General features: G+C 44.4%; 2 protein-coding genes across 4 annotated transcripts in view; one reads left to right on the forward strand and one right to left on the reverse strand.

The window, feature by feature from the left end:
• BUD13 (BUD13 spliceosome associated protein) overlaps window positions 1-479 on the forward strand; it is a 28,685-nt gene extending 28,206 nt beyond the window's left edge. The window contains exon 11 of the mRNA XM_088481357.1: window positions 1-479. This exon is cut by the window's left edge and continues 305 nt beyond it. The gene's annotated coding sequence lies outside the window, so the exon portion shown is untranslated.
• Window positions 480-8,771: 8,292 nt separating this feature from the next.
• LOC148513755 (uncharacterized) lies at window positions 8,772-43,566 on the reverse strand. Of its 3 annotated transcripts, none has more exons than XM_088481405.1 (10): window positions 43,516-43,566; window positions 39,937-40,046; window positions 38,461-38,600; window positions 33,344-33,566; window positions 30,557-30,679; window positions 15,574-15,793; window positions 15,329-15,476; window positions 12,939-13,121; window positions 12,707-12,849; window positions 8,772-10,902 (listed from the first exon to the last, which is right to left on the reverse strand). In XM_088481405.1, the coding sequence occupies exons 1-10, from the start codon at window positions 43,554-43,556 to the stop codon at window positions 10,815-10,817; spliced, it is 1,419 nt and encodes a 472-aa protein (XP_088337531.1). In that variant the 5' UTR covers window positions 43,557-43,566; the 3' UTR covers window positions 8,772-10,814. The 3 variants fall into 3 exon arrangements, with proteins under 3 accessions (XP_088337531.1, XP_088337532.1, XP_088337530.1); XM_088481406.1 differs by lacking the exon at window positions 43,516-43,566 and adding an exon at window positions 42,846-42,919 and having other exon boundaries at window positions 15,353-15,476; XM_088481404.1 differs by lacking the exon at window positions 43,516-43,566 and adding an exon at window positions 42,846-42,919.
• Between the last annotated feature and the right edge of the window lie 28,523 nt (window positions 43,567-72,089).

Genomic DNA, 72,089 nt, shown 5'->3' on the forward strand with positions numbered 1-72,089 from the left:
ATGAGAATGCAGTATTTCTTAATGATAGAACCTGTCTGGCCTCAGAAACACATGACGGTAGGCCCTGCCTTCCTATCTGTTTACTGATGGACTACTCTTGGGATGTGCTTCAAACTATATACCCCGTGGGTACGCAATGCTACATGGCTTCCTCTGCATTCCAAGAGGACATCAGTCTGTAAGTTGCTGAAAGGAGAACAAACTTCAGGGTATTTTTTTTTTTAAATGAATTTTGCCTAACACCACCACTAAATAAAAAATGGTTTCCCTTGTGTTTTTAATAATCGTATTCCAGTCTGTATGAAATTAAATGTTTCCTTATTTGTATTCAACATAAAGTGTAGTCTTTTATTGCTTAAAGCTTACAGGTGCTTCAAATTCCCTGGTAGAATGGCTCCATATATGGTTAGCTCTCAGAGGTCTTTTTTTCATAGTGTAATTAAAAAACAAAACCCCAAAATAAACTGATCATATTTTGAAATGAATCTGTCACATTTTATTTTCTAGTACAACATGAACGGACATCATAAAGCACAATATCATGATTTATTTTTGCACTGCACCAGACAGCATACGAGGTGGTCTAAACACAGTATTTATGTATTCGAAGACATGTATGTTCAAAGTAATGACCCCTAAGAAGTGTATGGAAATAACCCACTATAAATTTGATTGACAATTACTAGTTACTATACAACTGAATAATTAACCAGCTTTTCTAGTTTAGTTAATGTCACAATTCAATTTATCTGAAATATAATCTTGGTTTAAACAAAAATGTTGCCTCTCAGAACATTATCCTCGTCACTTATTACTATGATTAGCGCTTATATTTATAGCAGCACAATTGTCACAGTGCTGTACAGAGAATATATGTCATTTATTTTGGTCCCTGTTCATTGGCCATTACAGTCTAAAGTCCCTTACATACAATAATGTAGATGTCATTAAATAAGTTCCTCTCCTCACATGTTATGCCCATAGAACAGGTCATCCTTCCCTCTAGTAACATGAATGGAATTTGATCGTACCTAAAACAAATATGACATGTAGTAACTGGTCAGGGAGGCAAAACATGTTTTCGGTGCAAGAGGATAGTCCAGTGTTTCCAACATTCTGACCTCAAATTCTCAGTCCAGGTCTTAAGGCTATCCATGTTTGAGCACTGATGCTACTGTAAATCAAACTGATGTACCAATTAAGTTACTTGTGCACAAACATGATATCCTTAAAACCAGGACTATTATGAGGCTTTGCGGATCAAGTTTGGGGAGCAGCACAGCGATCATCAGACATATGTAAAAATAAAGGACGCGTACCTCCACGTTCCTATTTGGCCAGATTACCACTCCTCAGATTCACAGTCGGTCAGGCACACTATCAGTTCCAGGCCCTGCCATTCGGCTTAGCAACAGCCCCACGCGTCTTCACAAAGATCATGGCGGCTATGGCGAGCCTGCTGCATGCGGACGGGATAACAGTCATTCCCTATTTGGACGATCTGCTAGTGAAAGCAGATTCGGCTTTCCAGTTGCAGGTCCATCTGGACAGCACAGTGCAGGTGCTTCAGGTTAACGGCTGGATCCTGAACTTCGTGAAGTCTCAACTGACGCCTTGTCAGCGCCTGATGTTTCTGGGAGTGATCTTCGATACATCTCTCCAAAGAGTCTTCCTGCCCGAGTCCAAAGCCCGGGCCCCCCAGGATTTGTTCACGATGGTACTGTTGGTGCCTCGCCTGTCCATCTGGCGGTGCATGAAGTTGTTTGGTACGATAGACTTCACCTTCGAGACCATCCAGTACACCCGCTTCCACTCGCGAGACTTCCAGTGGGAGATTCTCTGCAATTGGTCAGGTTGCACCGAGGACCTCTCCTCTCAGCTCCTGGTTCTTTCGGACAGCACTTGGCAATCCCTACGATGGTGGCTGTTTTCCAATCGCCTGTTTCAAGGTTGTTCCTTGGTCTCTCCGAGCTGGGTCATTGTGACTACAGATGCAAGTCTCAGTGGTTGGGGAGCTGTGACGTCGAGTCTTTGTCTTCAGGGTCTTTGGTCGTCATTGAAGACTGCCCTACCGATCAATGTGCTGGAGCTTCGGGCCATCTATCTGGCTCTGTTGCGAGCCCAGTCCACCCTGGCTGCTCGCCCAGTGAGGATTCAGTTGGACAACGCCATGGCTGTGGCGTATGCGAACCATCAGGGCCGCACCAAGAGTGCAGCAGCCATGGCAGAGGCAAGCCGCATTCTAGCTTGGGCAGAGGCCTTTGTTCCGGCACTCTCGGCGGTGTTCATTCTGGGCGTGAAAAATTGGAAGGCGGACTTCCTCAGTAGGATCACCTCCCTGCCGGGGGAGTGGTCTCTCCATCCGGAGGTGTTCCAGCATTTGGTACGAAAGTGGGGCTTTCCAGAGGTGGACCTGATGGTGTCTCGGCACAACTGCAAGGTTCTCCGATTTTGTGTGAGATCCAGGGATCCAATGGCATACGGAGTGGATGCCATGACCGTTCCTTGGAACTTTCGTCTGGCATATATTTTTCCTCAGAGTCCCATGTTACCTCGGGTACTCCGGCGGGTCAGGGAGCAACAGATGCTGATGACAGCCCGGTTTTTGAGACTGAGCTCTTTAAAGTTAAGGGGTTTTCCCCTTCTGTTGTCTGTACTATGTTGTGGGCTCGGAAACCGGTCTATCATAGGGTCTGGAAGCTTGCCTTCAGGGAGGCCTTGAAGCTGGCTTGCGGCTTTGTTCATTGAAAGTCCAGATTTCGGCTCTGTCAATTTATTTTGAGCGGCGTCTGGCCCTCCTGCCAGAGGTTTGGACTTTTTTGCAGGGAGTGTTGCTGGTTCAACCTCCGTTTCAGCTGCCAGTGGCTCCGTGGGATCTGACCTTGGTCCTTTCTGCTTGGTCCTTTCTGACCTTTAGATTTGTCACATGGAAATTTGGTTTTCCTTATGGCCATTGCCTCAGCTCGGTGGGTCTCGGTGTTAGGGGTCTTGTCTTGCAGACCGCCGTTCCTCATATTCCATGATGATCGGGCAGTTCTCCGAACAGTTCCTTCGTTCCAACCGAAAGTTGTTTTGGCTTTCCACTTAAACCAGGAAATTTGTCTTTCCTGTGTTTTCCCCATCGGAGACTTCCCGGGCCCTGGACGATCTAGCTCTGTTGGACGTCGTCCGGGCCCTGCGGATCTACTTGGACAGGACTTCAACCCTCCATCAGATGGATTCCCTACTGGTCTTTACGACGCTCAGAAATGTGGCTGGCCGGCTACGAAGCAGACGATTGCACGTTTTATCTGCTCAGTCATCTCTTGAGCATATGCTGATGTGGGGCGTGGCGGCCGGCACATGCCAGGGTGTCTGCTCATTCTACTCTGGCAGTGGTAACCTCCTTGGCGGCACATCAGGGGGTCTTGGCTGAACAAGTCTGGCGCGCAGCTACCTGGTCCTCTGTCAACACGTACAGGTTTCATGTTTATGCCTCCGGCGACGCCTACTTTGGGCGTACAGATCTCCATTCACCCTGAGCGTTCCTGAGCTCAGCCTGAGCCTTCCCTTCACTGGGGGCAGCCTTTGAACGCCCCATGGTGCAGTGTCCCCCAGCCATAATGAAAGAGAAAAGGGGATTTCTGGTTACTTGCTGTTGAATCCTTTTATCTGAATCAGGCTGGGGGACACTGCATTCCCTCCCTCACGCTCTGTCATGTTGTGTTGTATTTTTGACAACGTTGGCCCCTGCGGTACTGTTAATTTGTTTGTTTGTTATAACCGTTTCACTGAGTTACTGCTTCTCCTTACCAGGCACTTTTGAAGTTGTACTGCAGTGATGGCGTTGCAGAGGGGAGGAGCTTGGATTAAAGTTAGAGTTAGTTAAGTGCCAGCTCCTTGCAGTCCCATCTACAACCCCATGGTCCAGTGTCCCCCAGCCTGAGTCAGAGAAAAGCATTTAACGGTAAGTAACCAAAAATCCCTATTTTCCATGGCACAACTGGGCCAAAAGTTTCTTATTGAGAAATTCAGCATGCTTATATGTCACCCTTAGGGGTAAGTTTACTATAGTGAGAGTTTTTAGAAGTGAGTGTTAAAAGTGATGTTGCCCATAGCAACCAACGAGATTCTACTTAACATTTAACTGCACCTTCTAGAAGATACTGGTTGCTATGGGCAACATCACTTTTAAAACTCACTTATAAAAACTCTTACTTTAGTAAATTTACCCCTTAGGGTTAGTTATGTGGTGGCTGACAGGGCTGCACTTCATTTTGTCTACACATTTTTTGATTGGCAGCCATCAGCACCGGTTTTGCCTATCACACTGACTAAAAATGATTTTATTTGGTACTGGACCACCAACCCGAGGCACCCCTACAAGTGCCCTGAGGCACCCCTTGGTGCCATGGCACACAGTTTGGGAATCACTGAGCTAGCGCTACCATACATGCGTTAAATGTTGTATGTCAGAAGATGCAAATAATTCACACACACAAGGCAGAACTATTCCACTTTTATCTTGTGAATGGCATGTTGTGTTATCCTATAGAAGTGTATACATATATGATGATCGTGCATAGTCTGTCTCTCTAGTCAAAAGGAAATAAAATATGGTTTCCCTTGTGTTTTAATAATCGTGTTCCAGTGTGTATGAATTACGCACCACCTGCTAGCGGCTCCTACCGTGTGGTCATTGTGAGCAATTGTAGGGGGAGCGGAGAGTAGAGACTCTTTGACTTTGCAGAAGCCAGTCCAATAGGCTAGTGTATATGTATATATGACACATCATAATATTTAAAAAATCAATGAAAGATTATCCCTCCTTAATATTCAATTACATCATTTTTACATCTTTTCTCTCCAGCAAAGGTTTTATATAACTGACCATGAAACTCACCATATTGATTTGTTAGGCAGGACGACATCTACATCGCTAACAGCCTGGAAGTGGTTCTTGCCTATTTTCACCTGTAAGTGTGAATTAGACCTAGTAATACAGTCTAATATATCCTCAGCTGTAGTTAATCAACTTCTCGTGGAAACTGTCCACTGTAAAATGACATTGCGTTAATGTTACATGGGAAAATGTCAGGGCTGTTTCTACAGTGTGAAAAATACTTTCTGTACTGGTTACATTTTGCCGTTTCCTAAACCGTGCTCTGAGTTATACTAATGTATTTTTTGCTGGAAATCTGTCTCTAATTCAAGTGGTAATTTCACAGTAATGTGAATCCGTCTCTGTATATTTTGTGTAGGTAAAATGTTACTGAATAGTTGTAAATCATCTCCAAGGCCTAATGCATGGATTGAAATGATCTTTAGAATTTGGCTGCAATGTCTGCTATGTAGCTGCTCGCACCTGTGCTCATCAGTGTTATTAATATAATAAACCGCGTTCTTCACACCGTTTATATAGGACCAGCAAACCAGAGAAGGAGGTGTTATAGAGCATGTAACATAGTTATTTACCAGGCAGTGTTCTGTATTATAATTGCCTTGAATACAACTGTCATCCCCCAGAGGTTCCCAAACTCGGTCCTCAAGGCACCTCAACAGTCCAGGTTTTACAAATAACCATGCTTGGGCACAGGTGACTTAATTAGTACATCAGTCTTTTGATTTAACCATCTGTGCTCAACCATGGTTATCCTTAAAACCTGGACCGTTATGGTGCCCTGAGGACCGAGTTTGGAAATCTCTGTCCTACCCTATGGCAAGAAGATTAAAATAGCTCTGCCTAATTATACACACTCAGCTAACATACACAGAACAATGCTAAAAGTAATATTGTTGCAGGAGGGGGCACATACAAGACAAGTTCATCAAATGGTGGAAACCGGTAGTAGTGGCATTTACAAGACAGATTTATTTTTGGTAGTTGAATTGTTAAATACAGCATGTTCTATTTGCTTTGGCAGAGTTGTTTGCTTTAGCTGTCTTACGTACGACCAGCGGCCAGTGTCAGATTATATCCCAGTAAAATCCACCACCGCACACCATTCCCAGTGAGCCCAGGTCCCAGCAGCATTTGCAGTACAGGAGTGGATATGGTCCTAAAACCTGCAGCAGATAGACCGGCCCCTAAGGAGGTGTGTACAAGTAGTGTCTTCCTATTGGATGCTCTTAGTTCTAATCTCACACCAGGCTGGCAGTCCCACGGATAGGAAACTCCTCCTCCTTTGACTGCCAGTCCAATGTCTGATTAGCCGCACTAAAGGCCCCCATGCACTGTGTGATGGCACCGTGCGAGGAGACAGGGGATCCGTCATCCCACATATCGGGCGGTCCGCACACACGGTACGATCGGGTGGCCGACCGCCCGATATGCCGGCTCCCCCCTCCCGCATAGCAATCCATGGGATCGCACATCGCATCCCCTGATCAATTGGTCCTGCAGAAAGAACAGGGGGTGTGATGTACAACCACTATGGGGAGTGCGGTCTGCCCGATATCAGGGCCATACACGGTGCGATATAGCAGACAAATTGCACCAATCATTGTATGTGGGCCTTAAGAGCTTCCAATAGGAAACCCACACTGCTAGCCACCGGTTTTACAGTGCTTCTAGGGTCCTTAGACTATGTATGAATAAATCAGTCCTCTGGGTGTAAAGCTGAGTACATACTGTGCAGCAATCGGGCGGAACAACCAATTTTCAGCTGCCCTGTCCAATTATTGCACAGTGTGTACACAGCACCCGGGGCTGATGGTCGTCCCAAAACCAGTTGGATCTGCTCCCGACATCTTGACTACTGCACGTTTTTCGTGGAGCTCAATTAGCTGTTATTATGCCGCAAATACAGTGTGTACGTGATTGGTCCAATAGTGCATTTAAAAAGGTCACTTTAGTGACTCGTACAGATAGGAACGATAAATGAGTATTATGTACACTGGAAATCCGATCTCTGGATCATTGCAGCTCTAAAAAAAAAATCTCTAATCTGTCGTGTTTACCGAGTTTCAGTCAGTCAGTGTGTCACTGAGTCTGTTCCTCCTAACGTGCTGCAGAGCCAAGCAAGAGAGCACAATGGACACATTAAGCAAAGCTTACTCTATGGGTCAATCCAAGGTGCGAGTTGGGTCCTATGAGCCGTACTAACTGTGAACTGGTGCTGCAAATTTCATTTACAATCCAATTCCAAACCCTCATTGATTTTTCAGTGGAAATTCACATTATTCTGTGCGCACCCTTCTAAATAGGAGAACAGATAACATAAATCTTTATTTGAAGGAAAACTTGTTGTGACACAATGCAAAACTAATGGCACATCCCACTCAGTGAATAATCACACACTTGGAGGGGTTTAAATAGCATAATTTAGTCAATAAAGACATGTCTGTTTTCAGGTGAATTTCCCTAAAAAAGTCAATAATGGGTTAAATGATGTTGGACAGGTACGTGGACGTGTAGACGACGTGGGACAGGTAAGTGGAGGTGTAGACGACGTGGGACAGGTAAGTGGAGGTGTAGACGATGTGTGACAGGTACGTGGAGGTGTAAACAACGTGGGACAGGTACGTGGAGGTGTAGTCGATGGGGGACAGGTACGTGGAGGCGTAGTCGACGGGGGACAGGTACGTGGAGGCGTAGACGACGGGGGACAGGTACGTGGAGGCGTAGACGACGGGGGACAGGTACGTGGAGGTGTAGACTATGTGGGACAGGTACGTGGAGGTGTAAACAACGTGGGACAGCTACGTGGAGGTGTAAACAACGTGGGACAGGTATGTGGAGGTGTAAACAACGTGGAACAGGTACGTGGAGGTGTAAACAACGTGGGACAGGTACGTGGAGGTGTAGTCGATGTGGGACAGGTACGTGGAGGCGTACTCGATGGACAGGTACGTGGAGGCGTACTCGATGGACAGGTACGTGGAGGCGTAGTCGACGGGGGACAGGTACGTGGAGGCGTAGACGACGGGGGACAGGTACGTGGAGGCGTAGACGACGGGGGACAGGTACGTGGAGGCGTAGACGACGGGGGACAGGTACGTGGAGGTATATTGATAGTAGAGGGGTTTTTGAACTTGCAGATGAGACATAAGGGTTTTTTCAACTTTGTACATACTTGTATAAAAACACTGAAAAATTTCTATGCAGACATTTTGCTGTATCCGAAAATGCTGGAAAGACTTTAATTTGATGAAAAACACTTTGCAGAAATCATGCATTTAACGCTTTTTAAAAACCTCCAGAGCTCTCCTTACGGCCACTAATAGCCTTCTATATGGTCCTACTACCTCAGTTGTCACTTTTTGGGGGTTCATGATGGTTTCCCCACTTTTTCATGCCCTTCATCGAGGTCGCATTTTGTAGAAAGGTTGAGCACCCCCGCAGCAACTACCGTGAATTGGCATTTCTAATTGAATCTCGCATTTCCTGGGTGCGCACATGAAGCAAACTCACTTTTGCAAACTCGACACTTAATTGAATTGACCCATATATTATTCAGCTCTGTAATATACATCCTTTGATATATTGCAGTTTTAAATACTGACTTTACCTATCCTAAATTTTGGATCTGGACTTGACCATAACTAATGCCATCCAAGGGTGTGCTTAGGACCTCTATACAACCTGGCACTGCTATACGCACCAGCGATAAGCGGGCCATACCACCCAACATTCCAGCAGTCAGAACAAACACCACAATTGGTACTTATACCCCCTTTACACCAGAGCTAAAACCTGGGTTTTTGCTGTGTCTACCCAGGTCGCAACTCAGTGTAAAAGGGTCCCTGAAAAATAACCCGGGTCAAGTGACCCGGCAATCCAACCCAGATAGCTACCAGGGTCTGACCCAGGATGGACCTGGGTAATGGTGCAGTGTAAACAGTGCAACCCAGGTTATCCAACCTGGGTCATGCCTGAAATGCGCTGATTTATGGCTGTGGAGCAGTCACCTACCACTTTTTATGACCTCACAAGTTTAGCAGGGCAGACCCATGTTCAGTGTGAATGGGGCTGACCTGAGAATAACCCAGATTGATGGTGCTGTAAATGGTGTTTGACTTGGGTTGGAACCATGTCTGAAAACCCAGGTCGGACCCGGGTTTTTGGTGGAAAAGAGGTATTATTAAGTTGCACCTTCAAACATTTATTGTTCAATCTTTTTGAGTGCTGAGAGTAAATTAAGCAGTGTTGCATTTACTTAGGTAAACAATTCCATTGCTTGGTATGTCAGCCTTTATGGCAAATATATACAAGTTATGGGTGCAAACATACACACGTGTTATATGGCCATATCATTTTCTGCCACTTGGGGTTGCTCTATATTGTATAAAGAATTTTCTTTCTCTTGAAAGGTTGAACTCACAGCTAGAGTGCCCTAATATATTTTAAACCCACAGACACTAACACACAGACGACTGCTGCCTTCATTTCAAATGATAAAATCTGTTAAAATGAATTCTAATGCCATTTAAATGTATAGATGTAAAATAATTCATACCTCAACATATTGTAAGCTTTGTATGATCTATTGAGTTTGCAAAGTCAAGGAACTAAACTGTGCTACTGACTTTATTAGCAGTGATCTTGTTACTGTAGATAAGGAATAAAAATTCTCTGACTGAACAAATTACAATTTAAATATAGTTTTGAAATAAAGCAAAACCATTCAGCTTTTTGCTCAGGCATTGCGTATGGCACTCTCAGGTCTATACACGTGTATAAAGAGTAGTGATACTTTAATGTGTTACCATATCATTCTTTTTATAATTATTCTGTATGCAGCGCTAACAAACTACACAGCACTTTACAATCAATGTTAATTCATTTACCAGATCTTCCAGTCAATGACTGCACGCACAAATGAACACAAAGGTCAGTTTGGTCAGAAGCCAGTTCACCTACAGTACATACAGTATGTAGTCACAGGGACAATGTGCAACTACAAATTCTAGATATTGTACTGGGTGGATTCAAACACAAGACTTTGAGTAAAAATTGTCTATTAGTATATACATATTATATAATATTATAGTATATACTCATACAATAATATTTAATTTTATGTTCTGCTTATAGGGGAAAAAGAATTAGGTTAATGTTGGACTAGCACCTTCCTCTGGAATAGCCTATATCTATAAAATAATTTCATAAGGTCTGTTCCGTCTCCTCAATGCGCACGCCCAGCAGCTCCAACTTCGCTAGGGAGGTGGGATAGAACTAGGAAAGGAGGACCAACCACTGGGGCCAAATAAGTATGGGAGGGGAAGATGAGTAGCTGCAGCAACGAAAGCAGCAGAAATGTGGGGTGGAGTGGAGCAGGGGGAACAAACCAAGGAGACCCAGTGTGTGTTTGTGTGTATGTATATATATATATATATATATATATATATAAACACACACACTCTAGTAAAGGGACACCTTAGTGCCTGACCATTGCCCCACCCTCAGCTCCGCTCCCCGCGCTGACCCATCCTGCCCCCTCTCTGCTTTCTTCTCTGTTCCTCTATCCCGCAAAAGCCTGCCACTGTTCCGTCCCACCCCTATGCTTGTTCCCATTGGCCTTAGTCCTCCTCTCCTGCAGGACTAGGCTATATCTGTCTCCCTAGCAATGGGAGCTGTTGGATGGGGGGTGCCCATCCTGGCTCCCACTGTGCATGTATGTATGTACTATAAAAAATGCTATTACATTTAGGATAACTGAAAATGACCTTTTGTGCTCATTATTGGTATTAATAACCATTGGCTTATGTGTGGAGAGTTTCCAGATACTGTATGCCATTTATATAAAGAGAATGTGGACAGACAATGGTTCCTCGAAGTATGCAATAAGACCAGTAAGATGCCATCTCCTCACTTAGTCTGCTTGTTCCTTTCCTCATTGGCTTGCTTGGAGCTGTGAGGGCTTGTGCCCCATCTGCTGCTCCAGGTACAGCTGCATGCGGCACTGAGGCAGTGCTGGTGTCCTATAGGGGAACAGAGACATGGAGAGACTGTGATACAAAACACTAAGGGGCATATTTATCAAGCCTATATTTCATGATTAATTCTGCCAAAATGTAGGGCAAAATTTACTAAGCGGCAGGTTCTAAACTTCGGCGGTTTGGTGGCGGTTTTGCTATCTGCAGATTTACTAAGGCCAAAACCACCGGGGTTTGGAACTCGCCGGCAAACCGCCACCAAACCGTCGGGGTTTAGAACCCGCCGCTTAGTAAATTTGCCTGTAGACTAATAATGATTGCGGCATGGCTGCGATTATTAATCCATAGGCCCTTTAACACTCACTGTAAAATGCTCTGTTGAGTATTTGATGGCTCATTGATGACTAGCAGAAAAGGTAAGGTTATATTGATCAGGGCTACCTCATTTATCTGCAGCACAGAAAGGTGTCTTCCAGGCGTAATACTAGAAGAATTCCAGTATTTACAGTAATGTGTAGGAGGATTGTGGCCACTTAGAGGGGGTGTACACTGTATGTACAGTGTCCCTATGAAAAGCTGATCGCTCCTTGACAAGAGTTTGGCAGCAAAGGTCTGAAAAGTGGAGGCAGCTTCCAGCGCAGTGAAGAGCAGAATATAATTGGTTGTGAGTATCTGCTAGGACTGGATGCTGCCTCCCCTTCTCAGCCATCTCCTACTGATTGCTGACAAAACCATTGATCCATGTTTTCAAGCAAGTTGTAGAGTAAAAACCCTCTCAGCCAGGCTATTTTATTTATAGAAGATCAGATTTAAAGTTGAAGTACAAGATTATGGGGTCCAGTTACTAAGCAGTGTTAGGAGACAGAGAGAAAAGTGATAAGGTGCCAGCCAATCGGCTCCCAACTGTCATTTTTCAAACACAGCCTGTGAGATGACAGTTGGGAGCCGATTGGCTGGCACCTTATCACTTTCTTATCACTTTTCACTCTGTCTCCTAACACTGCTTAGTAAATAGACCCCTATAGCTCTTAACATAAAAAACATAAGTTCACATATTTCAGTGTTTATGCTTCAGTGACCTCTAGCAATTACACTTTGAGGGCCCCATTTAACAACGATGCATAACCCCATTAGCACTCGCTGAAGAGGTTATGTCATAATTTCAGTTTTTAACAAACAGCTGTGATCTTAGATTACCGCTAATTGTCACCGCATTGCTCTCGCCATTATTAGATGGCGAGAGCGATGCGGTCGGGACCCGGCAGCACCTTTCCATGCTTCAGCAATGTCTTCCAGGCACTGCCGGGTCCTTGCTGGGTTTCTGTGTTATGCTCATGGCAGAGAAACCCGTCGCTGGTGGTGATAGGATACTACATTACAAAGGGGTTGATAGTGATTTCACATTGGACATTGTTTGTCTTGTATGTGCGGTCTCATTGCTTTTGAGAAAGGTTTCATGTGATGTCTCCAATTGAGGTATTTTACATAGGCTTACTGTATGGGCAGATTAGAAGATATTCTTCCCTCTATTTCTATACACACTAATGCTTTTTCTGATGGCACCCATTGCTCGGAACTTTTTCTTCCAGAAACAAGATGTTTGTCTACCCTCATCGCTGGTATATTTTAACAACCCTGCCTGGAACTTGTATCACCAGCATGTACCAGCTGCTTTATAGACCTGAAGACACCTGGCTCCAGGTCCTTCATCAAGCTGGAGGTGAGTTTGGGTATCGGAACCTTTTTACATAGCACTAGTACTTTTTCATAGACAAAAAGCACTGATGCTATGGCATTTGGCCAATTGTTGTCAGGACTAACATCCAATAATTAGACACTGTCTTTATACCTGTATGTCTCCTTGTGTACTGTAGAGAAGTCCCTATCTCCTGTTAGCTCTAGGTTGTCCTTTGCAGGCTTGCAGGTCCTCACCAGCTCCCCCTTTTTATATATGAATGTTGTCCCTGTTGTGGTCTCACTGTCAAGCTTTACCTATGGGTAGCAGTAGAGAAATAAAATTAACAAACAGAGTTACAGTAATAATGATTGCCTTTAGTGCGTGCAGTGATTTCTAGCCTCACCAGAGGTCGCAGCGAGACACCGCCCATGGGATCTCCACACCGCAGTCGAGGTTGAACGCCCCAATCCTTGAACACACTTCTGCTGTGGGTGGTACCATCAAACCTGGCATTTAGTGGTCGGAGGACTGACCGCGGTCGTCTGACTGGCTCCAAGGGCTGTAGCTCAGGTGGCAGAAATGCCAACTAAAACAATACATATGGTACACATGTATGTGAACATAGTAACAGACAAACAATATAGCTGGTTCAACATAAGGAAAAATATTCATAAAGAAGAGAAAGTTGGATATGTAAGGAAGATGGGGAAACTGTGGCACTATCAGCAAGTTGTCCTATGCAGCAATAGCTCAGTGAGATCCGTGCATGCATCAGTGTGTAAAAAGCTTGTAAAGTGTTAAACTTAAAAAAATATTACGTGGGGGATAAAAGACATAGTGGTCCCCCGTAATTTGCACAAACAGCACTGGGCTCAGCGAGCCGCTCCTGATTTTGAAAATACGGGGAACAAAAGACGTAGGGTTCCCCCGTATTTTCCAAAACGACCACAGGACACTTTCATGTGGGGGTGTAATGCCACATCCAGGGGAACCCTTTCACCCAGTCCCCCTGCAAAAGCATTATATCTGACCACTAGTTAGCCTAGGCTGGGGATCCCTGGGGAAGTGGGGAACCCCCAATAAAGGGCTACCCCTCTCTAGGGCACCACAGGACTAGGCTGATAGCCCAGGGCTATCCCCGGCACCCCTGGTCGATTGTGTATAAATTAGATATAATAACATTGTCCTTTACATGAGAAATACAGGTCCCAGCAAGCCTCCCCCGCATGCTGGTAGTTGGAGAACCCCAAATACCAGCATGTGGGGCATTAAGGGTTCGCTGGCACCTCTAGTTCACCTGTAAAAGAAATATTAAAATAAATAAACACAAGACACACAGACTGTGAAAGTATAACTTTATTACATTCCCACTCACACTGACACATACGCACCTACAATCCCTGGACTCGTCCTCTTGTCCATGTAGGCATCCACATCTTCTTAAAACAAAAAAAGCCAAGTCCTGACCCATGAACATAAGTAAGGATGGTACTTCCTGATTGAAGGCTCACTGAGCTCAGCCGCAGCATTTCTCTTAGAAATTCCTGGGCTGAGCATTCATTGGCCTCCGCCTCTCTCAGCCAATGAATGGTTCTCACCATTGTCTTCAATGGTGAGAACCGCCAGGTTACTAAAGGTGCTGGTTTTGGAAAAGACAGGGGACCCCTACATCTTTTTTCCCCCCGTATTTCCAAAACCGGGACCGGCTTGCTGAGTCCAGTGCTGGTTGTGAAAATTATGGGGGACCACTACATCTTTTGTCCCCCTTATTTACAAAACCAGGACTTGCTCTGAAAAGTCCAGTGTTTGATGTGCTTTTAGGACATGCACTCATCATCTCCAGCCTTGACCACTAGTTCTCCTCTATGTTGCCTCTCTCCACACCAATCCATCCTCACTGCTGCCAGTCTCATTCACATCTCCAGCCACATGACATTTGCCTCCCCCCTCTGCAACCACTGCTGCTTCCTTCACTGCCTACCTATCCCCTTCAGAATCCAGTTTAAACTCATCACCCTAACATACAAAGCTCTTAATCATTCCATCCTCCCCACCTACATCTCCAACCTCATCTCTGTCCACACTTACTTCAACCCTCTTCTACTCCAAATGCCACCTCCCCTCTACTCTAGTCACTTCCCCCAATATTTTCCTCAATATTATCTCTTGCGGTGCCACCCATTGGAGCGCACTCCCTCACCTGGCTTTCCTCCAGTCTTCCCAGCTTTAAACAGTGTATTCATATATATCTTTCCATGAAAGCCTGCCAGCCTTCTTTTTATGTCCTTTCTCACTCCTTCCTCCTGCTCAACTTCCCAGATTCTCACCAACTGTCTACCCCATACTTGTAGAATGTAAGTTTTTGGGCAGATACTCTTCATTCTTGTTCTTCTCCTTGCACTATCCTTACCACCAGTGCTCCTTGTGTCTCATCTTCTTCTTTCAGCGACTCTGACTCCTGGATGCAGGATCATTGAGAGCTGTTGTGCCCTCTGCCGCTCACCACTGCCTGCTGACTCTAGCTACAGCAAGTTGCTCAACTCGTTCCCTCTACTTGTGTCTGTGGTGCTACTTCAGTGCTTTGTACACACTGTTGTGCACCATGGCAGATGACAAATAAAATATAATAATAACAAGGATATGTATCTGAGTGTAAGCGAACAGGTAGGCCATAATATGAAGCTTATGTGAGGATGCTTAGAAAGATCCATATGGACCAGAACATAATGAAAAACAAGAGGTGACTATCAATTTATTTTATCCTTGCAAAATACTTTATACATATAATATTACCTTTGTAACTGTAATCCCATCTACCTGTCCTCCCCGCTCTCTATCCATGGAAGTCAACTCCTCCTTTAAATGGGCTGGCTCAGGCCGAGGGTGCAGCAAAGGATCCCAGCCAGGGAACATCTCTCTCTGAACAGTCTGAAAGTCATTACTGATAACCAAGAAAAAAATGACAATGTCTGCTCACATAATTATTGGCATCAATGCCAACTAGTTATACCCTGTAGACATGCTCCAGCTATACTCACCTGCAATACGGGTTTACGGCCAGGTTGTCTGTGGGTGGAGGGGCTGGTCTGCTTGGTTCTATGGGGTGACTTATGGAGAAGTCACTTTGATACTTGGTCGTCAGCTTCGCTGGTGGGCGTTTGATTACTTTTTTCAGAGGAGGTTGCTTGGTTTCTTTTACCTTTTCCAAAGGCAGAGGGTGGAAAGTAGACTTGTTTGTTGTCATCATGTAATGTTCACCTAGACAAAAGTAATGTTGCTGAATGTAGATTAACTTGTGCATTGTACAAGGAGTGTGATTGAGAGAGTACAGAAGTCAGATCCCTTTAAATGTTCTACAAATCATATTTTATGAGAATATGAGGGCTTTGCATCCCCACTTGTGTCAATAAGAGGTGTGTCCATTCCTTTCCCTGCCAGACACTATGGGGCCTATTTATCAAATAATATATGCAGGCTATCGCCCTAAAACACCCATTTTGGGAGTGTACCTGCAACTTTGAAGTATCCCCTTGAATGTAACTCTAAGGGAAAGCAAAAGATGTCTCTGATATCTTCCATAGGTTTCTATGGAAGCTGCTAGGCTATCTGATTTAATAAGCTGCGGAAAGGCATTAGCTGCTGTAGCCGATGGGCTACACTTTGCAGAAATCACCGCAATGGTCGTCTGCACATGCGTGATGAGCAAATAGTACATGCATGGTAGGAAGAAAGGAGAGGTGATCATATTAATGATCATTTCACTTTTAACACATCACAGGGATGGGTTCCTTTTAGAACCCCTGTCCCTGCATATGCTTTTTACTACATTTGGGCAAAACCTAATTTCTTACTGTCGCGAATAGTAGTGACAACAAATTATAATCATCAGCTATGAAGCCCGATAATTAATAATTATGTACCTATGGGTAGGATGTATCGATGACATTTTCTGAAATTTACTGCAATACAAATGGATCCCCATATGTATTAAAAGGTTCACAGCGGATACTGGAGAGATTTGATGTCCCTGTTTGCATCAAGATCTGGAAAGCTTAACTTTACAGAGTTTGTGCCCGATAGGCAATGCCATCTATACAGTAGATGACATTGCCTAAAGAAGCCTTTAGGCTTCTTATCGCAAAAAGGCCCGGATTGGGATCCAAAGTACCCTTCCACAATAGTGGACACTAGCGCATGTGCAGCCTTATGGCTGCTTTGCACATTACTTCACCCAGGTCATAAACTCGGAGGTGAAGACATCACCGGGAAAGCTGGGTATCTTAGAGGTGTCCCGGCAAGAAGATGTCAAAGGTTTCCGGTGGACATTCCAGCATGTAAGTAGGCAAAGATGTCCGTTAAATAACGCATTATAAATTAGGGATGTGCAGGCTCGGATTAGCTAGGATTTTCCCGCCAAATTCAAATTTTTCCCGCCAAAAATCTGTTCTCAGAAAGAGGCAAAACATCATCTTTCATGGACAAACATCATCTTTCGTGGACTTTTGTCCAGGAATGATGATGTTTGTCAATAAAAGATGACGTTTTGCCTCTTGTTGAGACCCGATTTTTGGCGGGAAAAATCTGAATTTGGCGGGAAAATCCGAACTAATCCGAGCTTGCACATCCCTATTATAAAGGCGATCACTAATACATCTCGCCCTATATATGTTTTGTCAGGAGGATTTCAAAGACCTGTAACCAGTTCCACCAAAACAATTTTAATTTTACAGTACAGTACATCCTTTTTATTATACTATGAATTATTTATTCACCTTTTTAATAATGTAAGCAAATGGACCTTTACAAGCATAATTTCTGACAATCTTTTACATTAATTTCAATATTGCCTGCAGCATTCATGAGCTTTAATCCTCAGTATGGAGTACACTGGGATGCAGCAAGGTTTTGAAAACATTGTTTTTTTACGTTATATTAAAAGTGAAAATAATGGTTCAATATTATGACTGTATTGGGCATTATAGTTCTAATGTAAGATACCTATGTATGATACTCTAGAAAGCCTTCCCTCCAGCAAAAACATCTGTTTCCACCAGATATAAGATTTCAGCCAATTTCTCAAAAGCTACCGTCAGTGGTGGCTATTACTGGGGGGTTTCCAGGAGTAGCTACCTCACTAGCTATTTAACAAGAACAGCAGCAGTACAAGTACCACCGATGACCTCCGATCACTGTCACCATCTCCTATAGTAACAGTATAATATAAAATTCATTATTAAATACTTTTCCCTTTAAGTGGATCTGGAAACCTACAGTAAGTTCAGGCTGGTTAGGTAACAGGGCTGTTCATAGTTTGAGTCATCCGCTGGTGTGTGCCTACATAACTCTGCAATATCAACACCTGCACATGCATCATTTCCAACAGGTTATGGGCCCAGGCACCCACAGATCCAGAGATACAAGCTATGAGGACGCCAAGAGCAGCATACAGACGCCAACTTAAGCACATGTGTAGTGAAGACTGCATAAGGACACAGAGTGAAAACAGTGCAGAGTGTTTCTAGCGCAGTATAGTAGCGGTGTAGCTGATTAGAGGGGATGTGGTCATAATCCCGACCGCTGGGACTCTGGTGCTCAGAATGCCGGCGCCAGAATCCCGACATCTGTCAGAATCCTGGTGCCGGCATCCCAACCACTGGAATCCCGAAGGAAAGTAGCAGGGTTATTGGGAGGGTTAGGGTTTATTGTTAGGCACTAGGGGGACGGTTAGGTTTAGGGTGCGAGGAGGTTGGGTTTAAGCACTAGGGGGGAGGTTAGGTTCAGGCACCATGGAGGTAGGTGAGGGAGAGGGTTAGGATACTGAGCAACAAGTGTCGGTATGCTAACCCTGTCGGGATGCTGGTATTGGGATTCTGACCACTGGGATCCCAAACGCCGGAATCCCATACCCAACCTGATTAGTGTACAGAAGCTGCACAGGTTTTGTCTGTAAGTGGCATAGATACAGGAGCTACACTCATAATGGGGTTATCAAGCTAAAAGAATTACACAACATGGAAGATTGCTTTGGAAATGCAACTGAAATGTGAAAGGTTTTGGAAGGTAACTGTAGAACCAGGTGCAGATCCAAGCCAACATGACAGAGGGCTCTATTTATTAACATTATTTTTACTAAAATAAAAGTGAAAAAGGGTGTTTTCACACCCTTTTCACATTATTTTAGTATCACCTAAAGTTACTAAAGGGTAATTGGAGTAGAATTAGTAAAATTCTACTCCAAGCCCTAATTATCACTTATTTTTAGTAAGCAGATCGCATTTCCCATAATTCTAATGGGAAATGCGATCTGGCCAAAATTACTAAATATAACTTGTGAAAAAATACCGGGGAAAGCCCTGTGATAATAACGCCACCTGGAGGTGGCGTTATGCAGGGTCTTCCCGGGTTACCGGACTCCTGCTCTGCTCTAACGGGCAGAGCCCAGAGCCGGCCCCAGTGATCAGCTGTGTGGTCTAAACAGACCATACGCTGATACACTGTAAAAAAAAAAGAAAATTAGTAAAAAAAAATAAAATAACTTAGCTAAGTCCAGGGACCAGTGATTGGGGCTCCGGTGATGTCTCCTCTCTGGTCAGCTGGTCGGCGGGGGGGATCGCAGGGGACATCACCGGAGCACCGGTAGGTGTAATTAGGGAGGGGGTATCGCGGGTAGCGGGGCTTAGCATCTGGGGGTGGGGCTTAGTGGCGGCCGGTTGGTGTATGCGTAGGCACTTGTCATGGTATTTTTTGCAAAAATACCGTGATAAGGCTGCGGAGGGTATTCGCAGGGACAGAACTTTATCGCAAGCTCTGTACCTGCAAGGGATTTTTAGTAAATCCCTGTGATTTGCAATGCAAATTCAGTCGGTAATATCACACTACAATCTGCATTCAAAATGCGGATTGTATTAAATAGAGCCCATAGAGAGAGCCATGGGTACCATAGGCTTATGTGTAGAACAACACATGTACTCTATATGGGAAGAAGTCAGCATTGCAGACAGCATACCAAGATGAAGGTCTCATGAGGAAAATTAATTTAAGATGTGTATTACACAATACCAGGTTATGTGAATGCAGCAGTATGAGTGACTACATTATGTCAGTTACTCAGCAGTTAACATCTATTGGAGTGCAGGTAGACAATGAAGAGATCGCTACAGCAAAGTTACAGAATTTAACACCTGACTTTGACTTCCTGGTAGTGGCGTTTGAGGAAACCACAGCACAGATAACCACAGACAGTGAGAGTGGAATTACTGCAGTTCCAAGAATGTGTATTATGCGAGTCAAGTGCTAAGTTCAGCTGTAATAAGGAATGGCTCACCACGTTAACCAATTGTGACCCTATTACAGACAAAGGGATTGGTAATCAAGTGCTTACAGCTTCAAAAGTTGGATCAATTAAAGCCCACCTGAAAGTTGGGGCAATAATTAGCAACACTGAGGTCGTGGGTTCGATACCCACTCCGGTCCTAACTGTGTGGAGTTTGTGTATTCTTCCTGTGCTTGCGTGGGTTTCCTCCGGGTACTCCGGTTTCCTCCGACACTCCAAAAATATACTGGTAGGTTAATTGGCTCCCAACACAAATTACCCCTAGTGTGTATGTGTGTGTGCATGTGGTAGGGAATATAGATTGTAAGCTCCACTGGGGCAGGGACTGATGTGAATGGACAAATATTCTCTGTAAAGCGCTGCGGAATGTGTGTGTAAATAACTGGTAATAAATAAAATAAATAATGTATCAGATATAGGCACAAATCTTATAGCCATCAGTGTCCTTGAAGAGAGAGGTCACAGAGTTCACTTAGCTAAAGGAACATGCATTGTGTGAAACAAAAGTGTCACACTGTACTGGATACCAGGCATTTCTTCCTGGGTCTGGCAGCACTGGGGTCCAGATCAGTGGCAGGCATAGGGTGGGGAGTCTCCGGTGCTTGCTGCTAGTGTCTTGCCTCCGGCATCTCCCTGCCGGGTTGATGCTACTGTGAGTGCAGGTGGCCGCGGCTCACCCTAGGGGTTCGCACACCATCCTGAAGGCGAATTTAAAAGGCCAAGCACTAAAATTATATACAAAAAAAAGAGTACTGCTCTAGTGAATTGTGACTGGATGGCCTCTTGCCGACTCCCGATCATAGGTTGGGGATTCGATCCCCACTGGAACTTGGGGTATCAGGGATTCCCGCTTACCATCAGTGACCGCCTGTCACTGACTCCACCCACCACCAAACCCTACCATCAGTATTTTGAACTGCTTCTTAGGTACACTTAGGCTCCTACCTGCGGTGCCTGGAATTGCTCTGCTGCGTATGAGTCTTATAGCTGCGGCCACACCTCCTGCTTGGTGTCGGCTGTTCCTGCCTGATGCCTCGCAATGAACCAGGCTCTGCACGGTAGTTGGTAGGGGGCTTGAGCTTCGGAGACACTCTGCTCAACCAAGAACAGTAGGAGAACGGAATACTATTTGGCGCAATTCTGTTGGTCGCAGGATTCAGATGCAATCGAATAGGCAAAGGTGTTTATTGCTCAAAGTCTTACAGGGGTATTCAATATGGGAGCGATAACATCGTTTTTGCGTTAACATCGCACTTTTGACGTCATTATCGCAGGTTTTACTTTTACACCGTATTCTGTTTCAAAGACTTATCGCAGTTTTGAAAAGTCTTTGATAAAAAACGGGGATAACTTTTCACCATTGAATAGGTGTCGAAAAAAAGTGCAGAATTGGGGTTTAGGGGTGCAGGCTTAAAAAAAATAGCCTGCACCCCTGGGAATTACATTTAAAAATGAACTGTGTCAAAAAAAGTTTTAAAAAAAAAATAGGGACACCCCAAAAAATTAATTTAAAATTTGGGGTGAAAAAAAAAAATGGGAAAAAATTGTTTAACAATAGGGAAATAGGTTCAGGGCTATTCTGCATGTATGCGGCAGATGTTTTCTAGAATAGAATTATAGCGGCAGGTGCACAAATGCAGAATTTTTAAAAACTTACTTTACGGACATCAAAATATGCTAGTACCCATTTTCATGTACCCCAAATTTGATGGGACCACTTAAAAAAATGAATAAAATAACCTAAGTGCTCTTCTGCATCACTTCTTCAATGTCGGAAAAAAACACCTGCTGCGGCTATTTAAATCCCCGACTTTCAATTAAAGGCTAAAACGGGGGTACCCATAGTGTTCCCCCATGTTTTTACTACTTTAGGGGGGTCTTACAATTTTTTTAAGGAAAAATTCGTAACTTTACGCAAATCCAACTACGGAGTTTCCCGTTTTTGTTAATTTTATATTGAATACGGGTATAAGCGATAGCGCGCCCGATACTTTAACACAGGCAAAAACTCTGATATGAAATGTTAACTTCGACAGTGAAGTTAACGTTTCATATTGAATACCCCTCTTAAAAAGACTCGTCCCTTCGGATTGAAGGGGAATATCAGCATACAAGATGTTACAGCAATTCTTCTCTTTGATAAACACCAATACACAGGCTCACAGGTCCTGTATATATAGTCATAAAACATAATACAACATGGTGCAATCCTCCCACTGTTGGTCTTGTAAACCAATCAGACCATCTATCCCAAATGTAATTACAACTCATATCCCACAGGAACTGGTAATTTACTTTCATCCTTAGATATTTTGTCACTGTGTGATAAATTTATCAATGTAGAATAACCAGCAGTAGTATTCGCTTTTCTCTTCCTGCAATATTCAGGAAATCATGAAACAAACATTTTTTCCACAGAAGTGCAGACACACAAGACACAATCTCAGGGCCATATCAAAGGACGATTTGGCCATTTGACTCTCTTCACACAGAAAGCTTCCATTCAGGTCTCACCTGGAGTGCACTGACCACAACAGGTCTTTCCATTCATCAGACCTCCTGCTAGGAAATAACAACCAGCATCTAATTTCCTGCAGTCACAGAAGCTGGTCATGCCTTATACAGGCATGTCCAAGAAGTGCATTTAACCACATATAAAATATATTCAAACATGTCACAGACTATACGACTCTGCTTTATACACCAATGCATTGAAGATGCAGTGCTCTATCGCAAAATATGTGTATATTAATACATTATTATAACCCATGTGCAGTGTGCTTTTAAACTGTCCACTTTAACTGTTTCAGTGCTGGTCGCAGTGGGAGCTGGCTCTCCCTGTCCCCCAGCGTGCAGCCACACTCTACCCACACTCCCCCAGTGCAGCTGGTCCAGTGCACGGCATATAAAACATTAAAAGCACACTTATTAACAATCATCGACTAGCGCAGAGTACACATTTACAATGGGCGCCTATACATTTCAAATATGGCACCACAGCGCGATAGTTAACCCTTTCAGTGCTGCCGTGCATATTTTACCCAGACCGGCCACACTAATCCAGCTAGAATAACACTTAGGCCCTCATTCAGAGCCGTACGCTCTGAGCAGAGCGCACACTCTGAATGAGGGCCGGCCTCCATGAAAATGGAGCGTCCTCCTGGACGCTCGTATAGCTGTGGGTCACCACCCACAGGCTATACGAGCGTGCAGTTTGATGGCCACGATGGTCTTGACCATCGCGACCATCGAAACTGCGAGCCGGAGCCTGCGGTTGAGGTTTTCAACCGCAAGCTCCGGAGTGATTTTGGCTCTATCAGAGCCAAAATCACTCCCACTGACATCACTAGTGATGTCAGTGGGCCGGCTTCTGACGGGAGGCGTTCCCATGGGAAAGCCCCCGTCAGGGAGGCACGCCCCCGGCACGCCTACCAAAGGGGGCGTGCTTTCAATCAACATCGACAGCACGCCCCCTTTGATCAGACACAACGAGCGAAGGACTTTCCTTCGCTCGTCGCGTCTGGCGCATGCGCACGACGGAGCTCCCTCCGTCGTGCGCATGCTCAGTCCAGAACATCGACCCACTTGCGAGCGGACAGCCGCTCGCGAGTGGGTCTGAATCAGGCCCTTAGGGGTAAATTTACAAAGAATCGAGTCTGGTCGAGTTAACAATCTCTGGAGAGTTTGGGCATTTTTTCCACTCGCAAATTTACTAATGTAAAACACGGTTGAGAGATCTCCTTTGCTACGGGAAAATACTGGAGAGTTAGCAAACGCTCTTCAATTCACCATCAGCTAAAGTAGAGAACCTTTTCACTAGTGAAGATAGGATTCTGGAATTTACCAAGCAGAGAGTTTCTAAACTCTCATGAGGTGGGACAACTCTCCTGTAAAAACTTGTGAAATAAATTCACCTGCCTATGATCTGCGAGTTTGGCAGAAACATACAAAGATCACTGTGATCCATGTATGTTTCTGCCTGTAAATAGGTTTAAAAAGGTTAAATGATAGAAAACAAATGACCTCATCCATCTATCCACCAAGTGGCTACAGCCCGAGACGCTGACAGGACCACAAATCGTCGAACGAGTCGTGATGGACCGGTCGGTATCTGCGATCCCTACCTGCATCCTTGCGCAAGTGGGTGATCCATGCCGACCCTAAGTACACAGACCAGTTAGTCGAACTGGTGGAGAGGTACGTGGCAGCTGAGGAGCTGATGAGTCTTCCCCACCGAGCCCCGTTGGCGCACCGGCGAACTCCCCTCAACAATGGTAAGACTGTTCCTGGGGAGAAGGGTGCTGGGCGGTGGAATGTGCCTAAGACTGAGGGTGGGGAACCTGAAGACAGGCCTGCCAGGCCAGGAAGGTTCCTACCCCGCAAAAGACTAGACATTAAAGTGACTCAATGTTTCTGATGTGGTGGCTGCGGCCATATAGCAGCTAATTGTTCCCTTACCTCTGAGCTCATGCAATGTGATACTGCTTCTGTCAACTGCAGGGGGTCTTTCTTTGCACAGCCAGCCTGTACTGCTGACTGGCAGGCTGAGACAGATAAACACGTGTGTACTCACTGTGGAAGGCAACTGAGTAGAGGCTCTGTTAGACTCTGGTAGCCTGGTTACACTTTTGAGAACTGAGCTGGTGAACCCTTTGAAGCATAAGGGAAAAACTGTTGGTGTGACATGCATACATGGGGATACTCGGTATTATATTACTGCTGTAGTGAACATCGAGACGCCATGTGGTACCGCGGTAGTCTCTGTGGGTTTTGGTAACGGGCTTAATGTATGATGTGATATTGGGAAGAGACTTTGCTCACTTCTGGAAGTTATGGGAAAGCCGGTTTTGCACAGTGGTAAATCACCCTGCCTCGTCTGAAAGGGTGACTGATGTAGTGACAGAGTCAGAGATGTTCCCATTTTCTAGTATGATTGGCGAACTAGAGAATGCGGAGCGTGATGGTGGCTCGCCCAGTGTTGTAGAGCCCGTTGATCGTCTGCCTGGTTTAGAGGTCAGAATAGAGGTCTTTGCCATACAGAAGTTAAATGACCCTACTCTGGTGAAAGCCAGGGAGAATGTCAAGGTGGTCAATGGTAAACCCGTAGATCCCGATAGTCCCTTGACGTATCCTCACATGGTAATATGTCAGGATCTGTTGTATCAGATGACTAAGAAAGGGGAGGGGATGATGGAACAATTAATAGTCCCCAAAGCTTACAGGAGAACGGTGTTAGATCTGGCCCATGGTCATATAACGGCAGGCCACCTAGGGGTAGAGAAAACCACTGAGCGAATCGTGCAGAGGTTTTTTTGGCCCGGTATCCATAAAGAGGTATCTAAACTTTTGCGCCTCCTGCCCTGAATGCCAGTATCATGCTCCCAGACCACATTTCAAAAGTCCTCTAGTCCCACTACCAATTATAGAGGTACCATTTGAAAGAATAGCTATGGACTTGGTTGGACCCTTGTTGAAGTCTGCCCGGGGACATCAATATATTCTGGTAATTCTGGACTATGCTACCAGATACCCAGAAGTGATACTGTTACGCAATACATCAACCAAGTCCATTGCTAGAGAGCTGGTCCATGTTTTTAGCAGGTTGGGAATACCTAAAGAGATACTAACTGACCAGGGTACCCCATTCATGTCAAAAGTTATGAAGGAGTTGTGCTGCCTGTTTAAGATTAACCAGTTAAGGACCTTGGTTTATCACCCCCAAACTGATGGTTTGCTCGAGAGGTTTAACAAAACCTTAAAACATATGTTAAGGAAATTAGTCGACAAAGATGGTAAAGATTGGGATTATTTGTTGCCTTATCTGCTGTTGGCCATTAGAGAGGTTCCCCAATCCTCCACCAGTATTTTCACCTTTCGACTTGTTATATGGGAGGCATCCAAGAGGGTTGCTAGACATTACCAAGGAGACATGGGAAGGGCAGTCCAGTCCTTACAAAACAGTGATTGAACATGTTTCCCAGATGCAAGAGAGAATTGCGGCTGTAGTGCCAATAGTTAAGGAGCACTTGGAACAGGCCCAACTAGCACAGCAGAGGGTATATAACCGCAATGAACGGTTAAGAAACTTTGCTCCTGGGGACAGAGTGTTGGTGTTGGTTCCCACCGTAGAAAGTAAACTGTTGGATAGGTGGCAAGGGCCCTTTGAGATCTTAGAAAAAGTGGGACAGGTCAACTATAAAGTTTACCAGCCAGGGAAAAGAAAACAAGAACAGATATATCATGTGAACCTGATAAATCCCTGGAAGGATAGAGCAGCACTGTCAGCCGTCCAAGCCCCTCCAGTAAACCCAGGACCCGTGGTACCCGAAGTGGCAGTGGCAAAAACCCTGTCAACCAGTCAACAGCAGGAGGTCAAGGATTTTTGATCAGTAATAGGGTACTGTTTTCTGACCTACCAGGAAAAACCATGGTCATCAAACATGACATAGTCACTGATCCGGGGGATAAAGTTAAGCTAAAGCCCTATAGGTTGCCCGAAGCCCAAAGAGAGTCTGTGTCAAAGGAAATTAAAAAAAAATGTTAGAGTTGGGGGTAACTGAAGAATCACATAGTGAGTGGTCAAGTCCCATTGTGCTGATTTCAAAGCCCGATGGGAGTGTGCGTTTTTGTAAAGCTGAACAGTGTTTCAAAATTCAATACCTACCCGATGCAAAGGGTGGATGAACTAATTGAAAGGCTGGGGACAGCAAGATATTTAACCACTGTTGACCTAAACAAAGGGTATTGGCAAGTGCCAGTAACTGAAAATGCTAAAGAAAAAACAGCTTTTTCTGCACCAGAAGGGTTGTATCATTACAAGATGTTACCCTTTGGGCTACATGGGGTGCCTGCTACCTTTCAAAGAATGATGGATAGGATTCTAAGACCCAATAGACGATATGCTGTGGCTTATCTGAATGATGTGGTCATACATAGTCCAGATTGGCAGTCTCACTTACCCAGAGTACAAGCAGTGTTAGACTTCATCTTTAAGGCAGGTTTGACAGCCAACCCGACAAAGTGTTGTCTAGGGATGGAGGAAGTAAAATATCTGGGATACACCATTGGCAGAGGTTTGATAAAACCACAGCTCAATAAGATTGAGGCAAGACAGAACTGGCCACGACCCCTCAATAAGAAGCAGGGGTGAGCCTTCTTAGGGATCACTGGATACTATAGGAGGTTCATACCCAGTTTTGCCACCATTGCAGTTCCACTTACTGACCTTACCAAGGGCAAACAAAAAATCATGATGGAATGGGGTCCTGAAGTGGAGAAAGCTTTCCAAGAATTAAAAATGGCCTTATGTACCCAACCTGTTCTGGTGACCCCTGATTTTGACAAAGAGTTTGTGGTACAAACTGATGCATCTGGTGTAGGCATCGGAGTGGTCCTGTCCCAAAGCAAAGAGGGTGAGGAACACCCTATTTTTTACCTAAGCAGGAAATTGAATATACATGAGAGAAACTATGCCACAGTGGAGAAGGAAGCTTTGGCCATAAAATGGGCATTAGAGACTCTCAGGTACTATTTGGTGGGAAGAAAGTTCAAACCGATTACTGACCATGCCCCTCTGAAATGGATGTCAGAAAACAAGGACAGTAACACAAGAATAACGAGATGGTTCTTGGAGCTACAAACCTTTACATTTTCGGTAGAACACAGGCCAGGAAGCCAGCTGGCCAATGCAGACACGTTGTCACGCGTTCATTGCTTGGGGGCTTCAGTTGTTCCGCCCCACAGGTCGAAACAAAGGGGGGGGGTATGTGAAAGGAACACTACTAAAGTGGTCAGTGGTAGATACATTTGTCCTAGGTTTTTGACCTATGTGTTCTAAAAAACCCCAGGAGAAAAGTCTGCAGATTTGAGTGTCGGCTTTTTGAAAAGCTGGTTTGGGACCTGGGGGTGTGGATGTGAGGAGAGGGAGGGCTCCATCCACAGGCCACTCCAGGTTTTGGCCTGTTAGCAGGTTCATTAGGGTCTGCACCTGGAACTGGCTGATATAGGCTGTGTTTGATTGTAAGCTAGTGTCTCATACCTGGGAGCGCAAACAGACTGGCTGGCTCAGAGACACTTGGTGAAAACTACCAGTAAGTCTTGTGCATACGCTTGTGTTGATGGTGGAGGCAGTAAGCCCCACTATTTCTTTAGAGAGGGAAACTCTTGTCTAGTTAGCGCCCAGACGGGCTAGCGTTTACTTTTATGTTTTGCTTTCCTATTGTGTTGCACATTAAAGACTGGTACCGACCAGCTAGTACGAGACCCCAGACTGGTGTACTATTTTTTCGGCTGCTGTGCATGTGAAGAGGGAGTCCATCTACCCCAGGAGAGGGACCCCTAATCCAGTCGTGTTACTATATATTTATATTGACATCACAGAAGGCGCCCACTTCAACCTTCCCTACCTCACTGTAGCATTCATGCCCTAGTGATTCCATCTGCTTGTTCTGACCCTTGGCTTGTTTGTGTCCTGACTCCGTCTTCTCCCTGGTACTGTGCTTGGTATTTTGATTCTGACCTTGGCTACGTTCCTGACCCGATATTGCCTGATCCCTGGTACCTTCTTGTTCGTTTGGTTCTGACCTGGCTTGTTGACCACATTTGAATGCTTTCATCATTCTCCACTGCAGTCCAGAATACACCAGCACCTGTAGTAGGGAACCTAGTCTGAGGGCCGCGATCTGCGTGTCGGACAAAGCTAAGTCAAAACCAACTTGTGGGGGTCCCTGGTGAATACTGATGGCATGTTAGACTCCGCACCTCAGTTCTGGGTCTCATCAATCCCGAAGTATGGGCTAGCATTTATTATCTATTCGTGAGATGCGACAAAAGGGACCCTCATAGCTATAGGCTCAATATACTGTATCAGCAATTGTACATCCTTGATACACAGCACTGTTACAGGATAATGACAGTAGATAGAGATATTTTTGATGATAGATGACTTCACAAGGATGACATGTACTTCATAAAAAAAAAATCTGAAGCGGTGAAAAAGATTGCAGATTACAAGAGACTTCTAGAAAATCAAACAGGTTACAGACTCAAGACTCTGATATCTGATAACGGTGGAAAATATCAACTGTAGGGTGGAACAATTCTTAAGAAAATATGGAAAAGAACATCAATTGACCATTGCATAATACTCCTGAGAACAATATGGCATCAGTGAATGAGCACACCGTACACTAGTGGAGAATGAGAGCAAGATGTATGTTAAAGGTTGCTGGCCTAGACAAGAAGTTTTGGGTGGAAGCCATGTCCACAACAATTTATCTCAAGAACCATTCTCCTACAGTTGCCCTAAAGAACATAACAACTATTGAAGCATGGTCAAAGAGAAAACCCAGTGTAAGACTTTTGGAAGTATGACCTACGTACATATACCAAAAGAGGAAAGACACAAGCTGAATTCAAAGTCAGTAAAGTGCATGATGCAAGGCTATTGCCATGAAAGCAAATGTTACAGATTGTGGAATCCAAATACCAGAAAACTTTTAAGTCACAAGATGTGTCTTTAAACAAGCAACACAAATTGAAGAAAGGTTGGAAGCTGAAATGCAGAGCAAGTATGGGTCACTCACTGGACATACCAGCAGCTGAAGATATACCTGAGTCAGAGACTATCAGCATAGAAGTTTAACCACAGAGGAGGTCTGCTGCAAGGTCATATATTGACAAACCAGGGGCATAATGAAGCATTCAGTCAGTGAGCCTCAAGATATCCAAAACCAAAACTAAAGTCTTATTAGCGTGAATGAAACTCCAAGACAGGCAAAGGAACTTTGCAAGATTTAAAAACCACAAGTGTGAAAAGCATCATAGTCCCAAGTTCATGAGTCGAGAGATTGTTGTTATAGTCCATGCTATCAGTAAAAGGAACTTTTGCAAATATATAGTCCAAGAAGGCCAAGCTAATGTCACATGATATGTCGATGCCTTTTTATGTGCTTAACCCAATTTATTTCACTGGTTTCTACAGAAAAGCTGAAATTAAATGTTTGTGTAACATGGAGAAGCTTGTAGTGAGGGGCTTGTTGAAAGAGGAGTGTACTACTCTGCGACTCCAGTCTCTCTGTCCTTCCGGGGAGGCTTCATGCCTTGTTCCAAGATGGCAGACAAAGTCACTACTGAGCATGTGCAGTGGCCATCTTTTCTTTACTGTGTAGAGTGACATGGTGGGTGATAGTAGTTGCCTACATAGCTCATATCAGAGACATGGTTAATACCTGCATATAACGCAGTTCCAGGATCCTGCACCGCTACCCATTTGCAGCATGGCAGTTTCCAGATGCCAGTCATTTTTCTATACCTGTTTATTACCCCCAATAATGTAATCCTTGATTAGGAGCTATTCATATCTTACAGTGGTGTTTGCTGTGTCTACAACCCATACCTCCTCAACGTCTGTTACTGTTAGTGAATCAATGGTACCTTTGAGGCAGTGATAGCCAACCCTGGTCCTCGAGAGCTACCAACGGTGCATGTTTTGCAAGTCTCCTCACAGAATCACAAGTGATATAATTAGTTCCACCTGTGGATCTTTTCAAATGTGTTAGTAATGAATACACCTGTGCACCTGCTAGGTGGTCTGGAAAACGTGAACTGTTGGTAGCTCACGATGACCAGGGTTGGCTACCCCTGCTTTTGAGGTATGTTTAGTAGCTACATCTTGATCTCTCCTTTACCTTCAATGGTCAGGTGATCTCTTGAAGCTCTCACTGGCTCCACTCTCTTTATCTTCTTTTCTACAAAATGGTCCTGGGTTGTGGTTCTCATGTCACACACATCACCGGGGAAGAGTAGAGTGCCTGGGATGAAATGTAAGACCCAGTGGTTGAGTGGTTAAAAGTGAATACAAAGTACCTACTATATTGTTATTAAAACTGTGAGTTGCTTAGTGATCTCTATCTGAGAATACCCATTGTACTCTCTTAATGTCACACATTCATCCTGCCTCTCCATATCTATGTACATACACAGTAATATACTGTAGCAATATAATATAGTAAACACCTATGTTGCAGGGTCTGCAGTGACTACAGGGCCCAGAGATGAGTGGGGGTCCATAGCAGATGCAAATCAGATCTTACCACAGTGGCAGTTCCAGCACTGCCTGCACCTTATTGGCAAATGCCCAGTGAAGCCAGAACATGCTCAGAGGAGTAGAACAGGGTCTGCAGGAGGATGAACTGCATCACCTGTCACTTTTTAATTTTAATATGGGGCTCACTGTAGTGTCCTTCCCCGGATTGTATACAGTGTATTAAATAATACGTTACGCTACTGAGCAGTTAGTATTTTACGTTATATTTTATTGCACACACACAGATCTCATACATCACACATTATATAATCATATATATTACACATACAGGGACTGAGTGTATCTTGTGTGTTTCCACGTGTGGATACACAAAAACAGCATGTGCTAACATGGGAGTTGCATTTCTATTGCATCTACACTTGTGATCGAAGAAACGTAACTGGGCTGTAACAGAGCAATATCGCTCCAGGCGCACTGGGGATGACGGCTTAATCTGGGTACACACTTAACGACGTATGTACCCAGCGATGTGACTGACGACCCCCTCACCGACGGTCTGACATATCGGGCGGCCGGTACGCATTAGACGATCTGTTGCCTGACCGCTCCATGTTTCACTCCCTGCCGCATCCAACCTCATGGGGTCATCAGTTGCATCGTCAGGTTAAGCTGCATGTAAGACCAACCTGACGATGCGGCTGACGACCCAGTGGGAGCGCAAACCGCCCGACATAGTGGGTACACACTTCACAACTTGAACGATTTTTGGCATTCTGATACGTTGGAATCGGGCAAACCATTGTTAAGTGTGTACCCAGCTTTAGTGTCAATCCCGTCGTACACACAGTGGTGGTCACATCAGAAGATACGCACTGTACATACTGGCAAATATACACATCAGCCCCACATTTTTTTTTTAAATGAAAAAAGTCTGGCAGTGTAATTATTAGTGACATGTGACTGGCAGTGTAATTTTTAGTGACATTACATATCAATGTTCTAAACCCACTTTGACAGCATTTCTGACTATTTATTTAGGAAAATCACTGTAACAGCTTTAGGGGTCTATTTACTAAGCAGTGTTAGGAGACAGAGTGAAAAGTTATAAGGTGCCCGCCAATCAGCTCCCAACTGTCATTTTTCAAACACAGCCTGTGAGATGGCAGTTAGGAGCTAATTGGCTGGATCCTTATCACTTTTCACTCTGGGCTCTATTTACTACAATCCGCATATTGAATGCAGATTGTAGTGTGATATTAACGACTGAATTCGCATTGCGAATTCAGGGAATATCATAGGGATTTACTACAAATCCCTTGCAGGGACAGAGCTTGCGATAAAGCTCTGTCCCTGCGAATCCCCTTCGGAGCCTTAGCACGGTATTTTCGCAAAAAATGTGCCCAAGCATGCGCCGACCGGTCGCCGCTGCTACCTCCCCGGCGCTAAGCACCGTCCCCCGCAACCCCCCTCTCCCTTAATTACACTTACCTGCATCATCCGGGCCTTCGGTGATGTTCTCCATTCCTTCGGTCAGGTGATCACCCATACTGCACTGGGGCCCGATCACCTGATGACCGGGCAGCAGTGCACTATGGGAGACCAGCTGACCGGAGTGGAGTCATCACCGGAGGCTCGATCACCGGTCCCTGGAGTCAGGTAAGTGAATTTTTTTTGTTTTACTATTTTTTTTTCTTTTTTTTACAGTAATCAGCTTGCGGTCTGTTTAGACCACACAGCTGATTACTGGGACCGACTCCCGGCTCTGCTCTCCCCGTTAGAGCGGAGCAGGAGTCCGGTAACTGGGGGAGACCCTAGTTAACGCCACCTCCAGCTGACGTTATTATCACAGTTATGGGAAATGCGATCTGCTTTACTAAAAATAAGTGATACTTAGGTGTCGGAGTAGAATTTTACGAATTCTACTAGAATTGCCCTGTAATAACTATAGGTGATACTGAAATAATGTGAAAAGGGTGTGAAAACACCCTTTTTCACTTTATTTTAGAAAAATAATGTTATTAAATAGAGCCCTCTGTCTCCTAACACTGCTTAGTAAATAGACCGCTATTTATATTTTTATTCATGCAAATAATACTCTTTGCTGCCTTCTATTCCTGTCGTGAACACTTTTCTTTGTATGAAACTAACAGAATCCCTGGTAACCAAAACATCTGCATCTCACAACACATTAAATTATTTATATATATATATATATATATATATATATATATATATATATATATATATATAAAACAAATATGTTTTGTGATCGAGCATGTTTCATATGATATATGCAGTTATAATAAATATATATAAAAAATCCTAGATCACAGATATATGTATGCCCTCTTTCTTAAGACATACTTTTTAGATGAATTACCATTTTTATTTGTTTTGAGGTGATTGATGAAATATGAAATTTTGGTACCTGCCAGAGTTGGCAATTCTCCATATTGTGGTTGGCGGTCTGAGTTCCACTGTTTGTAGAGTTCCCTGTTTGTTGTACTGTAGTGAGTGCCGGAGGGAGGCGGAGGGCGCAGGTTGTCCGGTGGCCGTGTAGGCATAATTCTTTCTGCATCTTTGGGAGGATAGTGCAGGCCGTAAATAGTCTGGTGCAGCAGCGGCTCCTCTGGGCTCTGGTAATAGCCCTCCTGTATATAGAGCAGGAAGGAAACCTGATCAGACCTGATATTACAATGGATAATTTATGGACATATGATGCCTCAAAAGAATAGGGCAACGTGCGTTTTTGGAGTCATATAGTGTGTATCTGTGTCAGGGACATTATAGTTATAATCATAGGCTAATTGAGAAATAGATGATAATAAAAACCAGGCGGAAAAAAGCTTATAAGAAAAACTAATAATCGTGACTCTGATTAAATAAACATGCTGCCCCTACATGATGACGTGATCACGACCCTTATGCCGCCCTCCTTGCCGACCTGGCTACCCCTCCCGCAGAGCTGTAACTAGACTTTTGGTGCCCTGAACCAAAAAGAGCATTGGTGCCAGTAGCGGGCTGGGCCTGGGGGCAGGGTGCCATCTGCCCCCCGGGCCGGTCCCCGATGGGCCGGTCCCTACGTTGGCCCGCTGCCGTGATCGGAGCTGAGCTCCGATCGGGCAGCTATAGCCAGCCCACGGACCGCATGCGGCCCACGTCCCTGCCACAATCGGAGCACAGCTCCAATCGGGCAGTACAGGCTGGCAACAGTGGTCTCTGAAGCGATCAAAAGCCTCTGATCACTTCAGAGGCCAGCGTTCCCAGTGATGCAGCATGCAGGTTGTGTCATGATGTCACCTGCATCGCTCGCGACGAGCGAAACTTGCCCCTGCCGCTCTGGATCTAATTAGATCCAATCAGCAGCAGTGTCTACACAGGACGGGGTGGACTGGAGCAGTGCCCAGCGGCTGTCATGAAGAAAGGTAAGTACTGCACAGACAGGTGAGTGGGGCGTGTTCTATACTGGGAGGGTGCACAGCATAAGGGGCATTACTGGGGGCACAAAATAAGGGGCATTACTGGGGGCTCTGCATAAAAGGGACATTATTGGGGGCACTACTAAGGGCATTACTGGGGGCTCTGCATAAAGGGGCATTACTGGTGGCTCTGCATAAGGGGGATTACTGGGGGCACAACATAAGGGGCATTACTGGGGGCACAACATAAGGGGCACTACTAAGGACATTACTGGGGGGCACAACATAAGGGGCATTTCTGGGGGCTCTGCATAAGGGGCACTACTAAGGACATTACTGGGGCTCTGCATAATGGGCATTACTGGGGGCTCTGCATAAGGGGCATTACTAAGGACATTACTGGGGGCTCTGCATAATGGGCATTACTGGGGGCTCTGTATAAGGGCCATTACTGGGGGCTCTGCATAGAGGGGCATTACTGGGGGATCTGCATAAAGGGGCATTACTGGGGGCTCTGCACTGGGTCTGGGAGAGTGGGGCTGAGAGATGCACACTGGATCTGGGGGTGTGGAGCTGGGAGACGCACACTGGGTCTGGGGGAGTGTGGCTGAGAGATACACACTGGGTCTGGAGGGATGAATGAGAGACACACACTGGGTCTAGGGGAATGAGTGAGAGACACACACTGGGTCTAGGGGAATGAGTGAGAGACACACACTGGGTCTAGGGGAATGAGTGAGAGACACACACTGGGTCTGGGGAAATGAGGCAGAGACATACTGGCTAGGGAATGTGTCTTACTGCTGTTCGTAAGATACGGAAAAAGGACCATAACTTCTTTAAGTAAGTGCTAAAGGTATTCTGTTTCGTTGTTAAATGGGGCCCTATATTGTCTGTTTCTGAGAAATAGCCACCATGCTATTTTCCTCTCTTATAATGTTTTATTTAAATGTATGTATTGAAACTGACATCCCTATTTGAGCCATTAATTAGGACACGCTCTCGTGGTCGGTCTGCACGCGAGACCTCGCAATTTCTATTTAAGGATAAGCCATTGTTTATGTGCCTGTGCCTGTGCCCTGTACTTGCCCTTCAGACTAAAAGTTGCCAGCCAGCCCCTGGTTGGTGCCCCCCTAATTTTTCAAATAGAGACATAAGATGCACACCTTAAAAAGGGGCGTGGCCTCATGGGCAAGGGGCATGACAAATCTTATTTGTCCCATATGTTGATGTAGGGGTACCGATCAGTATCAGTGACGTGCGGTGAGGTCAATGGCTGGGGAGGAACACATGGAGATGGGTGTGAGTGCTGGGAGCTTGTCTCAACACATACTCACTGTAACTCACCCCTCACTACACTAAGCTTCAGTGTCCATTGATTCTCCTACCTGCATCATCACTGTGTCTTCTCATGCTGCTTGCTGACTGAGCTCCGATCTCTAAACACTGCCGTGCACTTTCTGGTCACATGACACACCCAAGGTGCTCAAGGCACGCCCCCCCCATATACAGAACCATGCCTCTATTAGTTCTGTTTCTGTGCAGCTTACTGCCCGTGGTGTGGCCCCGCCCCCAGCTCTGCAGGCAGTGTCTGACTATACTAAAGTGAGGCTGAGCTGTTGCTGCCTCATCTCTCGTCTCCCTGCAGTCCCGGGGAGCTCCACAAAGCTGGTGAGTGTTATCTATAAAAATGATTACAATAAACAAAGAAGATGTTTATAAATTATAAATATCTTCTTTGTATTATTCTAATCATTTTTATATCAAATCTCAGGAGTATGACAGGGGAGGCTCTCTGCATCCCTGGTAGCGATCTCGTTTTACCACTGTTATCTAGGTGTCACTGCCAAATACAGTGCGTGTACAATGGTTGCAGTGATGATACACAATAATTATGCAGTATAACTCACCAGCTCTAGATGTAGGGGAGCGTTGGTGAAGCTGCACCTGTAGCAGAATTTGTCTATCAGAACAGCCGTGCACAAGCCTGGATCCGGCAGTGTAGATCACCAACTGAAGGTATCGGAAGAGTGCTGTATATGCATTAAATATCAGCAACAGGGAGATGCATTTATGTACTGTACCCTGTGCCGGGAGCTGAACTCACCATCAAGGGTACTCAATATGTGCTGGTAACACCTGGGATGGGAATTGGTGGCTTTGATCTGGGCTACTATCAGATATTATGGGGCAGATAGCTGTGCGCAGGACCGGATTAAGGTCTGTGGGGGCCCCTAACTCGGGGTTTGCGCAATGGGGACCTTATACAGAGCCCCCAGTAGTGTCAGTGCCCACAGTGGTAGTGCTCCGTACGCAGTGCACCAAGTAGTAGTGCCCCCTATGCAATGCTCCCATTAGTAGTGCCCCCTGTAGTAATGCCCTCTGTATAAATGCCCCCAGTAGTAATATCCCTGTAGTTGTGCCCCCAGTAGTAATGCCCCTACATGTGCCCAATAGTAATGCCCCCTGTATAAATCCCCAGTAGTAATACCCCTGTAGTTGTGCCCCCAATAGTTATGCCCCCTGTAGTAAGGCCCCTCTATTAGTGCCCCCAATACTAATGCTCCCTCTGTAGTAGAGCCCCCTGATTAATGCCCCAGTAGTAATGCCTCCCCCACCGAGTAATGCCCCCTCCCCAGTAATAATGCCCCCAGTATTAATGCTTCCCCCCTCCCAGAGTAATGCCCCAGTAGTAATGCCTCCCCCCCAAGTAGTGGCCCCTGTAGTAATGCCTCACCCCCACGAATAATGCCCCAGTAGTAATGCCTCCCCCTCGAGTAATGCACCCTGTAGTAATGCCTCCCCCCACCACGAATAATGCCCCAGTAGTAATGTGCTCCCCCCAAGTAATGCTCTCAGTAAGCAGCTTGCAATAAAGAAAAATATATATATAAAGCTCATACTTACCTTAAGCTAAGCCCCGCGACCGCTGCAATCCGCTCGGTTGCTCCTCTGCACTATGGGAGAGACATCATGACGTCTCTCCCATAGAGCACTGCGTGAGCCGGATGTCGGGGCTCAGGAGTGAGCTCCGTCTTCCGACTCCAGCTGCCGCTGCGGGGAGGGAGCCGGGCGCCAGTTGATTACAATCTCAGCGGGCGTCTGGCAAATGAAGCCTCCCTGCGGCGCCGGGGTTAGGTTGGCCAGAGAAGGCGGAACTGGTTCTGTCTCATCCGGTCCACTTTAACCCCAATAGGTGTGGGGGCCCTTAACGTGTGGGGGCCCAGGGACGATCACCCCTGTCGCCTCCCCCATTAATCCGGCCCTGGCTGTGTGTGTTAAATAAAAAAGGAATTGACTGAAGGTGCTTGGGGAGGTGGCCAGATGGAGGGGGAGTCGGCCAGGGAGGAGATAGGGGCGGCCATGAGTTGGAAGAGGAAGAAGAGGAGCTACAAATGAGTCCAATTAAAAAAAAAAGTCCTGAACAGCGCCCTGTGTCATGGCACATGTTGCACCACCCTAGTGACGGCCCTGCCCTCCCAACAGGGCAGATCAGAAGTCAACAAGTATGCCCTAGTTCTATCAGCAGGGGAGGGTTTTTACTAGGAGGGAGCACATTTTTCTTCCACCCTCGGAGATATAGCCCTGTGCTAAGCAGCTTAGCTAACGCTGTGTGTCCCTTGCTATAGTGGCACCAGCCTGACTGGTAAAGTGTAATGCTGGTATTGGAAAATTTTTAGGGAGCCCACTCTCTTTATCCCCTTGAACGTTCCAATATCAGCCTAGGCTGAACTGCTAGTCTTACGTTTGATGGGGGACTCTGAATTTTTTATTATTTATCAAACTTTATATTACATGCGGTGCCAGACGACATAACAGCATTTGCAGCTATCTTGCTGGCCAGAGGGGATTTTTTTGGGTGAATTTCCAGTGAGTGGTAAAGTCACAGGCTATTATATCAGGCAACTTCTATTCTTAACATCCAAAATGTCCGGACAGCGACTTGCGGACAGTCAAGATCTTTTTCTGGCAGTTTTCTACTGACTTTGCGTCCATTCCGTTACATCCTGCAACTTGCAACTCACTGGAACCTTGCCAGAATTGTGCCAGCTTTATTAAAATCTGACATTCCCCCCTTTCTGTTGTACATAGGGATGCATGTACCTATGCTGTGTTATACACTTACAGGAGGAATACATGGCTTAGGCCTTCCTTCAAGTGACCTTGGTATGAATTCAGTCCTCTGTGTGGTAGCCAGGTTCATGGGAGGCAGATTACGCCATAATGGAGTGTGGGAGGGCCTCTTACTGCTCCTGGGAGCTGCATCTAGGTGGAGAATATGAGACCACAGGTAAACACGAGCAACATCTACAATTTTAAAGACGTTATCTAATTTGGCACCTTGCAATCTTGCTTTAGACAAGAAAATATTAAATATTCATAGACTGGTAAGGATATCAGCTTCCAAAATATGTTATGGACAACAATATTAAAAACCGAAATAGATTTTTGAAAAAGTTCTGTCCAAACCTGATTCCTTTCTTTTCTGGAGCATAGTAGATTGAAAAATAGAATGCATGGAGCCGTTGAAAATCAACTATTTCTAAAGGTAATTACAGTATCACACATTTTCTATCAGCTCTTGCGGAATCACAGCCTCCTTTACTAGCAGATTACTGGGCAGGGCGGAGATTCCACTCAAAAATATTAATTATGCAAAAAATTATATTAATGCTGCAACGATATCCTGCAGTCCTCACTACAGGTACATTATGCTACAGTTAATAATGTATCTACAGGCTGTATAGCACTGATAGGCAGGTGGTGTCCGATTGCAGATTCTATCTCATCCTCAGGAGGGCAGTGATACTTTGGGAATAGCTGAATAGCTCTTTTTAAAAAAAAAAACATTTGTCCAAAAAGCTACAACAAAACAACTCTTTACACAATGGGTGTCAGCAGGGAAGGACTCTAATAATCACTTTATCTTGGCTATAAGGCAACCTAAAGGGACTCCCCTTGTTAAGTGCAAATTGCTTTCATGTACAGACAAGGAAATGTTCTGCCTGCCAGTCCTGCTATGTTGTTCCCATGATGCAGTGAAGATCTGCAAACTCGCTAGTATCTCTCTCACAATTTTGCTATTGGAGGCCTGCACTAGGTTAACAAGGATGTGATTTTGCAGTGATTTGTGCTTTAGCATCTCAAATAAACTCAATCAGTGGTCACCAAGCACCCGGACTAATACATTGATGCAGGGGTAGGCATCGTGTAGCACTGCTGTGGAACTACACATCCCAGCAAGCCCTGCCACAGTTTTGCTGTTAGGGCATGCTAAAACTGTGGAATGGCATGCTGGGATGTGTAGTTCCACAGCAGCTGGAGTGCCACACATTGCCTTCCCCTACATGAATGTATTAAAGTAGTAGCTGGTCAGTGAACCCCCCTATAGAATAATGTATAATATAATCTATAAATAAATGAACTTTGACGTTACCATGCCTTTTTCTTATTGTGACTACACATTAGTGCGTAACAGTACAAAATGCAGTGGTTTCTGTTCTACTGTTCTAATGGCAGAAAATGTGATGCTCAAAGTACTTTACATTCAATTCAAGCTCATGCATGATAAACAGCATTAGTAAAAAAGATCATCACTCACTTCTTGGGGAGTTGAACGTGGCCTTATAGTGGGAGACGAAACAGTTACCATCAGTGGCTCTGCGCTGAACACGATGCTGTCTGGTGCATCCCTTGTGATGTTTGTGTTTCCTGTAGTGTTAACAGCAACAAATAAACACACTAGTACCCAGTACACTCTACCCAGTACACTCTACTGTCTCATACTGACTGTTCATCTGGTATCAGATCAATAGAAGACAAAAATGAAGATGAATATTATACAGTCCCTGAAGAGTCCTGTCCTATCCAGGTGCTTTTTTTTTTTTTTTTTTAAAGATCTGTTTATTTTGGATTTTCAAAAATCAAGTGACAGAAAAAAAATAGAAAATGTTACAGGCAGATATCAATAACAGTAAATCACAATGTGCAATAGTTATACAAAGGTAAAATGGAAAAAGCAAAATGGTGTATAGATTCAGCCACTAAACATACATTAGGGAAGTAGAAATATAGTCCCAGTTCGAATAATTGTATAAGACTGCAAAAATAGCCCATGAACAATATTATAATATCCAAAAATAAGTAAAACAATACCTATGGATATCTGGATCAAAACACAAAGGGCCTGATTCAGAGCCGCTTGTAAGCGGCCGCTCGTTCGCTCCGAGCGATGTTTGCCCAACTGCGCATGCGTATGGATCGTTATACGCATGCGTGAACCAGTCAGTGCGGTCGAAATTCATGTGCTCGCAAAATAGCGAATGCCTGATAATTTGAGTGACAGAAAGAGGCGTATGTGGGTGGTAACAGGGGAAGGTGCTTGAAAACGGGGAGTGGAGATCCGATCGCAGGCGTGCTTAAAGGTCAAAACGGGCGTTTTATGGGTGTGCATAATTAAAACAGCAGCGTCATTGACTACGTCACTGGGTTTTTTTATTGCCAGAACAGCTCGCAAAATTGTGGTAGCAAAAACCAACTACAAGAATAGCGAGCAGTTCATACGCTGGTCGATGTACTCGATTAATCTAATAAATAGCGGACATGACGTAGGATGCGAGCGGCCAGGGGGGCGTAGTTTTCCAAAAAACGAGCGCAAGTTTTGTTCGCTCGTTCAGATCTAGAGGCGTGAACAGACCGCAAAGAGCGAACGGTTCATTTGAATAGCCACCCCTATTTTCTGGACGAGCGAGCGCTAATTGCGTCCGGCTCTGAATCAGGCCCTAAGATAACAGCAAAAAATAAAAATATTAGATAAAAAAAAGAGGGGGGGGGGAGGTGGAGGAAGGAAGAAAGAAAGGCAGCGTTGCAGTAGAATCAATGAAGAGAGAGTATGTGGTCAAGATCAGGGTGATGTACAGAGCATGTCCCCTGAGCATACATACTATATATAGGAACATCCAGGTTTACAATTGATCCAAAGAAAATACAATACATAAGAATTTCTGTATCAAGATAACTGAGTAAATACCATGAGGTAGTCTCAAACACCTTCAAACTCTGAGCTTGTGTAGGGGAGTCGAGTGATTCAATTTATGCGCCCCATTTTTTATAAAAGGAGGTAACCCCTGCTTCCAGCGCAGGGAAAACTGCTTGTCTATCACAATACAGGGTCTGGAGCATAATAGACTTAACCATTGCCAAAAAGGGAGGGGAAGGGGAGGTCCAAGCACATAAAATGACTTTTTTAGCTACGATGACAATGACAGTCAGTAATGGGACTATGCGAGATTTATCAGGGCCCAAATCCCAATTTGTGAAATTAGCACATAATAAGGCCAGCGGATCACTATAAAGTTTTAGGTGAATAATAGAGTTAATAAAGATCATTACCTTACCCCAGAACTTTGCGATCTTAGGGCATGTCCAGAAATTATGAAAAAATGTAGCATTTATCCTGGTGCTTATAAGAACACATGGATAATACAGCCTTTTTATGTATTTTTGTATGGGCTTTGTGTACAGCTGCTAATAGTATTCAGTATCTCCCATCTCTGTATATATGTTGGCATAAGCATGTATAATAATAACAACAACTCCTGATTGATATATAAATTCCTATAAACAAACTTACATTTAATGCCTATGGGCCTGATTCAGTAAGGATTGCTATTGCGTTCGCAGCACCGAAATCGCATGCAGGTCTGCTGCGAAAATATGCTAATAAATGCAATTGCAATGTCATTGCACTGCCAGCATAGAGACACCCGCTGCCTCTATCTCACATCCGCCTTCACAAACATCGGTAACATCGAGTACCATCAGTAACTTACGCAGAATGACAGCAGCCCTGACCTTACTCAGAAATTGCTAACCTTGTCGCACGCAGTGATAGCTCAAGCTGCGTATGCCGTCGCGGTGGCTAATTTATGCATGCCTCTCAAACGCACTGGCACGCCTATGTTTCGCCGACCTCCCCCCAGTCATCACCCTCAAACACTCACTTCCTGTCAATCACTCTGCGATGGGGCTGTGTAGTCTCTGAGATTGCAGCACGATCGCAGTGGAGCCTACGCGCACGCGCATTGCGATGCACACGCATGTACAGTACGCAACAATCGGCCGTCTGCATACGTAATGGCAATAGCGATCCTCACCGAATCAGGCCCTATGTATTTACATACTGTAATGTAACCATTGTGAATTTATGCAGTTTAGTATGAATTCGTTAATACGTCAAACTGTTGCCACGAGGTATACAAATAATAATAATAAAAATATGTTATCAATGAATAGTAAACATCACTGTTTTCAACGTAATCATAATATATTCCATTTATACAAGTTACTTTTTCCAGCTTCAATGAAAAGCAGAACATTTGTGTGATCCAATCTGTGCTTCTTACTCCCTACTATCCTGCAAAGTTATTGTGCGCAAACAAAAGGTATTCAGCTACAAAATACAACTACATGTAATATATACACATATGGCTCCAGTGACCAGTCGCTCACCCACAGTCGCAGAGCTCACAGATACAAGAAACTGATGGGGGATCCATGTTCTTGAGTCCACTTATTGTGAACGCCTGGATCCCTGTTTTGTTTCCATGGTCCCTCTAGACTTCCCCTCCCCTTTCTGTTTAGAATATGAAAAGCCTGTTTTACCAAAGGAGATTGAGTCAGCTCATTGTGTGTCTGGGAGCCTGCGGTTTGTGTACCTGACAACCTCACAGCAAACAGTGACACAGTTGTGTGTACAGTGCTGCACAGCCTGACACAGGTCACGGACACAAAGGGAAGGAAGGGGTAGTGATGGCCAGCAGCGTACAGTAACTGAATCTTATTAGACTACTTTGCTGAGATCAATATATGTATGTTAGCAGGGACAGTACTGTGCAGAGCTGCTTAAACTATAATACAAAGAAAATTCTAAGAAACTGAGATCTGTCAAAAATAAACTTATAAGTGCATTATGCTCTTTGAATATCATGGTGTGCAAATAGCTGTTTCATATTCCAACAACACTTTTGTTCAAATGCATGTAATATCCTTGTGTTTTTTTTTCCTAACACTTATATATAATATTTAATAGTACCTAACTTGTGTACAGGGGTGTTTAATGCCCGACATGGGCCCCCTCCTCAGAGCAGCATCTCTCCCCCTCCCCGGCCCCACATTTTACCTTGTGCCAGCAAACAGGTCTCTCCTCCTCGGCCACGTCATCTATTCTCAGTGATATTCGGGAAGATGACGTGTGTGCACAAGAGAGTGCATAATGGGTGCAGGGTGAGCGGTGCACACAGGCCCCTGGGTCCAGGGAGGCCCATACCGCACATCCTGCACCCATTATAGTCTTTATACTTACCTGTCCATTGTCTGCCGGGGCAGAGCTGCAGAGCAGCAAAAATCACTTGGAAAATGGCGGCGGACATTTTCCCGTTACTCGAGCATGCACAGTAATGCTGTCCCCAGGAAAATGGTGCTGGCCCAATTTTCCCGGAGACCTGTGCATGTGCAGTATCAGATTCTAGGCCTGATTCAGAGGCACTCGCAAAAAGCGAGCGCTCAATCTGAATCAGGGCGGGCGCTTGGTTTTTAAGTTGCAGTCTCTTGGCCACTCGCATAGCTGTGGGTTACCACCCACAGCTTATGCGAGCGGCCATGATGATGGTCGCAATGGTCAAGACCATCGCGACCATCGGGCTTGCGACGAGACCCTTGTGGTAGGGTCTCGTGGCCGCAAGCCCCAGAGAGCTTTCGGCTCAAACAGAACCGGAAGCTCTCTCACTGACATCACTGGTGATGTCAGTGAGGCCGCCCACAAATGGCAGGCGTTCGCTTGGGAACGGCTCCGTTTGTTAAGCCAACCCCCAGCCATCCCTACAAAAGGGGTCGAGCTGTCGATTAGCATCGACAGCCACCCCTTTTGTAGTAAGTCCCGGAGTGAGCGCTTTTTGCGCTCGCTCCGGGGCTCGCGCACGTGCGCACTGGCACACCATCGACTCAGTTGCGAGTGCACAGCGCTTGCGGCCGGGTCTGAATCAGGCTCTCTGTACCTTAGCCAGAATCTACTGCACCCAAGGCAGCTGTGGCACCACCGGAGAGAGGAGGGGGCCCGCACTGAATCTGCACATGGGCCCCCTCCTCTCTTAAAACGCCCCTGGTGGGGCCTCCCTGGACCCAGAGCCCTGTGTTCACCGCCATTTGTAAATACACCTATACTTGCATATGTGTCAGCAGGAGCTGATTGGAAACTTGACCTGGAATTATTTGTGAAAGTGGGCTCACGTAGGCAGGACCAAATAAATTGTGGGTGTAGTAAACAGAAAAGTAGATGGAGTTAGCACAGCATTATTCCCCCCCCACACTGGTGGTAGACAAGGCCAATTCAACATGCAGTTGTAGGTGGGAACACAATAATAGCAGACATTTTAAGAACTATGGCAGATGTATCAAAACATCTAACTAGATAAAGTGGAGAAGTTTGCCATAGCAACAAATCAAATTCTAGCTATCGTTTATCTAGCACAGTTTATAAAATTCTCTTCAGAAGCCTTGATGCATTTCTCTCTCTCTATATATATATTAATATATATACACAGACATACACAATACAGGGAGCATCATAGGGGTTAATATGCAATGTAGGGAGCAGTGCAGAGGCCTATATATAATACAGGAAATATTCCAGAGTCTGATATACAATACAGGGAGCATTCCAGAAACCGCTAAAATATTCAGGGAGAACTCCAGATACCAATATTCAACACAGGCATTCCAGAGGACAGTATATAATATATAGAGCATTTCAGAGATCAATATATAATACAGAAAGCGTCCTAGTTATCCCTGGTCAGAGCTGTAGCCAGGCACTTCCACATCCTTTGCTGGCCAATGTCACCCCCTGCACAAATTATGTCATGACTTCACCAAAGTGAGGGGTCTGAAAAACAGAGCTGGACACTGGGCACCTATTAAGGATGCACCCAGGGTAGGTTCTACCATTACGCATGGTATGCAGCTGAGTAGGGCGCCACATAGTGGAGGGCACCTTAGCTCTGCTGCGACCATGCGGGCCACGGGCAGACTGTGTCTCTGTGACACAGCTGCATCGCGCGTGCAGTGCTGACCGGACGGAGTTCGGTCAGCACTGCACAGTGACAAACACACAGCTGCCGGCGCCGGCAGCTGTGAGTTTGTTTTGATTAGCAGCCAATGAGAGTCTGTCAGACTCTCATAAGCTGCTGCGCCCACTGCCGGAGGCGGGCTGGAGCTTTCCGGCTCCCGCAGTGGGTAATGGGAAAGACGTCATGATGTCTTTCCCATAATGCGTAGCGGCCCTGCGCGGACTGAGGAGCGGATGGCGGCAGCCCGAGCGGGAGCAGGGATTCAGGTAAGTGGTTTTATTATTTTACATGTGTGTCTACTGCGGGGGGCTACTACTGGGGGACTGTATAGGGAGGTGAACCTCCACTGGGGGCACAACAAGGGGGGGACTACTACAATGGGGGTGGCTACTACTGGGGCACTGCATAGGGAGGGGATCCTCGACTGGGGGCACAACAAGGGGGGACTGCTACAAAGGGGGTGGCTACTACTGGGGCACTGCATAGGGAGAGGAACCTCCACTGGGGGCACAACAAGTGGGGGACTACTACAAAGGGGGTGGCTACTATTGGGGCACTGCATAGAGAGGGGATCCTCCACTGGGGCACAAGGGGGGGACTACTACAAAGGCAGTGGCTACTACTGGGGCACTGCATCGAGGGACCACTACTGGGGGCACTATATAAAGCTCAATATTGGGGGCACTATATAAGGGGTACTGCATAGGGGGTACCACTACTGGGGGTACTGAATAGGGGGGAGTACTACTGGGGGCACTAGATAAGGGGCTTGTTACTGGGGGCACAAGGGGCACTGCACAGGGGGGACCACTACCGGGGGCACTGTAAAAGGGGCACTGCATAGAGGGGCGCCAAAAAATATACTCGCTTACCCAAAAATTTGGGCTAGGGCCGGCCCTGGATGCACCGTACACCTCTCCAAACATTGGGATACGCTTCCAGGCACCCCAGAAGCCTGATACATCCCAAGTTATGATCCTGTCCCTACTGGTGGATATGGGTGGATCATAGGTGGAGGAATGTGTACGGTAGTGGTGGTGGGGGGTTACATAGTTTCCATGCCTTTCCAAGGGCTGGGCTTGCAGGGTACACATAGCCAAGTCACATAGCCAAGTCGGATATTAGTTACCGACTGAATTCGCATTGCAAATTCAGCCAATATCACAGGGATTTATTACAAATCCCTTGCAGGGACAAAGCTTGTGATAAAGCTCTGTCCCTGCGAATCCTCTCCGCACACTTATCACGGTATTTTCGCAAAAAATACTGTGATAAGTGCCGACGCATGCGCGAACGGCCGTCGCTAAGCCCCATCCCCCCATGATCGCGACCCCCTCCTGCGACCCCACCTCCCTTAATTACACTCACCTCTGGTGATCGGTGCTCCTGTGATGTCCTCTGTGGCTCCCATCCTGTACTGGGACCTGGTCAGGTGACAACTGGACCTCAGTGGAAGATGGGAGATTAGCTGACCAAAGGGTAGACATCATCAGAGCCCCAATCTCCGGTCCCCTGGACTCATGTAAGTTTTTTTTTACTATTTTTTTTTTTTTACAGTGTATCAGCATGTGGTCTGTTTAGACCACACAGCTGATCACTGGGGCCGGCTCCGGGCTCTGCTCTGCCCGTTAGAGCGGAGCAGGAGTCCGGTAACTGGGGGAGACCCTGGATAACGCCACCTCTAGGTGGCATTATTATCACAGGGCTTTCCCTGGTATTTTTTCACAATTTATTTTTAGTAGCTTTGGCCAGATCACATTTCCCATTACAATTATGGGAAATGTGATCTGCTTGCTAAAAATAAGTGATAATTAGGGCTTGGAGCAGAATTTTACGAATTCTACTCCAATTACCCTGTAGTAACTTTAGGTGATACTAAAATAACGTGAAAAGGGTGTGAAAACACAATTTTTCACTTTATTTTAGCAAAATAATGTTAATAAATAGAGCCCTTTGTGCTTTGATAGGGAGTGAGGAGCTGAGTGCATGAGGGGGGAGGTGTGGTCTGACTGCAGAGACAGTGAGGCAGCATGGCAAGCAGGAGAGCTGGGGGAGCTCAGCAGAGGCTGGAGGAGGATTAGGAGGTGATTGTCAGGCAGAGTCACAGTCAGGAGGAGGAAGGTTTGTCTGACCAGGAAGTACAGGAGGAGGATGAAAACACACAGGAGAAGGAGGAGAATGAAGATGAGGGGGAGGATGAAAAGGAGGAGGCTGAGTCTGCTGGTCCTTTGCCTGGGAAGACGCGCTGTGTGCGCAATATACGCTTCACCCATGAAGAAAATTCTGCACTGGTACATGCTATGGTACCAGTGTTCCCACGTCTCCTGGGAGAACCTGCACACTGTACCTCCCTGGCCAGAAAGAAACAAATGTGGAAAGGCATCACAGAAGCTGTTAATGCTGTTAGTAGCTGTAGAAGTGACGTTTACAATGTTAAAAAAAGTTTCAACAACATTAAACGTGTTTTAAAGGGGAAAATGGCGGATGACGTGAAGCAGTCCCGCAAGACCGGTGGTGGCCGTCACATCCCCATACACTACACATCTTATGAACAAGAGCTAAAACAGATAATTCCACCAGAGAACCTACCCGGAACTCAAATTGAGGATAAGACAGGCCTCCAAATCCAGCCCCTATTGGTGAGTAACATAACAGTACTAATATTACATTATTTGTATTAGCATAATTTTCAGGGGTGTTAGTACTGCTCTATTACTGTATAATAAGCTACTGCTATACAACTGCACATACAAGTATGCTGTTATCTAGACTGCACAGAGTACAAAGATGTCAATGCTTGCCCATGCTGGGATGTTTTTCTGGGGGGTTTTGTGTAAAGAATAATGTTATCAAGTAAAAATAGAATAGAACTCAATACTAATATTTTGTTGGAGATAAGCTAGCACAGAAAGGGCCATTGCACTGTTAGCTTGAAAACCACACTAATTTTTTGGGTTGCACTATGATGTTTTTTCTGTTTAATTTTCCCACTGCTACAAATAATTTGTGAAACACATGTAATGGGGCAAATAATAATGTCTGGAATTGTTCCGCAGCTGTTCCAGGGAGGAAGAATTAGACGGCAAAAAGGGCTCATCCACGTGTGGAAGAACATGCTGCAGGTATGTGCTAAAATAGAAAGGAAAAATATCAAATTAGTATGTACATGAGCATTTAATGACGAAATAGACCCAAAGCAAAAATGCTTTAATGAGGACACAAAATACAGCAAGTCAGCAATGCAAGCTAGTGCTGCCCGACTCCAGTCGTCATCAATCTGTGCTCTGGGCCCAAAGTTCTGGAGCTGAAAAAAAATAAAAAAAATTGTCTTTTTTGGTCTAATATTTGTCTGTGTGACTGTGCGTGTTAGGCTCAGCTGAACAAGATACAGCATGTCGGTGTCGAAGCTGAGTAATTGGCTGAGACAAGTTCAGTTTAAAATTGAATCACGGCGACGCCATCTTGCGACTGGCTGCAAGACGCCATCTTGAAAATGATATCGCAAGACACCATTTTGCGAATGGCCGCCTAAGCGCCATTTTAGATAAACTCACTTTTTAGTACATGTGGCGATAATACTATTAGCACCATGCGATTGCATCTCCCATAATTTCTCATATACACAATAATACGCATAATAGCGCTGTTAACTAGTCGCATATTAGCGAATGCACAAGACCCCGAATGAAAACACCGTTTAGTAGCTAAATGCGCATGCATCTGCACCAAGTTAACTAGCATCTTCATATCAAACCCCGTACACTCACACATTACATATTCACTTACAAGGTTCCATTAGCTTTAAGATATATAATTTAAGTTGGTTCAGTTAATATAAACGCTGTGAAATAAATATATTTGATAACTAAGGTTTTATACATGCTAAACAAGCCGTGTTTGGTTTCGTACTGATGCGTTCTCTTTCCACAGTATTCCGGTGTTATCGGTGGGGAGATCGCATCATGCATTCTCCAGTTATGGATCGCAGAGACTTCAAGCAACAAAATGTATTAACTGTTAGGATGTTACAGGGGGCGGGAAGGGAGAGACCCCCAGCTGTTAGAGGCAGGGAGACTCTATTTGAACCAGCCTGTTAAATGCTCCGTAACAGATGGATCCCCCTTGGGAACCAATAGCATCAGCAACAAACGTCTCTATTGTTTTGTCTATTCCTGGGGGGTATAAATATGTGTGCTCAAACACTGGGTTTTTAGTCTTCGTGCTGCATGCTGATAGACGAGGGGTTTCTTGCTGATGCCTAACACCTGGTACCGGAAGCGCTGCATATGTATACTGTACTTGGGTCTGTATAATTCCTTTTGCGCCTAAATTGTGTCTGGATCAATTGCGTGTAACTGTCTGAACACTTTCTTGAATAATACTTGTGCTTTGGAACCACAGATTCCAGGTCTAAGTCTTTATTTACTGTATGACTGCGTACGCAAATTAGCATCATCCTTAGAAGGTATTGGCAGGTTATTAGAAGGTATAGGAAGGTGTGTATAGAGGTTCTGATCCAGTATCGTTAGTTGGGGGCTTGTAGTGAAGTCACTTACCTGCTCACACGGTACATATGGCTATCGATATTTCAGCAAAGGGTGGAGTGGCCACATGCATGGTTTGCCTGCAACCGCTTTGTGCTGAAAGATCGCTATCCATCTCCGTGTGAATCAAGGAAACTGACTAGAATCCAAGGACAAGAGAGTAAAAAGTTTGTTTTCCTCTGTTGATAGAACCTTACGTTTAAAGGGGTGCCGCAGTACTGAGTACGCGGCTAAGTCGCAGGTTTGCGCATAGCAAAGATGCACTTTTGTGTACGCAGCTAAAGGTTGTCATACGGTTGTGTGGTAGTCGCATCATTGTGTATGCGACTGGTCACACAATAGCGTATACGTACTTCCGGTTGTGCTGCCACTTGTTTGAACAAAGCCGTTGAGATTTAAATTTTTTTTAAATTTAATTTAATTATTACCAATATCTGGGTTAACGTGTATTTTTCTGCGCAGGAAAAAGTGTGTAACAGTGAGTGTTTTTGTTGGTAGGGGTAACTTGTTCCCTACAGTTAAAGGTACCGTATGACCTTTAAGGGCTAAGTGCTAGTCGCTCGGTAAGCAGCTTTACCGTTCTATACACAGTAGCAGGTGTACATGTTGTCTTTGTTGTAGAGAGGTGCGTGGGAGTGGCCGACATATAAACTCCCATAGGTGTGGAAGTTGCCTTACTAAATCTTATCCGGGTGTGGAAGTTGCCTTTTTCAAATCTTATCCAGGTGTGTGGGCGCCGCCGACTTAAATCGTCCACAGGTAAGTGAAAGTATCTTGATTGTCTTTCACCAGTTTAAATCTTTATTGAAAAGCATAGGATTTTGTCTCAGAATGGGAGCCACGCAAACAGTAGAGATGTTAGACAATGATGTGCTGCTAATGGACGGATCGGCCCGTCGTATTATGCATACTAAGTACGGTACTTATGCGATAAGGTATTGTGATTTATGGTTTAATATGACGAGGAAGAGTGTTAGACCATTTCCCAGAATTGGTAGTTTTGATAAAAATGTGTTAGATAATGTCCGGGATCACATCTGTCTGATGCGCTCCCGAGAGAAAAAGGTTAAATATTTTGAATGTTTAAAACTGTGGCAGCATGAAGGGGATGCGCGGCTTAAAAATGTGCAAACGACGCAAAGTAGCGTCATGAGCACATTGCCAGAAAATACATCCGCGGCGCTAAATTGCAATACGGGCAAGCTGCAAAATGGCGCGCCCATGCGGCAAGGTAGCGTCGCGGAGAGTATTGCCAGCAGTTCACGCTCACCTCCCCCACCTTATGTGGATGAAGGTGCAAGTACAGTTACCAAAAATACCCATAAAAATGTAACAAGCAACTTGTACCCTCTCTTAAGCAACTATAAAGAACATGTTCATGATGTGGATGATGAGCCTATTGTAATGTCTGCCATTTCCCATGCTGTACAAATGATAGATGCGGCATCACCACAATCACTAGTGGTGCCTCCATCTCCATCGGTAACAGCAAGGGAAGTGTTAATGCCCTCTGCACCCGTAGAGGAAGTTGTTCATACCATACGCAGCAGCAGCAGACTAAACCCCCAACCAGGTAACCAGGTCAAAGGTAGCAGCGCTACCGGTCTGCATCCCATTTGGACAATAACTGTTCCAAATGGAAATGCAGATGCGAACGGTATAGTGCCCACGAGGGAAGTAGTAATGCATTGTCCTTGGACAAGAGCAGAACTAAATTCCATCATAAATGATTTTCCCGATCCCAAAAAGGAATTAGCCAAATGTCAAAGATTGTTGAGAAATTTGGGTAGTTCACATGAACCCACTGATAAAGATTGGCGTGTGGTGTTAAGGGCCTGTCTACCACACAATACCGACGTGACAAAATTTATCACGGATTGTGTATTGGATGGTGATGTTCCCTTAACAGACCAAGTAAACCAAGGTAATATTTCCCGCATTGTAACTCAATTGGGTATATATTTTCCAGTAGTAGTTAACTGGAACAAAATTTTCACCATTAAGCAGAAGGAGAGTGAATCTGAAGAAGATTATTGCGATGAGGCTCTGCAGGCTATCACCCAGTACACTGGGATAGAGGATATTAAAGATAGCACTCACCACAGGGGAATGATAGTCACGATACTCATGGACGGTCTGAAGGAGAGTTTAAAAACCCAGGTTCAGACCTCACAGCCTGGTTGGCGGGGACTCTCAATAGACACCCTCATAGAAACCGCCATCGAACATGATAAAAACATCTCCAAGAAGAGAGAAACCCAGAGCAAAAAACTAATGGCTGTCAGTATACAAGCTCTGGAGGGAATGACGGTAACATCACAGCCAACAGACACACTTGCACTTGCACACACACTCACATCTGAACAAGTATGTGCCCTCACTAATCCCACACATCTACAAGCACGACTCTATCCCACTAACCTGACACAACCACAGGTCCCATACTACCCGCCAACTTCTTATCCCCCCACAATACCCTTACCCTCCCTATCCTTACCCATATCCACCACCTTTACCCTCTGCCTAAACCTCACAACAGCACGTCTTCACCCGATACACGAACATGTTTTAACTGTAAACAACCAGGACACTTAAGTAGAAACTGTACAGTAAAAAGAGTAGGAACCCCAAATCAGGGGAGACCTGGATATCCCCATAAGGGATATGCACAGAGGCCAGCAAGTGTCCAGCAGGCACCAGCTCCAATTGTGGCAGTAAATGCTTTATTGGAGAATGGTAGCAAATGCTAGGGGTTAGGTCATACCTGTAGTCTACAGATAGTCAGGTTAACAGGAAGTACTAGGGAAGAACTGGTCATGATGGTTGATGTAGCTGGTACTGAATATCCTTTTCTTGTAGACACAGGGGCGACCAGGTCAGTGATAAAATATCCCGTTAATTTACAGATGCCCAACGAGACAGTACCAACAATGGGTGTAACAGGTAAAGTGGAACATTATCCTTTAACAAAGTACACAGAGGTTACTATTGGGCCGTTGCATACCAGGCATTCTTTTCTCCTGGCTGCAGCGGCTCCTACTAACCTACTGGGCAGAGACTTGTTATGTAAGATGGGATGTGTTATATATTGCACCCCTGATGGTGTATTTTTAGATATCCCAGAGAGAATAGTATACGAGGTGCGGGATATATTAGACACTCCTCAAAGGATAATGTATCACTCTACAGTTTTAAATGAAACTCCATCACAGGTAGATGAAATGTTGTCCCTAATTCCAGATTCACTTTGGACTAAAGATGGACAGGACACTGGATTAATGGCAAATGTAAGCCCCGTAATGGTAAATTTAAAAAGCGGTAGGGAAGCTCCAAAAATTCCCCAGTACCCACTAAAACAGGAGGTAGAATTAGGGGTTTTCCCAATAATTGAGCGATTATTGCAACAGGGAATTTTAGTTCATACAGCTAGTGTAGCCAACAGTCCCATCTTTCCAGTGAAGAAGAGTGGTGGGAGGGGTTATAGGCTGGTACAAGACCTTAGAGGTGTTAATAAGGCCTTAGAGAGCCAATTCCCGGTAGTGCCAAATCCAGCTGTCATTCTGATGCAGATCCCACCAAATGCAACCCATTTCACTGTCATTGACCTCTGTTCTGCTTTCTTCTCTGTGCCCCTCCATCCTGACTGTCAGTATCTATTCACATTTACATACAGAGGTTTACAATACACATGGACATGGTTACCCCAAGGTTTCATAGACAGCCCCAGTATCTTCTCCCAGGCATTGCACGACTGTTTACAATCTTTTTAACCTGCCAATGGATCTGTTCTAATTCAATATGTGGATGATTTATTGCTATGTTCTGACTCGTTTATGTCATGTTTGAATGATACTAAACTTTTGTTACTTCATCTCTCGCAAACAGGACACAAGGTGGCTAAGGACAAACTACAGCCGTGTCAATCCAGAGTAAAATATTTGGGACACTGCCTAACCCAGGGGTTACGACATCTTACTACAGATAGAATCCAGGCCATACAAAACATGACACTGCCACAGAATCAACAGCAAATTTGTACCTTCTTGGGAATGTGTGGATACTGTAGAATGTGGATTCCAGATTTTTCTATTTTGGCCTTACCTTTACAGGAATGAGTCTCTTCCTCAAAGCCTGATTGTGTTGTACACACAGAGGAATCAGAACAGGCTTTCCTTAATCTTAAGGATAGTCTGACAAGAGCTCCTGCATTGGGAATACCTGATTATGAAAAACCTTTTGATTTGTATTGTACGGAAGCCGATGGTTGTGCTGCAGGTGACCTTACACAAAAACATGGTGATGCCAGTACGCCCGTAGCATACTACAGTGCCCAATTGGACACTGTGGCAAGATCACTCCCAACCTGTTTGAGAAGTGTAGCAGCTACCACTCTATTGGTGAGTAAAAGTGAGGACGTAGTATTGGGCCATGATATGATTGTCTACACTCCCCATGCTGTATCTGCTCTGTTGAACTCAGTTCAAACCAGACACGTCTCCTCGGCTAGGTTCACCAAATGGGAACTAGCTCTAATCACTCCTGCAAATATTACTGTTAAACGTTGCAGTACTCTGAATCCAGCAACATACCTACCATATGTACAACATGATGTACAAAGGGTGGAAGGAGAGGAGTTGCTGGCGGGAGGTGAGTTCGGCAGACATAATGATACACACGATTGTATGACATATCTGAATCAGACCTTTACTGCTAGACCTGACAGACATACATGACACACCTTTAGAGAATGTGGATGTAACTTTTTATACGGATGGGAGTTGTCATAGACAAACAGACACAGGTGAATTATGTACAGGTTATGCTGTTGTAAATGACACAGACATCATAGAAGCTAAACCTCTTGGTCCTCCTCACTCAGCCCAGGTGGCAGAGTTAGTAGCACTGACAAGAGCATGTGAACTGGCAGCAGGCAAATCTGCTAACATTTACACTGACTCGAGGTACGCGTTCGGGGTGGTGCACGATTTTGGGGCTCTATGGCGTCTGAGAAATTTTATGACAGCAGCAGCCACACCAGTTGCACATTCCCGACACATAAAATATCTTTTAGAAGCAATCCAACTGCCCAGAGCGGTGGCAGTAATTAAATGCAAAGCCCATACATGTGAGGATGACCCGGTGTCACTGGGCAACAACAGAGCTGATGAAGCTGCAAAATGGGCAGCAGGGTTAAAAATGTTTTCTCCAACTGAAACAATTATGTAATTTCAAACAATTGATATGCTGAAATTAATTGAGATGCAAAATTTGTGTTCAATTCAGGAAAAATACATTTGGAAGTCCAAGGGATGTGGGCAAGAGTCCTCTGGGCTCTGGAGGGATGGACATGGTAAGCCAGTAGCCCCCCAAGGCATATTACCCCAGCCTGGCTGAGGCAGCACACGGCCTGACTCATCTGGGTAAACAGGGTATGTGCAAGTTGGTGAGGGCATACTGGTGCACACCAGGTTTTTCTTCACAAGCAGAAAAGATAGCAATGTCCTGTCTGACCTGCTTGAGAAAGAACATAGGGAAAGCGATCCCTACCGAACCGTGCCACATTCCACCGACTGATGGACCTTTCCAGGTGATACAAATTGATTTCATCCAATTACCACCCTGCAGGAACCTTAAGTATGTATTAGTGTGCACAGACGTATTTTCTAACTGGGTTGAGGCCTACCCAGCAGCCACTAATACTGCTGCGTTTACTGCCAAGAAAATAGCTCAGGAATTTGTATGCAGGTACGGTATCCCTAAAATCATCGAGAGTGATAGGGGTACCCATTTCACAGGTAATGTTTTTCAAAATATGTGTAAGCTGATGGGTATTAATAGCCGACTTCATACCCCCTACCGACCGCAAGCCAGTGCCAAGGTAGAGAGGATGAACGGGACTATTAAAAATAAGCTAGGTAAAATCATGGCAGAGACTGGACTAGGATGGCCAGAAGCATTACCTTTGGTCCTACATAGCATAAGGACCACTCCTAGACCTCCTCTGAATCTGTCCCTATTTGAAATATTGTTCGGTAGACAACCTCATTTGATTATAAGTCCACAGGAAGACCTGAAGGGTAACAACGAGGTAACTGTAAAGTATCTTATATCAATGAGTAAGCAGTTAAAGCAACAGCAGCAGAAACTAAATTTGTTGTCTAATGATATGCCTGAAACTAACTGTCATGATGTTGAACCAGGAGAATATGTAATGATCAGAAATTTCTTGCGTTCACGTTGTTTGACTGATAGGTGGGAAGGTCCGTATCAGGTGCTGCTAATGAGTACTACATCTTTGAAGGTGGCCGAGAGAGATACCTGGGTCCATTCCACTCACTGCAAAAAGGTCAATCAACCAGTGGAGAAACAAGTCGGAGACAAAGCTGATAGTGTGGACCTGTCGCTCGTGAGCTTGTTCCTGGAGGATTGAACAGGTTGTAGTGAGATACCTGAACAGAAAGAAATCTGCAGGTCTTGTTGTGACAATGAACGGGCCTGCTGTGTTCATTTTCATATTCTCTTTTAGAGTGTTCACCATCTTGGTCGGTTCGGGAGTATCCAGTTTCTGTGATGGGAGACCGATCGAGGAAATGGGAGCTGATGGCAGTGCTGATGGAGTGGAGTCAGGAGGAGTGCAATGCCAATCAGGGGAGTGTCTGACCAACCTTAGTACTCTTATTGTTAAGAGAGCTATCATTCCGGATACTCGGGGAAGGTGTGGAGGTTTATCGTCTGAAGATTCCTGTATTTGTGAGCTTTGTGGGTCCCTAGTTGATGATAACTGTATCCAACGGTGCCAACCTAAATATAGCCCATACTGGGGTGGGTATCCTTTAGAGGATTATCATAGCATGGTAGGCAAAGTGTTCAATCAAACTGATTGTTGGGTGTGTTCACATGTGCCACAGGGACAGCATAATGTAGGGTGGCTCCCATTTCCGCTGAATACCACGGAAATTTTAGAATTGCAAAAAGGGAAAACCTTGGATGGAAAATTTCTCTCATCCAAACCACCTCATTTCAAACTCCATCAATTCCAAGTAGATAGATCACTTTTGTGCTTAAACATAACCAACCCCAATAAACCCGGGAGTTTGGATGTGACGGGGAAAAATCACACGATGACCTTCTCACAAAGAGCTGATAATGAGTCCATAAGCCATGATCTGTTACGCTCCATTAAGTCTGGTGGGAAACATTTTAGGTATCGGTATACATTGAGTTCCACCAAATAAATTATTGGTAAGGTGCCAAATGGTTATTGTGCTAAGATAATACAACCAGAATCTTGCATGTACCAGATGGAAGACCCAGAAATAGGATTGTTTGCAAGGAAAATGTGCTTAATGATAATGATGCATACCATTCCTTATGTTCTCCCTGATAATGTATATTTCATATGTGGAAGAAAAGTGTATAAATGGCTCTCCCCGAGTTCCAAAGGTTTGTGTTACCTGGGAAGAGTAGTCCCAGAAGTTATGACCCTCACACATGTTGAAATGCTGGGAATACATAAAAACACACCATCACCATATCTTCACACACAATATGAACACAGAGGCAAAAGAAATATGATACCTGGTAACGTACATAAAGCCACTCAGTTAATCAGTGAGACAACTGGCTTTCAAGTTTTAGTCTCAGTGAATCCCACCAGGATCGCTCGGGGTACATTAAATTTTAGATATATCCAGGAACTTGCTAAATTGATAGATAATATCACCGAGATGTACGATGACACATTCAAGTATACAGGGAGAGAATTGCAAGCGTACAAGAAAGAACTGGTGCAACACAGGCTAGTGCTGAATTATTTAACTGCTGTTACTGGAGGATATTGCGTAACATTGGCCACCCAGTTCGGAGTAAAATGTTGCACCTATGTCACCAATGATACAAGCGACCCCAAGGAGGTGATAGACCAGAAGATGGATGAAATTCTGCAGCTAAAATGGGAGTTTCGTAAGAACCATAACACTTCAGTGGCTTAAGTAGGGTAAAAGATAGAAGGATGGGTTTCATGGCTGAACCCAGTGAAATGGTTCTCAGGTCTAGGGGAATGGGCCCAGGAAGTGATCACCAGCATAGGCAAATTCTTGATCCTTATACTAATTGTCATCATAATAATTGGCATATGCATCCGGTGTGTTCCTATTGTGTTGAAGTGTGGAAAATGTAAAAACAGAGTAAAACGTAAGAACGAAACTATGATTGTGGTCAGTAATGACAATATGGATACCGAGGTAAATATAGAACTGCATTACAACCCTGAACTAGGAAATACTATCGTTTGATGTATTATATTTAGACATGCATAGAATGTATTATTGAAATGTTATTTATAGAATACCTCAGATAATGTAAAGTCTCAATTCCCCTATAAGACTGCTGTTATAAGACTGGTGCATTCTCACACCTTTCATATGATCTTCCAAGATCCGTGGTGTGCGTATAATAGTAGTTTCATGCGTATAATAGTAGTTTCCCACCCAGAGACACATTATTGATGGATTAAGAACCACATTGTGCCATCCCACAATAACACTAATATGTAAATGTAAGCCTAAATTAAATTCTAATAGCAGATTGTGATAGCATGTTGTTTGCTATCAAAGGGTGGACTGTCGAAGCTGAGTAATTGGCTGAGACAAGTTCAGTTTAAAATTGAATCACGGCGACGCCATCTTGTGACTGGCCGCAAGACGCCATCTTGAAAATGAGATCGCAAGACGCCATTTTGCGAATGGCCGCCTAAGCGCCATTTTAGATAAACTCACTTTTTAGTACATGTGGCGATAATACTATTAGCACCATGCGATTGCATCTCCCATCATTTCTCATATACACAATAATACGCATAATAGCGCTGTTAACTAGTCGCATATTAGCGAATGCACAAGACCCCGAATGAAAACACTGTTTAGTAGCTAAATGCGCATGCATCCGCACCAAGTTAACTAGCGTCTTCATATCAAACCCTGTACACTCACACATTACATATTCACTTACAAGGTTCCATTTGCTTTAAGATATATGATTTAAGTTGGTTCAGTTAATATAAACGCTGTGAAATAAAGATATTTGATAACTACGGTTTTATACATGCTAAACAAGCCGTGTTTGGTTTCGTACTGATGCGTACTCTTTCCACAGTATTCCGGTGTTATCGGTGGGGAGATCGCATCATGCATTCTCCAGTTATGGATCGCAGAGACTTCAAGCAACAAAATGTATTAACTGTTAGGATGTTACAGGGGGCGGGAAGGGAGAGACCCCCAGCTGTTAGAGGCAGGGAGACTCTATTTGAACCAGCCTGTTAAATGCTCCGTAACAGATGGATCCCCCTTGGGAACCAATAGCATCAGCAACAAACGTCTCTATTGTTTTGTCTATTCCTGGAGGGTATAAATATGTGTGCTCAAACACTGGGTTTTTAGTCTTCAATGCTGCATGCTGATAGATGAGGGGTTTCTTGCTGATGCCTAACACCTGGTACCGGAAGCGCTGCGTATGTATACTGTACTTGGGTCTGTATAATTCCTTTTGCGCCTAAATTGTGTCTGGATCAATTGCGTGTAACTGTCTGAACTTTTACTTGAATAATACTTGTGCTTTGGAACCACAGATTCCAGGTCTAAGTCTTTATTTATGTCATGATTGGTGTCTGCGAGTTACCTGTCTCAGGTGGTGATCGGGTTTCAACGGAGGCCAGCATGACTGGAATCACAGATAATGTAAATAGCTCTATTTACAAGACTTGGGTAGCAGTGAAAACTGCCTTTGATGATAAATGACAGGAACTGGAGGGACCGGACTGGGACCGGCAGGAAGACTTGTTGAATTGAACTGATGAACTAAGAACTTGACTCTGGACTGGAACAACGTGGACTGAACTGATGAGCTTGGAACTTGACTCTGGAACAACGTGGACTGAACTGATGAGCTTGGAACTTGACTCAGGACTGGAATGTGACAATGGCTAAAGGGAAGTCAGGTAATGCTGAGACGAGGGCTAAACAGGGTAATCTGGAATTACTATGACGAAGGCTAGAACTCAGGTGCAGGCTGGACAGGATAATTGGAAATAACAGGTTTCAGGAAGGATTGGGTAGGTTTGGGAATTTGCAGGCTGGACAGGATAATTGGAAATAACAGGTTTCAGGAAGGATTGGGTAGGTTTGGGAATTTGCAGGCTGGACAGGATAATTGGAAATAACAGGTTTCAGGAAGGATTGGGTAGGTTTGGGAATTTGCAGGCTGGACAGGATAATTGGAAATAACAGGTTACAGGAAGGATTGGGTAGGTTTGGGAATTTGCAGGCTGGACAGGATAATTAGAAATAACAGGTTTCAGGAAGGAATGGGTAGGTTTGGGAATTTTAGGTTCAGTGAGGGAATAGGTAGGTAACAGGGGCAGGAGTTGATCCACAGCAGGAAGCAAGGCAGGGTAACACGATGCAGGTTTACAGAGTGCCAGGGACCAACCAGGAGTAGGACTAGCAGCAGAGCACAGGCCAGGTATTCTGTAACAGGACGTCTGGATGCCAGGTATTACTGTAGCAGGTTTTCGGGATGCACCAGAGGTTGCTGTCAGCAGACTTACTGGATTGCCAGGCTTGGCTGTAACAGGTTTTCTGAAAGCATCGGGGGTTGCTGCCAGCAGATTTACTGGATTGCCAGGTACAGCTGAAACAGGTTTTCTGGATAGCGCCAGGGATTGCTGTAGCAGGTTACAGGGACAGACTTGAATGCATGAACCATACACCACGGGAAGACGAGATGTTCAGGCTCAGAATGCTATCAGGAGAGGATATATATATCATGGGTCTGGCAGCAATTGGTGGATACGGACAGGTGGTCTGGTAGTAGCATTCTGAGTGGAGGAAGGCACAACATGCAGAGGGAGTATTCATCTCTGCAGCTCTGAGAATCAGAACCACACCTGTGATTCCAATCAGGGCTAGCAGTGCTCACAGACAGAGGAGAGACCAGGTGCAATAATCAGAGCAAATCCTCCAGGCAAATTACACACACAGCTCCATGGGGAAGCTGACAGGGGTAAGTCCCAAGGCAAAAAGGTGACAACTAGACAGGGTCATGACAATTTACTGTATGACTGCGTACGCAAATTATCGTCATCCTTAGAAGGTATAGGCAGGTTATTAGAAGGTATAGGAAGGTGTGTATAGAGGTTCTGGTCCAGTATCGTTATCGGCAATGCAACCTAGTGCTGCCCGACTCCAGTTGTCACCAATCTGTGCTCTGGGCCCAAGTTCTGGACCCCCCCCCAAAAAAATAGTGTCTTTTGTATATTTTTTTTCTGTGTGCGCACGACTGCATGTGTGTGAATTTTGTAACCGCACCTTGGCTACACTATTGGTGCTTGTGACACTGCTTCAAGACCACATAAAATATGGAGGGCTGTCACATGACAGGAGAGCAAGGCCAAGAACCACATGTTGTAGCTGCCGCCTGCAGTAATCATGATAATGCAAGGCCGTCAACTTCCTTGTCCTCTATGAAGGCCGAAGCCTTCAATCCTCAAGGGTATCCCAACCATCATCTTTGCACAGTCCTCAACTTTATTAATAATTATATCAATCAGTTTTGAGCCAGCAATCTGGATGCAACCTTTTGGCCCTTTAACTAGATGAAAAAATCAATATTGTGAGCTGTGAGGTGGTCAAAATTGACTGGAAACGAGTGGAAATAAATGTTATTGAGCTTATTAATACTGTAGGAACAAAAAAAGGCCCATTTAATGTGACTTTAGCTGTTTTTTTTATCTTTTAATAAAAAATCCAGATCCAAAACCAAAACACAAAAACAAAACACAGAGGTGAGGTTTTGGCAAAACCAATCCAGATCCAAAACCAGGGGAGATCCAGATCCAAAACCAAAACACGGGGGTCGGTGCACATCTCTAATTACAACTGTCTAGCCTCCCCCCCACCATTTCAAAAATCAAAATAATAATCCTTACCTTTTTTTAGGTCCATCACGTCCACATCCACCAACTCCACAACTCCATCGTCAGGAAGAAGATGATGATCAGGACATAGTCTTAGTCACAGTAGATCCTGGCATGGCTGTGGATGAAAATACAGTAGTGGTTACTAACAACAACCAGCAATTGAACCGCACATCACTTCAGCCTACACCTACACCTCCACAACCCCCTTCTGTAGAGAAAATAGCTTTGTACCTTGATAGCTTTAGAACTAAGCAGGTCTTCTTTATGGAGAGACAAACAGAACAAACGGATTCCATTAATCATATGTTAAAAAAAATATCTAGTGCTAACAGAGTGGTGGAGGATACACGAATTAGAATGGCTAACAATATTGATTTAAGGTGGTTTGACCTCACTCAGGCTATTCGGGCACAGACTGAGGCACCTATAAACCTTCACAGAGAGTTAGTAGGGCAGAGGGGCCTAATAAAGGCAACATAATCATCCACTATTAGTAGTGCGTGTACAACTTCACTTACTTCATCACCTACCACTCCACCCCGCTGTAGTCTATGCATATGTGGTGGTGTGCTTAAAGCCATAGTTAGAGGTAGAGTAGGTTCAGCAAACAAATAGTATGCTTAAAATGTTATTAGAGCACTTTTGGATTGCTTTGCATATTTCAATGCAACATATATAGATATATATGTGTTTTTTCACTTTTATATTGAAAGATCTTACAATGTTGGAGTATTGCTTTCTTTTGGAATAAAAACATGTTACAGTGTGACAACGGTTACATTTGTGTTTTTCAATAGTGCGTTACCTAACCATCTATATACAATATTTATCTGAAGTGTGCTTTAATTTTTGATCTTAAACAACTTAGCAGACACTCTCAAGGTCCAAAATAAATATATATAAATATAAATATATATATATATATATATATATATATAGGGAAAGGCGGCACTCACAGGTCTGATGAAATGAAATGAAAGAATCAAACTTGACAACTGTGTCTGCCGAACAAGGCAGACACAGTTGTTAAGTTTGATTCTTTCATTTCATCAGACCTGTGAGTGCCGCCTTTCCCTTTCTACATATGTAAGTGGGTGTTCTATTGAACTTCCAGGAAGGCACCAAGGCAAGTAATTTATTTTGCATTTATGTGGAGTGCCAGCCATTTGACTATATATATATACATTTTAAATAATCTGTTTGTAGGCATACAACTTGAACACATACTGTATGCACATTCTGTAACATTGTGTCACAAATACTTACGTGAAAAACACTGCTGTATGATCCTCTGATGAACTTCATTCCCGTCCTCTGTATTGACAATGCTTTCTGATGGGAAACGGTCAGGCTCCTCCACAACTGCTGCAATGTCCCCAAGGTCATCATGGCCTTGCCCCAGGGCCAGGTTATGGAGCATGCAGCATGACTGGATGATGTCACAAACTTTACACACATCATAAAGTAGGATGCCAGCTGACCGGTCCAAACAACGAAACCTGCTTTTCAACGCCCCAAAGATATGCTCTATTACTGGCCTTGTAGCAATAAGTGCGTTGTTGTACCGGTGCTGTGAAGGGCCTCGTGGTCACAACAGAGGTATCATGAGCCAAGTCCGACTCCCATATCCTGAGTCACCTAAATGATGTTTAAAAACTTTTTAAAAAACTACACAAATAGCAAATTTTTTTTTTAAACTTGAATTACATGTAAAGCTAGATTTAGTACTAATTGCTATCCATGGCATTTTGTATTATTAAAAAAATGCCACAAATTATAAAAAAAAGAAAAAAACCAATAGAGAAAAACACACACCTATTCCAACTTAAATGTAAAGTATTTGAAACTAGAAAAACAACATACCAAGTAGCCAGCCCACCGGCATGTGTCCTTCTAGAAACCTCTCCCACAGGGCTGACTGGCACAGGATATAGGCATCATGACAAGACCCAGGGTAACTTGCAACCACACAGAGAATCTTGAGGTTAGCACCATAGACCACCTGCACAATGAGGGAGTGGTAGCCATGTCTATTCACATAGACATACCCCCTCACGTACAGTGATCTTATCCCAACGTGGGTGCAGTACAGTCAGGTCCATAAATATTGGGACATTGACAGAATTTTCATATTTTGGCCTCTATTCACCACCACAATGGCTTTGAAATGAAACAAACAAGATGTGCTTTAACTGCAGACTTTCAGATTTAATTTGAGGGTAATTACATCCAAATCAGGTGAACGGTGTAGGAATTACAACGGTTTCTATATGTGCCTCCCACTTTTTAAGGGGCCAAAAGTAATGGGACTATCAACTCAAAAGCTATTTCATGGACAAGTGTGGGCTATTCCCTTGTTATTTCATTATCAATTAAGCAGATAAAAGGTCTGGACTTGATTCTAGGTGTGACATTTGCATTTGGAATCAGTTGCTGTCGACTCTCAATATGAGATCCAAAGAGCTGTCACTATCAGTGAAGCAAGCCATCATTAGGCTGAAAAATCAAAACAAACTCATCAGAGAGATAGCAAAAACATTAGGTGTGGCCAAATCAACTGTTTGGAACATTCTCAAAAAGAAAGAATGCACCGGAGAGCTCAGCAACACCAAAAGGCCCAAAAGACCACGGAAAACAACTGTGGTGGATGACAGAAGAATTATTTCCCTGGTGAAGAAAAACCCCTTCACAACAGTTGGCCAAATCAAGAACACTCTCCAGGAGGTAGGTGTATATGTGTCAAAGTCAACAATCAAGAGAAGACTTCACAAGAGTTAATATAGAGGGTTCACCACAAGATGTAAACCATTGGTGAGCCACAAAAACAGAAAGACCAGATTAGAGTTTGCCAAACAACATCTAAATAAGCCATTACAGTTCTGGAACAACATCCTATGGACAGATGAGACAAAGATCAACTTGTACCACAGTGAAGGGAAGAGTAGAGTATGGAGAAGGAAAGGAACTGCTCATGATCCAAAACATACCACCTCATCAGTGAAGCATGGTGATGGTAGTGTCATGGCGTGGGCATGTATGGCTGTCAATGGAACTGGTTCCCTTGTATTTTTTGATGATGTGACTGCTGACAAAAGCAGCAGAATGAATTCTGAAGTGTTTTGGGCAATATTATATGCTCATATTCAGTCAAATGCTTCAGAACTCATTGGACGGTGCTTCACAGTGCAGATGGACAATGACCCAAAGCATACTGCAAAAGCAACCAAAGAGTTTTTTAAGGCTAAAAAGTGGAATGTTATGCAATGGCCAAGTCAGTTCCCTGACCTGAATCCAACTGAGAATGCATTTCACTTGATGAAGACAAAACTGAAGGGAAAATGCCCCAAGAACAAGCAGAATCTGAAGACATTTGCAGTAGAGGCCTGGCAGAGCATCACCAGGGATGAGACCCAGTGTCTGGTGATGTCTATGCATTCCAGACTTCAGGCTGTAATTGCCTGCAAAGGATTTGCAACAAAGTATTAAAACGTGAAAGTTAGATTTAGAATTGTTTAGTTTGTCCCATTACTTATGGCCCTTTAAAAAGTGTGAGGCACATATAGAAACCATTGTAATTCCTACACCATTCACCTGATTTGGATGTAATTACCCTCAAATTAAATCTGAAAGTCTGCAGTTAAAGCACATCTTGTTTGTTTCATTTCAAAGCCATTGTGGTGGTGAATAGAGGCCAAAATATGAAAATTCTGTTAATGTCCCAATATTTATGGACCTGACTGTATATGGCTCCCAGCACATTAGGCAATGCTGAGAGCCAATAGAAAGCTACCTTATGGTCCAGCAACTCAGACTCACAAGGTGGGAATGAGATATATGTTCACCACAACTTTTTCAGGGCAGATAACACTTTAGATAAATGCCTAGAGAAAGTAGCTTGTGTAATACCCAGCACTCTAGCGCTCACTGACTGAAATGAGCCAGTGGCAAAAAAATGCAGGGCACACATTAATTTATGCAGCCCAGGCACTGTGTAGTTGCTAACAGCCAAAGGCTCCAAATCATCTCTCACCTGCTCATATAGAGTCATGAGGTTTGTGCGGTTCAATCTAAATAACTGAACCACCTCATGATCTGAGAGGGAGTCCAGGTCCATCCTTAGTCAATAACCTTGCATGGCACGAAGCACAATAGGGACCTGGATCTGGTGATGCTCCTGCGCCCTCCTCCTGCGCAGTTCCTCAATCGAAAGCAGGCCACAAGCATACAGCTCCAATGAAGACTGTACAAACTCCATTTCTCCAACCTTCACAGGTGCAATGGCTGTAGGTGTGGTTTATCTAGGGATGTGATTAAGTTTTATGGAGTTCACATAGGTTAATTTGGCACAGATTTTTTGATTTTATAAAATTGACTTTAAACTCGCCTATCTGAACCTGGTCTAAAGATTTTGCGAAATTTAGTTAAGTTTGGTTTGCGAATTCCTAACTTGCACTCTATTACATTTGGAGAGTTGTATCTTTAACATTGGAAAACATCTGCATGCGAGTTTCAAAATTGCGAATTTGCTAAAGAAGAGAAACATGAAAATAAGCCTGTCCTCACACTCTATTACATTTGAGAGATCCGGAAATTAATATCAAACTCACAAAAAAAAAAAAATTGCAACCTATTACATTTACCACAATAGCTGTTGCTGACACTGTGTGTCCACTGTACTCAGGGCCGGCACAATACATTCAGGAGGCTCTGCAATGCTGGGCGCCTGCTAAGATTTTGTTACCAGCTGGCACCTGGCAGCTCCTCCCTTGCTACTGTGGGCATTGTGTTAGGGGCACTACTACTGTAGGCATTGTGTAAGGGGCACTACTACTGTGGGCATTATGTGTAAGGGCAATACTACTATGAGCATTATGTGTAAGGGGCACTACTACTGTGTGCTTTGTGTAAGGGGCACTACTAGTGTGGTAATTGTGTGTAAGGGGCACTACTACTGTGGTAATTGTGTGCAAGGGGCACTACTACTGCTGTCGGCATTATGTGTAAGGGGCAATACTACTGTGTGCATTATGTGTAAGGGGCACTACTCCTGTGAGCATTATGTGTAAAGGACACTACTACTGTGGGCATTATGTATAAGGGCAATACTACTGTGAGCATTATGTGTAAGGGGCACTACTACTGTGTGCTCTGTGTAAGGGGCACTACTACTGTGGGCATTATGTTTAAGGGGCAATACTACTGTGGGCATTATGTGTAAGGGGCACTACTACTGTGAGCATTATGTGTATGATTGGCAGTACTTTGGGCATTATGGGTAGAAGGGGCAGTACTGTGAGCATTGTGTATAAGGAGCACTAATGTGTGTTGTAACATGAATAAGGGACACTACTATGTGAATTAGGGGCACTACATGCATTGTAATGTAAATAAGATTTACTGCTGTGGCGTAATTTGAATTGAGGGTACTACTGTGTGACCATGCCACTATCTTCTGAGACCATGACCCTTTTTTATGGCACGTGTGCTGTCCCTTTATAGGAAATGGGAGGGAGGGCGCATATTTGCAGGGGCGTCAAACACCCTAGCGCCAGCCCTGACTGTATTGGAATATTAACACTCCAGGACAAGGATATTAATATATAAATTGTTCAATGAAGAGCAGTTTGACACTTACATGCAATATTAAACATTTGCCATTTATTAGATAGCGCTGGGGATAATTTCTATGCATATTTCCTCTGGAGTTATTTTAAGAGCTCCCTCTCTCCGCCAAGGCCGCAGTCTTATTACCCACATGCACCCTTCCTTTCAGAAATTTCCCAGTTGCTAATTTAAGAAAGGAAACTTAGCTTTATCCATCTGGTTTTAACTTACTACTTTAAATTCAGTGACGAAAGTGCTGAAAAATGTTATTATATTCCTCCTAATGTGTGCATTATATAAACAAAATAGGCCATTTGGGTCAATTTTGATTATTTTAGGCATTTTCAATGGAAGGTCAGATTAACTACAGTACGTTTTATAGTGTTTTATCCCTCTTCACAATCACATTAATGTTTTAATTTTGTCACTCTGCTTGTTAATCATTTAACTACTTATTTTCCTCCTTTTACTGTATGTTTAGTCTCCTCAGCAGCTGCTTATCTTTGATAAGTATTAGTTAGTATTAAAACCCTCTCTTTACTTCTTAGTACAACTTTTAATAGCCACACAGAAGGCTGATCCTGAAGCCATGGTTCCCCAGATGTTTTCTCCTCTTCTGACTGCTCGTGAGAGCAGAGAGTGCTCATGTGTGTGGCTGTTATGCCATTATGATGACTCATGTACCTACAATAAAAGACAAAGAGGTCAATTTACTAAGCAGTGTTAGGAGACAGAGTGAAAAGTGATAAGTCTGTGATAAGGTGCCAGCCAATCAGCTCCCAACTGTCATTTTCAAACACAGCCTGTGAGATGACAGTTGAGAGCTGATTGGCTGGCACCTTATGACAGACTTATCACTTTTCACTCTGTCTCATAACACTGCTTAATAACTAGACCCCATAATTATGTTACACTTTCATCCAATCTGGGGAACACTGGCATACCTTGTGGGTGTAGAGGGCACCAAGCCAGGAGTAAGCACAAAATTCAAACTAGACTTGATTGAAAGCTTGCTCTTATCCGTCTGCATCCATGAGGCCATTGGACCCATACAAAATAAGTTTAATTTTTGTGCCTCACAGGAGTGGGCACTTTTTACTATGCTGCAGGAGCAACCAGATATTTACTGTTAATGTCATTTTTTTTTAACTCTGCTGGAGGGGGGATGCAGGAGTGCTTTCAGCATTCCATGCACAGCACCTGTCCTGCGATCATCCAATACCTGGTGAGGGGGTAATCCGGTTTCTGCTGTTTTGATGATAGGGCACGTCTGGATGCCTGTTACTGGCTGCTGTGCCAGCCGCTCAACTCATGGACCGCACAACGGGAGCTGCAGCAGGACCTAGCTTAACCTCACCTCCTTTACTATTTTGAAGAGGGAGCTAGAAGTGGTCACCCCCAGCTCTGTAGTCTGGCCAACATTCTGTGTAGACATGGAGGACAGCTGTTCTCTGTAGGGCACTGTTCCTGGCCAATGCCTAGGGGTTGGATTCTGGCAAGGGTTAGCTGAAGAGTTACACCAGCAGATGCAGCCACACCACCAGTGCAGCCCCTATCAACTAATTTGGAGAATCTGTGCTTCTGATGAGGATTGCAGTAGTCCCTCCACCTCCCGGAATGTGTCCTGCTGTAACTGGGTCCCCCAATGTCTGGGGTTGAGGGCAGTACAGGACATTACCTATGGTTGTGCCTTGACTCTCTTCTCTGGTTGGTTTTGCTACAAAATCCTCCCTAATTCCTCCATTTGGCAGTCCAGTGCACATGGACCTCTTGGTCCTGGAGGTCCACACTGCACACCCTGCACCCATAACCTATACTTACCTCTCGGCCGCCACTGCTGAAGTCACCGATAAAATGGCACAGGCTACATTTTGCGAATGAGCAGGAATCTGCTCAGTGCTGAGGTCACATGGAAATTGCATTACAGGCTCTTTCTACTGTTGGTCACTTTGATCCTAGGCTTCATGTGCAGACTTGGGATGGTCCATGTGGTCTACGAAGCCACATTAGGGCTTGAACATCTGCTTGGCAGTCCTGGCCACTAAAGAGTAATTCACTGTGGCTTTTACAAATCTTAAAATAGCCCAGTACAAATTTTAGTCACTGTTTGCCATTTCTAAAAAATATATACCAGTAATCAATAATAAGTAACATCTCAGCCAACTAGAGTGACACATCAGTGCATGCCCAGCATCTGCAACAAAAAAATGTTTTCTTACAAATTCGCTTCTGGAAATTGAAATTTTAAATATTGATTCTAATCTGTAATAATCAAAATGTGGGCACTAGTTGTTCTCATTGCTTTATGCCTGAAGAACTGTAAGGGATTGAATCATGTTCCTTTAAAAGTTGAAAATGTTACAAAAATATATATAAATAAAGTAGATACAGGGAAAAGGAAGCACTAATCTGACTAAATCAAAATTTTAAATGTAAGCAAAATTACATTTTGTTGTCATCAAATGGTAATCAGCCTTTCAGTCTTGTTTGTGCCGTCAGTAATCACCTCCTCCTGCCAAAATGCAATTATATTTGGCTACTGACATTTAGTTTTGTATAACCGTATAGCAAAAACATTTTATGAATCTCAATATAGACATAAACAGCTTCTGCTGCAGTATGTTTTGCTGCTTATGTTCCTGTTGTTGAGGTTGCCATGACTACACATACAGTATACATTCCACGTGGGTCGACATCTTATTAGGTCTCCATTACTGAATCCTTTTTTGTCTGGTGAACAACAGATTTTGGGCCTGATTCAGCACGGATCGCAGCTGCGTAATCGCCCGGAATGAGGCTGCGAAAATATGCTAATGCCTGCCACAGCTCAGCCAGCATAGAGACACCCACTGCTGCTTTCTCACATCTGTAATACCTTGCAGTCCTGCGTATACATCGTTACCATCGGTGCACATCGGCCCCTCATGCACAATTACAGCATGTCTGACCTGTCTCAGAAATTGTAAGTCTCGTCGCACGCAGTGAGGCTGTGTAGGCAATCGCAGTGGCTAATTTATGTATGTCCATGCAACGGTGTTCCAACGTCTGCGTTTCGGCAACCACTCCCCCATCACCACCCCCAAACGCTCACGGCCTGTCACTCACTCTGCGATGGATTCCTTTCTGCGTCCGCAATCGCAGTGTGGTGCATACTTATGCAAAATACGCAACAATCGACCGATCTGCATACGAGGTTGCAATTGCGATCTATGCTGAATCTAGCCCTTTGTTGTCTATTCTGTGCCACAACATTTTCATCCCTCCAATTGCTGCAACAATTTGCAATCATGTTTTACATTTTTTTAATGATTGATAAACAACATTTAAACATAACATCCGCCCCACAGCACAAGCAGTGGTGTCAGATGTGCACTTTTATCTAAAAGTACGTATTGTCCATAGAGCCTTGCTGCTCCAATGCTCACACAGTAACACTCCTCCCTTGTCACACAGCAGTAATTGGTCATTGAAACGCTGAATGCAGCATACATGTGCCTATATAAAAACGTCGCTAATACCCATTTAACACCTAAAAATCCCGGGTTGATGCGCATCAACCCGGGATTTTTGTATTTGTAAATGAACCCACCCAGGGGATCCAACTCGGTGTCGTTCCCGTGGCACCCTGCAGTGTAAATGGCGCGATCCGGGTCACGATGACCTGGATCGTGCCACATGCCGCCCGATTGGCCGGCTTCAGTGGCGCTTGGGGATGACATAATCTCCAAGCATCCACTGCAATGCCAGAAGAGCCAGGTCACTGCAGACCCGGCTCTGGTGTAAACGGCGCTGACTCGGGAATATCCTGGGTTGGCGCCGCAGTATGAAAGGGGTAGGTTCCGGGTCTGATCCATATTGGAACCCTGTTCCAGCCCCCGGCTCAGACCTGGAACTTTGGTATAAAAGGCATATTAGTATTACACAATGAAAAATAAATGATGTCACTTTTAGCATCCCTAGATACATCAACATGGTAGAAACCACCTCTGCAAAAGCAAATTCGCATTTCAATTGATTTCTTACATTTCCTTATTATCCCGCCAAAATAAAATTACAGGCAGTTGCCCTGTTCCTAATCATTAATCTTTAATTGCAAAACTGTTTAGCTTATGTCAGTAAATCCATCTAATATAAACATGTTACAACACATTAACTTTAATGGACTGTATTATATTTTCTGTGGATGTGAATGTATTTTTTTTTCGCACTGGGCTGAGCATATTCTCCAAAACCAATAAAAAACAGTTAAACAAAATATTTACATATAATATATGAAACTGAAATAAACAAAGCAATATTGAATAATCACATATATTTTAAAAAGTGTCACATTATTAACAGACACCATTTTCTTGGTTGTCTATAAGTAGCTGGCGCCATTTTCTTGATTATCAGAACTAAGTTAAAACTATCTTCTCATTTTAAAAATCTCATATACTGTAGATAAAATCATTTCTACATATAATCCAGTTGAAAAATGCATCAGAACAAAAACAACATAAAGTAC

The sequence above is a fragment of the Taudactylus pleione genome, unplaced genomic scaffold (genome assembly GCF_031769625.1).
Source record: "Taudactylus pleione unplaced genomic scaffold, aTauple2 ptg000270l, whole genome shotgun sequence".
Lineage (NCBI taxonomy): Eukaryota > Metazoa > Chordata > Amphibia > Anura > Myobatrachidae > Taudactylus > Taudactylus pleione.

Excerpts from the sequence above, each read along its gene's own strand:
- LOC148513755 (XM_088481404.1), bottom strand. The coding sequence starts at position 42,892 with ATGGATCCCCCATCAGTTTCTTGTATCTGTGAGCTCTGCGACTGTGG. Across the intron at positions 33,567-38,460 it reads CTAAGCCATGTATTCCTCCT|GAGGGCTATTACCAGAGCCC; the intron begins GTAAGTGTATAA and ends CTCTATATACAG. Across the intron at positions 13,122-15,328 it reads ATGGGATTACAGTTACAAAG|TTGGCATTTCTGCCACCTGA; the intron begins GTAATATTATAT and ends GTATTGTTTTAG.